Here is a 71,593-nt window from a genome sequence, read left to right on the forward strand (position 1 = left end):
TTAAAGATTTTATTTATTTATTTGGCAGACAGAGATCACAAGTAGGCAGAGAGGCAGGCAGAGAGAGAGAGGAGGAAGCAGGCTCCCGGCTGAGCAGAGAGCATGATGTGGGGTTCGATCCCAGGATTGTGACCTGAGCCGAAGGCAGAGACTTTAACCCACTGAGCCACCTGGTGCCCCTCATTTTTTTTTTTATCTTAAAGATTTATTTATTCATTTGAGAGAGAGAGAGATCAGGGGAAGGATAGAGGGGAAGAGAGACAGAATCTCAAGCAAACTCCCTGCTGAGTGTGGAGCCTGATGCAGGGCTCGATCCCAGGGCCCTGAGATCATGACCCAAGCCGAAATCAAAAGTCAGACGCTCAGTTGACTGAGCCACCTGTGTGTCCCTGTGATTTATCACTCTCGCATATCATTACATTCATTTATATGCGTAGTTGTGTCTCCAAGTATAGAGTAATTTTTTTGTTCATATTTTAAGCCATATATAAATGGCATCATGCTTGTTGTATTCAACTGTAATTTCTTCTTCCTCAGTTCCTCTGTGTTGATATAAGCAGTTCCGGGTCATACATTCACATCGTTCCTATTATTGTTAGAGTATCCCCAGTGCATACATGCACCACATTTTATTTGTCTATTCTCCCATTGATGGACACTTCAGTTGTTTCTACTTTTTGCTATTGTAAGCATTCTGAGACATATTTCTTGGCAAATATGTGGGAGTTCCTCTAAGACGACTTTGAAGTGAAATTTCTGAGGTTTAGGGTAAGCCTATTTTCAAATTTACTTAATATTTTAAAAATTATTCTTTTAAGATATTCAGACAAATTCACATTATCATCCGAGCTGTACTATGTGCTAACTGCTACTTGAAGTCCTTTAGACAGATCAACTTTTTCAATCCTCAGAATCACACTATGAAGGAAATTCTATTATTTCCCTCACTTTATAGAGGAGAAGTACAATAGTTTTCCTCAGATCACACAGCTGATAAGCCATGGAGCTCGGATTCACACCTAGACACACACTTGTTCCAGAATCACGCTAACTGCAAAATAGGATACAAAAAAAAAAAAAAAAGTCAAGATATTCTGGCCCAAAAGTATGACAAGGCAAATAAAAAGACTTCATTGAAGGAGGTAAGGTCTCATTAGATCCAGTATTTCCTCATCTTAACTAATTACACGTGCATAGACCTTGTTTCCAAATAAGGCCTGAGTCTTAGTTTCTTAGTCTGAGATTCCACGCAGACAGGAATCTTGGGGAGGAGAGACACTGTTCCACCCATACAGGATCCCCTTCTATATCTGTGGCCAGAGAGAGGAGTCTACACTACTATCCACAAGTCTTGGATATTTGGAAAGAGCTCCACTATTCATAGATCTCTCTCCCTACCCCATCTCATATGCCCAAGGAGTCTCTTGCCTTCGCTACACATGCCCAATTCAGTCAGGCCACACTCACAGAGCCCCCAGTAGTTCTCAGCTCCCAGGAAATTCCCTCACCATTCAAGGGGCCATGCTCTGGATGCCTTCCATTTGCCAGTGTCTTCTGCAGATGAAGAAACATCCAAAACGCCACAATAGATGCTCTCTTCCAGGTGTGGACAGACCCAGACAGCATACACTGAGCCCTAAGAGTTGCCAGTAATTCCTGTAATGCTATTTGGATCCTGACTGCATGAGCCATACCTTCTAGATCATTCAGGAAAGCTGAGTCATACTTCTAGCTCTGTCCCTAGCTCTATAAACAGAAGCAAATCAAAGTTTCTACACTTACCCTTCTTAACCTTTAGAAAAAGTAATACTTGCCCTAACCTGTTTGGCAATAATGTTGTGAGGACAAATATCAGATGGGTACAAAAGACTCAGATAAAATCCTCAGATAAAAATGGATGGGAAGAATGTGGCTATGCACCCAGAGCACAATGGAATGTAACCTTGTTTTATGGCACGGGGTCCTTTAATAATCCAGTGAAATCTACGCTGCACTGCCTCCAAAAACGCACATAAGCATGGACGCACACACATGTAAGCTTCCAAATAATTGGGGAGTTGGATTACCCTGGAGCCCAGACACAGATCCTCCCCATTCTCTAAATAAGCAGTGATTTTGAGCCTGAGCATTAAGTAACTACGGAAAATAGTATTCCTTCCTGATTCACAGATGGCCGTTCTGGTTTAGAAGTGAGGCTGTTTGGCCAGTCTCAGCACAGCACGTGGCCACGGTTGGAGCAGAGTAAAAGTATTTTTGGACTGAGCTCAGTGTCTGCGGACAGTGAGGCACCTTCTCAGTAGTAGCAACAGCACTCCAAAGTACAAGAGGTGGGGCTTCCAGCCCCCTTTTCTCACTTTCTGTCTTTCCCCCCTTTTTAATGTCCCCATTTCAGCAGAAATGGACTCAACTCTCTTTGAATGGATGAAATTGATCCATTAAAGTAATCCTTACTAATCTGTTAGAAAATCAGGGTCCTGGACTGTTCCACATGAGAAGTCAGCCTTAAGAAAGTTCCCTGCAGCCAGAGAAGCATAGTTATCTGACGTGTGATTTACTAGACAGTATTTCTTCTATTGGTGGTAGAAATAATTTAGGACAAGAACACCTTTCTAGTAATGTATATTTTCCATAGTTTTAACAGAGTTTACAGTATTCCTATAGTCTCAGTTTGTTCAAACTCTTCTCATTGAATCTGATCTCCTTTGTTTTCTACTGAAAACCAAAACAAAAGTGGAAGATAGGGAATGCCCATTGGATAGATAAGGACACTGAGCCCTTGAGAAGTTAGGCTACTTGCCCGAAATCTTGCCGTTAGTAAGAGATAGAGCCAGAATTTTCACCTAGATCTGATCCCAAATCCCACGTCCTGTGCTAGATCATAAAGGTAAGCCTGTAAACAATATCCAGTTTCAGTTTTCCAATGGCCTCTTTGAAGCCAACGTCTAATATGACCTCAGGGGTAGTAAGTGTCATCCCAGGAGCTAGAGGCCACAGAATTCTTCTCTTACTGGGTATCCTTAAACTGGGTGAAGTTGACAGTTGCCTCCAACTGATCAAAAATAATAAAAAATATCCTTCCCTATTCTTACTGATGACTGAGACCTCTTTAACAATGAGCGGTGCCTTTCATGCCACAATAAGACACGGGACTGGAAATGCAAATTTCTGCGTATAGGTCAGTGGAAATGGCTGATAGCAGATCTTTCTCTGAAAACAGTCTTGACAGGGGAGAGGGTAGGGTGAGTCACCACCAAAGCCAGGACCCTGTCTGAAGCTGCTGAGAGTCAATGGGAGAGAGAAAAGCCAATCTGAAGACCAATGGCACCTGCCTCCTATCATCCTTGTGCTTCTCCCTCTCCACTGAGGTCTCCTCACTCGGATAAGAATGGAATGAACATGCTCTTGACTACAGGAGAACTCAGTGTTGCCCAAGTGTGGGCCCCAGGACTACAGCATCTGAGTCACCCAGAAATGATGGTTAACCATTCCCAGGCACTTAACGCCTTCCTCTTCCCCACTGACCCACCCACACACCTTTCCAGTCCTGGTATCAGGCTAGGGCTGGGAATTCGCAAACTCCCAGAATGTCTGCTGTGAACAGGAATTGTTTGGGGACTATTGTTCTAGATGCCCAATTAGATCATGAGAACTCCCACTTTAGAAGGATCTTGAGGAAAACACCTCAGTGAAAGCTATTTTATGAATTTCTTTTATAACTCTTCTCTTCCTTTATATTAAAATCAATTGGTGTATTTTTTTTAAATTATGCAACCCTGTGCTTATAACATTTCAGTTAGATACACAAATGTGATTTCTGATATCTGCATACAGGCTATTTTAATTTCTTTTTCTTTTTTTGCACAGCTCTTACTCCCTTCCCTCCCCTGTCTATTCTCATTCCCATGAGGTGCCCAGTAATGTATAATGCAATTCAATCTCTAGTCTCCCTTATACACACACACGCAAACTTATATGGATAGGTGTTGCTTTTCGTATTACAAAAACAGAAACATATTTTACATTTTCTGTATCATGTTTTTCTCGCTCAACAATACCTAATAGAAATCCTTCCATATCACAAGACATAACTTTAATTTATTCTTTTAAATCATTGCTATGATTTCACAGTGCAGATGAATCATAACTTAATCATTCTCCTATTGATGGACAAAATTTGTTCCCATGTTCCTACTCTATGGACAATGCAGTGATTAACATCTTTGCTTTATTTCTAGGGAAGATTCTTATTCATAGGATAGAGAACTACATAAGTGATGACTACAATAATAATTAATATTGGTATTTTGTAGGTTTATATGTATTTTTATTTTTAACCACTCTTTTCAAGTTGCTTTCCATATAAGATATTTTAACCAGTAGTAGTTATATGAGTATTCTTTTTCCCCTTTACACTTCTCATTATGTTGGTGGGGAAATGCAATTATTTATATAAATTTGTCATATTGAATTTTTAAATGTCTTTCACTTTAATTACCCCAACTTTTGGAGTACTATTTGAGTTTTACTAATGCACATCAACTAGCAAATAGTTAAGTACTGAGCTCTAAGATGCTTTGCAGGTACAGCCAACGAAATGAATGCCTTCAATATGGCTACCCTCCGAATATTTTAAATCGATCGATTGATATGAAAAACTTCCAATATTTGTCATGCCTTGCCAACAGCCAAATCTGATAGGGTCAGTCTTTCTGTGTCTGTAAATATGGTAAGTCAAGGTCAAAGAACATTTTCTGGAGACAATAGCTATTTTCTTCATTTATATTTATGACACCAAGGTGGAAGAAGGAAAGCTGTGACCTTGCTAGATCCACAAATTTTAACCAGTCCTCATTTGCTGAGAACATCTGGAAGTGTCCAGCAAGGCATCAAGGTGCACAAACAGTTCCCTCAGGACCACATCCGAAGTGCCATTTACAGTTCATGGGAAGTGGTGGGATTCAGAAAGTGATGTTTAAGGGAGACAAGAGCCGTAGGAAGGGGGACAGAAGAAAGGCTGGAGAAGAGAGAGAGAAAGCTTTAGGTCTGTGAGCTAAAAGTGGGGGGGGGGGGAGCAGCTTAAGTATGGAAGAAAAGACACACACATAGGATAGCTTGCACAGGCAGAGTTGCTGTGGAAGCACATTCCAGGAAAATCTTAAGAGATTACTTTAATAATAAACCATGCATTCTTCAGCAAGCCATCACGGGATTAACTACCCTTTTCCTAGGCTGGGAACACAGTCGTCAGGTTTTTTTGTTTTTTTGTTTTTTTTTCCTTCTCCCTCACAGGCAGGTTTTGTGCAAGGGAAAGTCATGCAAGGACCATAGGTCTTCAAACATTGCATTGAATTTTCCTCACCTTAATGTGCTAAACATTAATTTTAATGGTGATAAGAAAAAAATCATTTAGGCAAGGTTAACATCTGGGTGGGTTGGGTGTGATTTTCCAGCTGCAAGGATGTTCATTTCAGACCTCCTGAAAAGTGAACAACTTCTATGGGACAGGAAACTGTTCCATCGGAGATTAAAAAGAGTTAAATTTCTTTTCATGCTTCTTTCTTTTTTTTTTTCTTACTGTGAACAGGACACTGAATTACTGCCAGAAGCAATATCAGCACCCTAGAGATATAAAAATACTCTTCAAATCAGAGTTCTCCACTGTTGACTCTTAAGATTTCTGTGTAAAATGACAGAGCTGTCTGCTTTAAGCTGTCTGTGTGAGCCCACTCCTCATACATGGACTGTTTTCATTAGAGTCTTCTCTTGAAACTCCAGCTCATTCAGACGAAATCATTTTCTTCCTCTGGCTCCTTAGACATAATTCTTCTATTTGGTAGAGCAAAAGTATGTTAACCTTTCTAGTAACAGTCTTCTGATTAAAAAAAAAAAAAATTAGGTTTGGGTGGTCACTTCTGAGTTGAGATAATATAGCTATTGGGGTTAAAAGAGAAACCCCCCTTTTCCCCCAAATTGCCAATGCCTCTATGTGCCTGAAATCAGCCATCATTTGTCCAGCTACTCAGCCTTTGGAAGTGAAATCGTCCTTCTGGACTCTTGGGTATTAGAAATAAAATAGTCCTAAATGTACCAGAATTAAAGTTCTCCACATAAATGTTATAAATACTGCTCTAAGATTAAAGTCTGCATACCTGTTATCATTCACAGGAAGTCATATATATATATATATATAGAAAAATATATATATAGAAAAAAATTATATATATTATATATATATTATATATTTATATATAAATTTTTTCTTTTTTTAATAATAGCAAATTACCTCAGAGGAACACTGGAAACGGTCAGCACCACCCTCCCCACCCGCACACCCTCAGGTGTGAGGGGATGAGACAGGTGGCAGAAATCATAGAGGCCAGGAGACAGAACCCTCTCCCTGTTGCAGGGTTTTGCAGCTCTGCACCCCCAGCTCCGGGGCAGTCCCAAGCCTGACCTACTTGAGAGCAGGGACTGCCACTCACACTGAGCTGCCCCAAATTACACAGCGGCTTTGCAGCTGGGCTCGGCTTGGACCACAAAATGCATCCTTGGTATCCCATGAGCCCTATTTGAACCCTCAGTTTCCAGAGGTAAAATGCAAATCCGCTGTGTGTCGCTTACTCAATAAAATCAATAACCCCTTCTCATCCAAATCATAATTTGGCCGTTTCACATTTAGTACCCACTGTCTCCCACTGCCAAAAAGGGGGGGGGGGAGACATGCTTTTCACAAAATAATTGCAAAATTCTTTAAAACTGACAGCTTCTGGGAATACTGTACAATTTTTCATGGTTTTAAAATACGGAGAAAATGAATGCCCAGCTCGTGAAGGTTCACGAAGCCATGCTGTGGCGCGCCAGTATCTTCAACTATTTTATTTCTCCTGTCGCAGATTGCTCTGCAGGGAGCACTGTGGAAATCAGCGCAGACGGTCATGTCAAGGGTCTACGCGGGGATGTACATCCTCTTTGTATCAGAGACACGGCTTTTTTAGATCGGTTCGACAGGGGTAAACGTCTTTGTTTCCATCGATTTCAGAGTCCTGGTTTTCTCTCTATCAGGATTTTATTTCATCCCTAAATGCAGCATGTTTTACATGTGCACACGCAGATCGCCCACCAAGTTAGGAGCGCCCGCACCGGCCCTGCCTGCGAAGGGGCAAACCCACGTCCGGCCGGAGGGACGGCAGATCCGAGCTGGGATCCGTCGCCTCTTGCCGGGAGAGTCAGGAGTAAAGGCGGCCCTTTGTTCCGAGGGCCCCGGCGGGTGGGGATGACTTTCGTGTGCCACATCACTGAAGTGGCACTCCGGAGAAGGAATTTGGGAAACGAAGGTCGGGTGGATCCCACCCCTTTCCTGCGGAGTTTCCCCTTCCTGTCCTTATTTGCCCCCTCCCCTGTCCCGCGTCCCGCAGCTCGCGGCGGCCCGGGCGGCGACGGCGCGCTCCTCCCTCGTCCCTCCCCCGCGGGGCCGGGGTCCCCCGCGATCGCCCCCCGCTGGCGGGGCTCGCGAGCGAGGGGAGCCGGGCGCTCGGCGTGGCGGCCGCTCGAGTTAATAAACAGTTAAGTTTGGAAGACTCGGCAGACACGTTGAGGGGGAGTTACCAAGCCCAGGCAGCAAAAACATCCCGGCGCATTCCTGGGGAGTCCTCGGCTGCCAGCATCTGATTAGAACCATATCTCGCCGGGAGTGGCCGCGCGGCTCCGAGGCTCCCGGGCCGGCGGCTATTTAAGCGCGGCCCGCCGTGTCGGCCGCGCGGCAGCCTGGAGGCTCGGCACCGGGAAGTCATGCTCGCTTCGCCGACGCGCTAGCCAGCCGTGAGTCGCTCTCCCGTCCTTCCTCCCCTGGGCTCCATGTTTCGCCCTCTCCACCCCTTTTCCCCCCTTGGGATGCAGCTCTGGGACTTGTTGGGAGGTGGGGGGTGCGGAATCTTGGAGAGGGGACGGTACTTGGGGAAAGAGCGGTTTTATGGCCTGACGTCGGAGGAATGCTTTCGCGGACTGCATTTACCTTTGGGGTCGGGCTGCAGATGTCCAGCTTGTGACATTTCATAAGCGCCTCCCTTTGTGTGTGTGTGTGTGTGTGTGTGTGTGCTTGCTTAAAGGCTCTGCGGGCAACCCTGGTAGGACGCTGGTGTGGCCGCTGACCGCCTAATTAACTCCTCCAGGGGTGTTTATTTTTGCCTTGTGACAAAGGCTGGGGACCCGGTTTGTGCGCCCCCCGCCCTCCCCAAAGCTTTTTCCTAGTGGCTGACAACGTGTGGCATGAAAATGTGAACTTTGTCTTACACCGCATTCTTAAGAAAGTAGCTGCCCAGGAGACTGAACAAACTTGTTTTAAATCCCTGGAGCGTTTAAAAGGTGTTGGCCTGCTTGCTGTAAACTGGCTGGAAAAATGAAGTAAGAATTCTAGAAAAGGGGGAAAAATGAATGGGTTAAAGCCATGGAGCCGCAGTCAGCCTAGCGGTTCTCACAGCATAGAGCCGACTCTGTTACTCCTCTCTGGCTTCCTTTCCTCTTGTTTGACTCAGTTCCTAGCCTGGAATTCAGGTCCGCTGTCAATGTCAGCAGGGAGCTGCCTGAGTCCAAAGGGAAATTTAACAGGATTAAAAGCACTTAAAGAATCTGGATGTTATCTCCACGCCCTTACCACCCTCCCTCCCCACCGCCCCCCAACCACCTTTTCCTCTTCCTTTTTAGTTTGTGTTTGGAAGGAAGACAGGCACTCTTGTAAAATGAGAAGAGCAGCAGTAAGCTTCCAGACACATGGAAAGACTTAAAAATTATGGAGGGGAGTCTTCATGAATAGTAAATGTTGTTATTACACTATAAAGTGACTTAATGAAAAAATTTCTGGCCCTAATCAGGCAAAGCAGCAGGGGTGGGGGAGAAGGAGGTAAGACGGAACTAACTCAAACAGAAGTAATGGTTGAAGAAAGAAGGCAGCTACAAAAACGCCTTCAAGATGTCTGATAAGGCTCTCGGAATGGCTTTGATGGGATAGAATTGATCTTCCTTACAGACTTGAGGTTCGCTCCCTGCACAGGAGCATCCACTGGCTGTTGAGGAGGGAAGTACTAGCTGGGAATGGGGGAGCCCTGCAACGACCAAATGGCTTGTCTCCCTGGTCTATGACATCGCCACGCTTGCATCTTATACCCACCATCAGACCATAAGTAGGCTGCTTTTCTCTGCCTGGCGCCCCGCCCACCCCAGGTTCTGTCTCTCCGTCCTTGAAGGGAAACAGGCTTCAATGACACCATAGGAAAGTTTATCGCCTTGAGGATTCAGAAGGATTTGGGACTGAGCTCTCTTTAACCTTCCGGGCAAGGATCATTTTGGTAAAGCGCTGGGCGTGTGGTGGGTGAAATACCACACTTCATAGAACATGGAGTGTGCAGTGTGGACAGTCTCCTGGAGAAAGCACAGAGGACATCTAGTAGCCTTTTCCAATGTGTATTTCTGGGACTGATTACTTCTTCCAAATTCCTCATCAGTCTCCCCCCGAGGTGGACTGGATTCTTTTTCCTGTTGGTGAATAACTTAACTTCCCACTCTCAACTCTGCCCCTTCTTATCCAAACAACTGCCCTGGAAACCAGTTCTTCTTTAAGCGATACCCTCCTACATTTTATTGGATGGCCAGAACCAATTGATGGTAACGGAATGTCCTCCACCTTTGAACCCTGATATCTGTGTTGTTGGCATTCTGGTTGTGGGCACAGTTGGATCTTCACCTGAGGATGTTAGGAGAGGGAAGAGATCCATGCATGGCACTTGTTAAAAACTGTGCCTAATCTCTTGGGGGGAGTCTGCATTTCCATTCAAGACTTTTTTTTTGACAGTTTTAGGTTCAACTAGAAGTCCGAATTCCCATGCATTCGGTTTATCTCTTGGCTTGCTCAAAAGCTTGAACGAATCTTAGTCACCTTGTTAGGGTTGAAGGAATTGCTTTTAAACAGTTGTTGGCATGAAGGTGGTATAGGGACATCTAGAAACTTCTGACCAGATGGTTGGGAGTGATACTTATTGGCCTACTTGGCCATGCCTCAATTATCTGAAGATTAAGAGAGCAGAAAGACATATGTCTTGTTGGGTGGCTCCTGGCCAGAAGGAGGCTTTGTGGATATGTGTGCTCTTGGCGACACAGCGAGAAGATACTGCTTCATTCCAGATTCTCCCGTAAGCCTACACTTGCTACCACTGATATTTTTTATCTGAATGGTTTTGAAGGCATCATGTGTTTCACTCCCTCAATCTGTCCTGCCTTTGGGATTTAATTGATGCTTTTCTCAAAGACAAGTGAAGGTGCTGAAATGCTCGAGCAGGCTGCTGAAGAGTGGGCTCTCCCGTGTGTCCGGTTGTCCTCATGGGCATCAGAACATGCCTTCCCACGTGGAAAGGCTTGACAGCAGGCTGGCTGGGGAATGTCCATTAACATGTCCGTGAACATGTCAGGCTTTCTCTCCTCCACGAGGAATCAGAACAAGACCTGCGCTGGCAATAAGAAACACCTGAGTAATAGGACGTGGTATTTTAAAATTCTCCCTGGTGCTGCGCCGTACTTCTGAATTGGAAGCTGTGCCACTGAATTGCACGGAGGTCAAAGTCACCTCTCGCCAGCTAGCTGCAACAGCAGCTCCGTGTGCTCGGTGGAAGCCTCACTCACGGTAACGTGGCCGGACTGGGTTGTATGAATCAGAAAGAGAGTAGACCATCTGTCCCCTCTTGGACAAAAACCGTACTAATCTCTGACTAAGGGAACAGGGGATGCTGAGGATGGACACAAAGGGCCAGCACTCATGCCAATTTCTGCCTCCCACCCGGCACAGTCAGGTAGTGGGGCGAACACGCAGCTTCCGGAGTCCTGCTGCCTGGATTCAAATCCCGGCTACACCACACTGTTGGTTACATGACCTTGGGCAAGTTGCGTAACCCCTCTGTACTTAAGCTTCCTTATCTGGAGAGAATAAGAGTACCTAGCCCAAATTTGCTAGGGAGATTGTTAACCTAATATGCTTAGAACACTGTATTCTCTCTGACCTAGAAATGTGTGTGTTTTGTGTTATTTTTGCCCCCTGAACAACTGAATGTGTCTTTGTGAAAACTGAAGGCAGAGTGGAGAATTTCTGCATCAAAACTGGGCACTGCTCATCTACCTGAGAACGGCTAATCATTCAAGCACTTCATACCGCCAGTGTGTTTGCTGTGCTCACAGCTAGGACAGACAGGGAATTACTCTGTGTTCTCCACCAGGAAGCCTGTAGTTTGCTTTGGTCAAGCTGACCTCCTTGGGTCTCAGTGAAGTCTCCACCCCCCCCCCCCCCAGCTTCCCTACGTAGCAGAGTGGAAGCCGCTGTTCCCCAAGTCAGCATTACAGGAGAAGGAAGTGGGAAAGCACGGACCACCCATACTAAACTGAGGGACTGGACCAGAAATAAAGTCTCCCGAGTGTGTGCGGCCCCGGTCTATGCTTGCCCACATAGCTGGGCAGGTTGCCATGGTTACTCCCCTTCCCGCATCCTTCTCCCACCCTGGAAGGAAGCCTGCAACTCTAGGGTGAGCAAAATCTGAACAAATTGCTTCCTGATCTAAAAATGGAAGTTACTTTTTTATTGAGGTCGAATCTTCTGTCTACCTACCTCATCGTTTTCCTCTTCTCAACTTATTTTAATCTTAACACTTAATTGCCTAACTCTTGATAATTCTTCCATCATCAAGATAGAACAACATGAAGGCTTATGAAATTTCAGGAACACGGAAGCTATTGCCTCAATATTAAAGAAACCTGGCAGTTTTTCTCTGCTACCGTAACTTACACAAGCTAGCTGGAGGCAAGTGACCTTTAACTGCCTTAAACCGGCAAGAATTCTGAGTGAAGCCAGCAGGGAGAGTGTTGAGCTGTAAGGAAGTTACCAGAAGGCAGGATGCAGGAGTGCTGTCACCTAAATTCTTAGGTAACCACAGAGTAAGGGAGCAGGTAGACGAGGAAGTAACAATCCTGAAAAAGTGAGATCCAAAACACTGTTCAACCTGGAATAAATTTGGGGGAAGGATATGTGGTTTCACATTTTCTCTGGGTGAAAAGCTACCCTATTTCTCTCTGATGCACAGTGTTATGTTGAAATAGACTGAGATCTTTATATGACAGATGAAACACACAAGCTCTCATTTCACAATCAAATTCATTCAGTCTTTCAAGACTGGACACTTAGTTACCTTCATGTGTGTTTCACAACTAGAGAGAACTCGTCTAAAATAGTGGTTCTCAGAGTGTGGTCCCCAGACTAACAACATCGGCATCATCTGGAAATTTGTTAGAAATGCAAATTCTTGGTCCCCCCTCCCAGATCCAGTGAACCAAACTCCAGCAGTGGGGCTCATCCAGCTATATTTCAACAAGCCCTCTGCATGATCTAAGAGTAACTTTCACAATTCATTTGTTTTATAATTCAGTTGTTCAGTGGAAAGCATAACAAAGTATGTGCATTCCTACAGTCATGGAAATAATAAAGCAAAGCATTTAAACATAGCTCAATTTAACTGGGTCTTAGGATACAAAAGATGAAAAGGCACAGACCTTGACATTTTCCCTACTATCTCAAATATTGTTTTCTTGATCCAAGGAAAACCGATATACTCCTTATTTTTGTAGTATCCCCTCACTTCCAAATCCTTTTTCCTCTTTTGGGTTAAGAGCATAATTAATCTCCATTTATTAGAAGACTGTCCCAGTTACTTCTTTCAAAAAAGGTTCTATAAATTAGATCATTACTCATGAACCAGATGGTTTTCTCTAACCTATAAAACTTTTTTATTTTGTTTTTCATGCAATACCCAGAGTACAGATGAAGCCTTCTCCATATTGGTAAATGATTCTACTGCACTTGGTTTTTATAGAGCTTTATGGTTTAAAAAGTACCAGTCCATTCTCCCATTTATCTTTCACTCTAATAACTTAAGATGGAAAAATATCTCTTTCTTAGTTCAAATATGATCATTACATGTCAGCCTGCTCAGGGTCATATCATTAGATAGGAGAGTCAGGATTCAAGCATGAATCTTTATGATTTGAATCTTGGTGTTTCTCTGAATATTTAGTAAGTACCTATTATGTGGCTTATGTTGCTAGCCTGGCAATGGAAGAATACCCAGTAAGTGGAAATCTAAAAGAAAATCTACATCACGTGAAACAAAGAATGTAGACTCTGGACCTGCATTGGAATGACAGCTGGGCCGTTTCTTAGGCATGCTACTCAACGTCCCTGACCCTTAATTGCTTCACCCACCTTGCAAAACAGTCCTAAGAACGAGGGATGTTAATCAGAGACCGATGTTTAGCAGAGATCACACCTTAGACTGAGAAATACAAGGGTGAGATCCAGAATTAAAGAATTAGAATTCTGGTTTCGAGGAGATGGCATAGGTTAAGGGTTAAGAGCTTGGACACCGAACTGCAAATGACTGTCCACAACTCACTTTTCCAGTTAAGACAAGAGATAGCGTGTCCGAGTTTCATTTTTCTCCATCAGTAAAATGAGTTGCCACCAAGTTAAATTTTAGGGTGAAGCCCTGGGAGCTGCTGCTTCAAAAATGCTCCTCCTCTAGAACTACAATTCCCAGTGCTGCAATTAGGCTGATATTTGGAAGATGCTCTTGCTTTACTTGTTGTGAGCTTGAGGCACGCTGAAATCTAGAGATGAACACATTTCAGCTGAAAAATTAGAAGACCTTCTTTCTTGCACACCTTGAAATTACTAAATGTGCGGGTCCAGCAGGAGAATGTGGCAATGCTTCATAAACCAGTACAGGCCCACAAATATTAACTCTGAAGGTACCACTTAAATCTCATTGGGAAGGACAATTCAGTCCTCTTAAGGTCTAGAGTTGATCCCTACTCAAAGAACCGGAAAGTGAAGAATAGCTTCATTTAACTGTGTCCATGCTGGATATAGCTGCCCTCCTTGTTCTAAACGTTTCACACAATTGACCTCACTTATTTTCTATATTTTAAGTGTCCCAATAGGGCTCCAAACCTGTTTTGATCTTCTGTGATATGTAATGCAGATGCTAAAGTGCTTTCTGTTATCATTTAGTTGTCATATGTTCAAACACCTGCAAGGTTATATGAAGAATGCTCAGTCTGGCTTTGGGCACCATGTTAATTCAGGTAGGAAGCATATACCTGACCTCTAGATCAGAGGATCGGAAGTGGGCATGGTATGCTTCCGAGTAGTTGCTCAAATATCTATTCTTTTGAATGAAAGTCTCAGCTGTGCTTTAATTACATTAACCCTGGGTGTTGGTGGTGGTATTTTTTGTTTTGGGGTTTGGGCTTTTTCTTTTAAACCTTTACTTCTAAATTTAAACATCATAAGTGCAATCCCATTTTTGAAGTAGAAAACAAATATGTGACTGATTGAATAGGCTCTTCCATCTGCAGCTGGTTGATAATAAGGAGATTTAATATCAATTTCTGCTTAGACCAAGGTTCAGCTATAACTGAAGCTTTTCAGGAACATACATATTGACAACTGAAAAAGAATTGAAAAGCTGATTTTATTCAATGTTGAAACTCTCTTTGGAAGGGTATCTTGTTGCATATAGGTGCTTGTTTAACTGCCTGTTAACTTGTTCTTTGGGAATTTCTGCTTTATTCACTTGTCTAAAGTTCTCAACGACTAAAGGTTGGCTGTAATTTTGCTGGATGATAATATTGACCTGACACCTGCTGACAGACACATAAATGCCAACAGTCGCTGCCAGTAAGAAATTTAGAGTAAATGACATCGACTTAACTAACATGTGGTTGTGTTAAAATGAAGTGGTATGGGTAGGATCCAGAAAAGAAAAGGATACCAGTATATGATAATGGACTTAGCTTTTGAAAGAATGGTGGGTATCAGATAGAAGAAAAATGCATCCTAGGCAGAAGCACATAAGCAAATTATGCAGGTGCATGTCCAAGGATACAGACTTGCCAGTTTGACCAAGAGCAAGTACAGATGGCAGAGAAGGAAGACGTGGATTTGGAAAGGAGAGATGGATTGCACTGAGCCTTGGATATAAGCACAAGAACTTTAACCTGTATTTGCTCTGCAGTGGATCTCTTTGTTAAATCAGGAAATCAAAATGCTGACTCAGATTAATTCGCCTAGCTCTACTGGCAGAATGACTTCGAGCAGAGATCGTTTAACTGTTGAACGAAAGCCTATATTCCATGACAAATCAGCAACACAGAGAAAAGATTTGCCTAAGAGAATATTAGGGAGCAAATGGAAAATATATGTCACCCCTAATGTTGTAAGTGCACTACTTTTTACCAAACTATGTGGGTATCAGAAAGTAGACCTTGAATGATGGGAAGGAATTCACGTAGGTGAAGGCAGTATTACAGTCTAAGGTCGCAACACAAGAAAGTGGGGTGTGTGTGTGTGTGTGTGTGTGTGTGTGTGTGTGTGCGTGTGTGTGTGTCCAGGGCAAATGGAAAAGATTAGCCTCCCTAAGGAACAGGTCTCTCTCTCTCTCTAAATATACGTAGATACATAGATAGATAGATAGATAGAGATGCTGGATTAATATAAAACCAGGAAGGGGGCACCTGGGTGGCTCAGTGGATTAATCCTCTGCCTTCCGCTCAGGTCATGATCTCAGGGTCCTGGGATCTAGCCCTGTGTCAGGCTCTCTGCTCAGCAGGGAGCCTGCTTCCCCTTCTTTCTCTGTCTGCCTCTCTGCCTGCTTGTGATGGCTCTCTCTGTCAAATAAATAAAATATATATATAAAATCAGGAAGGCCATGAAGTCTGATAGGGCACTCCCACAAGAATTCAACCATAAAAGTAGGTCATTTTACAACTAGTTTCTTACCACTTGGATTCTCATTGGACCTTTTTGAGAAGGTGAAGGAAAAATTCATCTCACAAAGAGTTTCTTTACTTCAAGAATTCTAAATATCTTAAAAAGCGCTTATGTTATGGGTACAGAAAATACCAAAATAATAGTGTAATATGAATTGGCGAATTGTGAGGGACAAGATACATGATATAAGGAAGTATCGCTCTTTTGGAAACAGGAACTTGGGGTGACAATGAGGCAAGATTAGGGAGGAATACTAAAAATAATTTTTAAAAATTTTTTGGTGGGGAGGGAGGTGGGGAATGGACATAAAGGATAGTTCTAGAAAATAGAGGGTCACAGGTTTGCCAGATTTGGTAGACATGAGAAGAGTCTATGATAAAATCTTAGTTTCATGCTAAACTACCGACAGTACTGTTATTGATCTTTGAGGCATATCCACATACCAAATACATTCTGTAGTTCTGTTTCCAGATAGCATCTTGAGATGCAAATGTTCAACTTTCTACATGAGAACTCATTAATAGAAACAACGGGGGCAACCCTGTTCTGTTTTAGGATCTGGACTCTTAGATTTCGCACAGTCAACACTTGTTTAAGGGCTTCCTGCTTGCAATGATAATAAAGTACAGTTTTTGAAAGACTTACATTAAGCGGATGCTATCAGATACTCCCTTGCCAATGCTCTTGTAAGTCAGCCATGTTACTCAAATACCAAAGCACTTTGGTGTGGCCCTGGTTACATTTTCATAGTATTGCTTCATTAAAATCTGTGATTCAGTAATTTTGCCTGATCTGCAAGTGGCATTATTATACTCAGAAAATCTAAAGAGTGAGAGTGCCGCCGAACGTGCCTGGTTCTAAAATATCGAGGTTCATGTCATCTCTGAATTGCTTGCCCTTCTGAAGTGATGAAACTGAATGCCAAATGAGCACAGCGTTTCTTTCTGGTGTTTTCGATATAGGGTTGATTCGGAAATTTGGATAACTTTTCAGGAATCGTCATTGATGTTCTTGAATAACCAAGTGAATCACAAGATCTTTCCTCCGGCGGGCTCTGTCACACAGATGCTCTTCCAGATCGTTATATGGGTATAGAGGACTCCCTAACATTGAATGTAAATATCTTCCATCTAATTATTGCTTTAAGTAAATGTCATAATTTTAAAACTATCTGTTGAAGAGGGTAATTAAGCTTCTAAGACAAAATTTGCATCTTTCCATGGTTGATATAAATAAGAAAGCAATTTATACAGGAGTCCTTGAAGTAGAACTAATTTTGCTCTTATTAAACATTATTCATGGCAATGAGACTTTCTACCCTAATCAGAAATGTTTCCTCTAAAAAACTTAGCACCGATTGAAACCATTGCCTGCTTGTTCTCTCTCCCCTGCCTATACTGTAAGATCCTTGAGAACAGAGGCCATGTCTCTTTCAGCACTGTATATAGAGCATACCACAGCACTTGGCACACAGTAGGTATTCAATAACCAATAACCAGATGGCCAAGTGAATGAGTGACAAGCTGCTCTCCTTTGTACCATTGACTGTAATTTATTATAGAGTGAGCAAAATAGGAAACTTCAGCTCACCTTATCATCTGTTGGTATAAGTCAAACAGTTCTGAATCCTTTTTTTTAACTTTTATAATGAGTAACATCCATATGTTCCTCTAGTTTATATCTGCTCAGGGTCTGAGGAAGGCAGACAAGCTGTTACTGAAATTCTCCAGATGGTGTGGTCTTTTCAAGTCCTTGGGTTAACTTCCGCCAATGGAGTATTCATCATAGCTCATACATCGATCTGACACGATGGATATAATCACCTGGTTGATAATTATTGCAGTGGTGAATAGTCTCCCCCCAATACTTCACCCAAGGACAACTTCTTAATCTCCTTCTGTTTCTTCTCTTTAAGGTTGCCACTAACCTGCTTCCAAAAACAAACAAACAACCTAATAAAAATGGAAGAAATAGATGAAATCTTTGGCTCAAGCACTGGATAATTAAGGTTATCCCTTTGACTTAACACAATTTCTGCCAAAATCAGAAGAAACCTGTTTTTTTTTTAATTGGCATAATGCCACTATAATGTAAGGTTGTGATATCCATTAGGCTTTTTAAAATGCCCAAATTGAGACGCCCGGCTAGCTCAGTCGGTAGAGCATGAGACTCTTAAAATGCCCAAATTGTGTTGCCAAGTCATTACTGTTCCACAGATTCCCTTGGGTCCAAGGAAAACAGCCCCAAAATGAACAATAGACCAAATGCTGACCAAGTTTAACAATCCCAGCATTAAAGAATTTTTTCAAATCCTGGTGACCATTTGATCCAAATGTTCATTTTTTTTAAGATTTTATTTATTTATTTGACGGAGAGAGATCACAAGTAGGCAGAGAGGCAGGCAGAGAGAGAGGAAGCAGGCTCCATGCTGAGCAGAGAGCCCGATGTGGGGCTGGATCCCAAGACCCTGGGATCATGACCTGAGCTGAAGGCAGAGGCTTTAACCCATTGAGCTTCCCAGGTGCCCCCCAAATGTTCATTTTTTAATACATCAGGAATTTTTCTCAATGACTTCGGATAGGTAAGTCTCCACGAATGATGTCCCAGTCAGTAGTTCAAAGCTTACAGAGAGTGGCATTCCATAGGTGTGCATGTTCATTTTATAGGTTCTCTTAGCTTTTGAGTTTAATTTCACATGACTGAATTCTAAAGCACCTTCATGATTCTATCTCTAGCCCAAGATAGACTGTAGATTTACCTACATTTTAAATATTGCTATCTGGCAAATTAGCTTGTCTCTAAGGAATTTACTTTTAAAAATTCAGAAAGGCACGTGTCACCCTACTATCACTATTCTAAAGGCGTAAGGAACAGAAATCTGTCTCTCATCCTGCTCGCTCCCCTCTTAACCAGCATTTCCTTGGCACTGATCTTCCTAGTCTTTCAAGTTATATGAAGAGCATAGATAACATGGAGAAATGCTATGTATTCTGCTTCAAATGAGGAGCTATAAAAATATACCTCTTTTAGTTGGTAGCGGCCTTCTGTAAAGGATATTATTCCTTTAGGTGGTCACATTTCAAAATACCAATTCACTTATATCAGCTTTTAGAAAACTGACATTATGGGAGTTCTATTTTTAGGATGAAATGGATCTTCTTAGAATGAAGGTTATAAGACATAATGGCCTTTGATTTATTTTTTTTTTTTTAATCCACCTCTAGGACACTTGGTTTGTTTGAAGTTTGAGCATCATAGCTTGGCAAGATGGATAACCTTGGATCTGACATTTGAGATTTGTTAGACCTTAACCTTTCAATTAAAAAGCTTTGTTTCCAGAAGATTAGCCAAGTATTTAAATGAAAAAACCGGCCGTGTTGAATCACTCAAAGTGGCAAGTTCATGCAACTATAATACTACAAAGCAATGTCACTCTTTGATGCTGTGGTCCATACTCAGATTTGTCACCACCCCAGCCTCCGCACCACTGCCCAAAACCCGAGAGTCATCCCTGTACTGTCTAGACAAAATGTAGTTCTGAAAATTCACTCTAATCCAGTTTGACCCAACTTTCAACCTTTTCCCCTCGTATCACCCAACACAGTCCGGTGTTCTAGCCAAGCTGACATAAGTATGCTTTACTCACTGCTATCAATTCCTCTTTCCTGGAAGTGTTTTCTGGCCAATTCACATTCCTCTAATCTGAAGAACTGAGTTTAGTTCTCTCTTTTTGCTCGTATAATTCTAAAACAGAGAAGTTAAAAGCATATGTATTAGCCCTGTGGGATTTTTAGTGGGTTGGTTGACTTTTGTACTTCACCTTCTCTCCCGTCAGGTAGGGATATCAATCCTTCCCCCATAGCATTAAACGAGAGAGGTTTAGCATCATACATCACACATCACACCTGGTGTATAATAAACATCCAATAAATTTAACTTGCAAAAATACGGCATTCCTTCTGCGTTCCTAAGAAAACTGTTTAAGCCATCATTAACCCTGCACTTCCAATCCACTCTGCTCTCTCTCTCTCTTTTTTTTTCCAGGACATTTACCACCTTCTGAAAGACTAATCTATTTATGTGTTCCCTGTTAGAGGGTAAACCCTACTCTTTTGCTCACTGACATATCCCAAGCTTTAGAAGAGTGTCTGGCACATAGTGGGGACACAGATTTGTTACATGAATTAGCTTGTATTCAGGGACAAATTTTGTTTTCAGGCTCTCAGTTATAGTGGTTTTTGAGCAAAGATTAATCACCAAACCTCAGGTGCTCCGAATAAAATAATAATAGTAATAATAATAATAATTTTTTTAAAAAGCTGTCAATATTTGAAGGCCTTCTCAATCTTCTAATAGCATGACTTCTGGGCAAAATCTAGGGTAGCTAATGACTTCCCATTTGTGTAGTCACCCTGGCTAGGTGTGAGACAGATGACAGGCCTTTCAGAGTCAAAAGGGAAGGCATTTGTTTTTACCCTTTTAAGGGACTTTCTTAGCTGGAGGTGCAAACGTAGAATGGAAAGTAGGGTAAGGGACCTCAACGCTGGAGACATTGACCCTCAGAAAGAAATTTTAATCACATCCACTTCTGATAGCCCCAAAAGTAGAACTTGCTTGTGTTAGTGGGACTAAGAAAAATTAGTCCCTTGGTGGTGTTTCTCTCACTATTTTCTTTGATGGAATTCATTATCTACATGCTTCAATAATTCATTAAGGAGTGCAACCTAGTTTAGAAAAAAAAAACCCTTACAACTATAAACATTTCTAATTTCAGACTTTGCTGCACTAGAAGGCATCTGTGGGGTATAGAAGGGCTTGATCAGGGGGCGCCTGGGTGGCTCAGTGGTTTAGGCCACTGCCTTCGGCTTGGGTCATGATCTCAGGGTCCTGGGATCGAGTCCCGCATCGGGCTCTCTGCTCGGCGGGGAGCCTGCTTCCCTCTCACTCTCTCTGCTTGCCTCTCTGCCTACGTGTGATCTCTCTCTGTCAAATAAATAAATAAAATCTTAAAAAAAAAATAAAATAGAAGGGCTTGATCATTAGTTTTTTGAGGATTTGCTTTAACCTTCTTGTCTACAATATTGAGTCTTTTTAATAAAGATTGGATTAGGAACTCAATAGTGGCTTTCAAAGACTTGTCTTTGCACAGAGCTATAGAGTTCAGCTGAGGAAATGAATGATCTAATTACATTCTCTGATGCTAAAAATGCCTACATTCTAAGACCAGAAAGTAGCAGATGCCACCGTGAATCTGTCCAAAGCTTCTAGGACTGGCTCGAGTTACATTTATTTAATGACTATAATAGGGATAATAAAGAGAGGTGATACGTGGGACACCAATCTAATCATTTATATCCATCCCATGGTTGCCGTAGTATTTAAGTGTCAATTACTTAGCAGGCACAGACTTTTGCAACAGTTCATTACTAGTTCAGAGACTAGATGAGATTGCTCTAAAAGCTAATGAAACATGTTGCTTAAATATTACATTTCTTATGAACCAGAGAAACTTCCTTTACAGTGAGTCATTGAAGTTGACATTCCTGTGTAGGCTAACCAGAAGCCTTTTTGTAGTTCAGTAAAAATAGGACTATCTCATAATGGGCCAGGAGGTCTCAGGGAAAGCCCAGCAAAGTGGCATGTGATCAGCAACCATTGCTACTAGTTCGCCTTATGCTAGACCCAAGTTTCACCCCATGTTTTATCATCTTAAAAAAAGATCAATAGGGATGGCATGCATTTAAGAGGCCTGGGAGAGCTCTCATTTCATCTACTTATTCTGGGAAAGGCAGACAATGTGTGGGGTAAGTCAGATGATGATGATGATGATGATGATTGTTTTTTACCAGCTTCTTGCTTTGAAACAAAAGCATGCCCATTAAAGTATCCTTGGGTCTCTGAGTGCTAGGCAGGTATATGACTAATAACTTAATGCAAAGGAAAAATACTTGACACAATGTCTAGCCAAAGCTCTGATGACTAGAAAACAGAATATACTTCCAAAGTTTTTAGCACAACTACTAAATAGCAGTAATCTCGCTATTAACTTAAATCATATTCAGTTAACATGGAAGGAGTAGAGGGTCATCCAGCATCAGATTCACATGAAGATTCACACGCAGCTGGATATGACTCTGAATAACACATTTTAAAGGACGCGGCGATAGATCCAATAAATGAGTCTTTATAGTTTAGAAAACCAGAAAAACTAGACGGTCCTAGTATATAAGTTTATCATCTCAGATAAGTTAAGCCCTTTTGGGGAAGTAGCAATTCCTTTGGCACCATCTGAATTGATGACTTGTTTAGTTAATTCATTTATTGCCTCGTAAAATATCCAAACTGAGTTGTTTATCAGGCTAGCAGTATAGGCTTATAAGAAACAGCATATTACATCAATGATTATTTCACAGAAATATACAGTTAAGACACTAATTATCTCTTCAATCTTGTAGAATAATAATTAAATCAAAAGTAGAACAAACAAAACTATTTTGTGATTGGGGAAAAATAGCACTTTTCTAGGTGCCTCAAAATCAGTGGTGAATGCCACCTTAGGAGCCTATCTTAAAAAGAAAAAAAAGAAATGAAATATGCAAAACTCGAGGCTTTGGAAATGTTGTCTAATGACATACCCAGAATAATTTTCTTAGATATCTTATTTTTATGCAGAAAATTTAAAAAAAACCTTTATTTTTTTTTTGTCCCTTCCCCCAGCCCTGGAATGATTTTAATGTCAGAAAAGATGATGTAAGAAAGCAACCCAGGGGCACCTGGGTGGCTCAGTGGGTTAAGCCGCTGCCTTCGGCTCAGGTCATGATCTCAGGGTCCTGGGAGCGAGTCCCGCATGGGGCTCTCTGCTCAGCAGGGAGCCTGCTTCCCTCTCTCTCTCTGCCTGCCTCTCTGCCTACTTGTGATCTCTGTCTGTCAAATAAATAAATAAAATCTTAAAAAAAGAAAGAAAGAAAGAAAGAAACCCAGTAGAATACGTAAGTTAGAAAATCTTCAAAGTCACTCTTTAAATCCTAGAATAAACTTTTTCTTAAATCTATACAGATTAAGGTGAAACTCGAGGTCTTTTCCTTGTGTTCTTTGATTACTGTAACTAGGAAGAAGATGCTTAAGTTGTATCTTCATTTCGTAAGTGCACTTAGTTCTCTGAAACTCCACATCCATTTTAATCTTGTTGGTAGAAGTCACTTCGATGAGTTGCCAAAGGTGGTATGGAAATTGACAGTCTGAAAGCTTCTTGGTTAAGGAACGTTGTTTAATGTTTGGGATCATACAGGGGTGGCTTTTTCCATGGAGGCTCTGGTAGATACAAAACTCCTTGAATTACTTTTCCAAACTTGCTGATTGTGCTTCATGATTCCAAAGGTAGATGTCTGGGTGTCTTTGGAAGGCAGGACCCATTAATGGTGATGACTTACATGCTTCTGACAGGCATAATTTTGGTTACATTTACTTGGATTTATAGAGAGAGAGTTCATGAAACAACATCTGTCTCACATGCTGAGACTTTATAAGTAAAAGTCTGACATTAAGTGGTAGGTTTTCTAATTGCAGTTGGAACTACCTCTGCTCATCTGTCTGTGCTGTGAAAGGGCCCTACACAGATATTTCAATACAGTGGAATCATTTGTTGTTTGATGAGTTGCTTCAGTTGTGGAGCAACTAAAATCCCAAATCTGCCTCCTTTAGCATGGGTGGGTTGCTATCATGAATATTCCCGTCCTTCAGTCTAATTTAAAAATACACTTATTTATTCTCAGTACTTACTTGGTCCAATACCATTTCCGAAAAGATGAAAGAATAATGACAGGGCATGAACTTTAGCTCAAAGGGAATTGTGCATTTTTGCCATCTTGTGCTCACTCTGCAGCAGCTTCTTGGGGTCTTTGTAGATAAACACAGTTTCCGAGCAGGTAGTCTAGCTATTCCAGGACCTTTTTTGGATCCTGCCACCTAAATTTTCCACACTTGAATAGGATTAGCATATTACCTCAAGAAGTAAGAAAACAAGTTGGCAGATCCAGCTTTCTCCTTGCCCACCAGAACCTGAAATTACCTAGGGATTTCTTGTCTGTTAACTTACCTAATTTGGTCAGCAACCAAGAAGTAAGCAAATGAACCTGTATACTTATTTCTCCCAGTCGAGTTCCCCTGGACTTTTGGATAGCATTCTGGAACTTTGTAACCTTCAGTGTGGTAGAATGCTGGTATCAGGAGGGGAGAGGGCTGGTCATCAGGTTGCTGGTTGTATGCAGACCTGAAATTTGGCAAATAAGTAGAAAGGCTCTTTTTATGCGATAAATGATTCTTTTTGTCTTCTTCTTATTTAAAAGCAACCAAGTCTTTTTTTTTAAGGTTTTTGAGGGAAATTAGCTAAGTTAGGAAGAACCATCCATAAAATGATAATTAATATATCAAGCATATAGATAACAAAAAAGTAGTTCTAAAAACTGATACATTCTTGGGCGCCTGGGTGGCTCAGTGGGTTAAAGCCTCTGCTTTCGGCTCAGGTCATGATCCCAGGGTCCTGGGATCGAGCCCCACTTCGGGCTCTCTGCTCAGCAGGGAGCCTGCTTCCCTTCCTCTCTCTCTGCCTGCCTCTCTGCCTACTTGTGATCTCTGTCTGTCAATAAATAAATAAAATCTTTAAAAATATATTAAAAAAAAAACTCATACATTCTTAACCACGGGACTTAGCAGGGCCACCATCATTCTTAGAGATGAAGCACGAATGCCCTGTTGGAGGTGGAGACCTGACCAACTAGAAAATGTCCTATCAGACGTGGAAATGTGAACCAATAGCATGTTTCTCGTGGAAGGCTAATGGCAGCTCTAAGGGGAGACTGGACACTAAAACAAAGGACATATTCGACTGGAAAGGCCACCTAGAACCCAGAGATAACCCAGAGATATTAGGATGGTATCACTTAAACTGATTTTGTGTTGTGTCTACATGACTATAAGAACTTTTTTCGCATAGTTTTGGTCTATGTACAGACAGAGAGAAAAAGAAGTTCTGCCTGTCCATTTACACACCACAGTTTGACTTTTCTGTGCTGATGGTACGAGGCAGCTGGATTCTTGTTCCTTTAAGCCCTTCAAAACACAGCTTGTCTCTGAAACATGAGTTGTGGAAAGGTACAGAAACACTCAGGCACTGGCTTTGAGGATTATATAAACGTGGGCCTCTGCCTGGAAAGGAAAACCACATTGGGATTTAATATAATTCAGCCAGGCTATTAAAGAAGAAACCGAATATCAGGCAAAGTTTCTTGCCTTGGAAGAGGAAAAGTTTTAGGTTACCTGCTTGCTTTTAAAGTGCTCTGCTGTAGTCGATCATAAAATAATTTGTCTACATTAATAATTCGTAGCTCTTCACTCTTCCTTATGTTTAAAATGCAGATGGTCCTAAATAACATGCTTTCTTCTAACATCCGCGGAGACTTTCAAGATGACTTTTGGAACGGTGCTGGAGTAGAAAGTGGACTGTGTTTAACAATTTGGATCTACATGTAGAAGTATCATAGGTGAAGGGTGCAAATGAAACAAAAAACAAAAACAAAAAACAAACTATTGTATCCTGAAGTCCACATGCTAGATATGCCGTTTTAACTTCATTCAGGATTATTTCATGTGGGAACAAGAAAGCACGACTTGATGTTGTGTGTTCTAGGACACAAGCTAAGATTCATTTCTATTATTTATTTTTAAACTGGCTTGTACCTAGAAAGAGGAGTTATTTCTGGTGGCTGCCCTAACTTGGGAAGAATAGACATGTGAAAAAAATGAAAAAATGAAATACTTGCTGGTCAGTTTGAGTCGGTATACCCATTCGTGAGGGAAGACTGTTGAAAAAGGTGTGAATAGTGTCCGTGTATAGGCCTAGGAATCAAATGGTACAATGACAGCCCTTTTCCCTCACCCCGGTTCATTAGCTTTTGGACTACTCTTTTCCTGCAAGGGTCAAGCATAATATCCATTATACATTCAAATGCCAAATTCAAAGTAAAAGTCATATGTTTAGTGTATTTTTATACCAGTTCCATAATGCTTCTCCTGAAATCATTCCCCAAAGACCCTGCAGTAAAAGATTTCTAGAGGCTTCCATGTTAACAGTGGTATTTTTGTTTGTTTGTTTGTTTGTTTTACATTTTAAACCCTAAAACTGTTCTGTAAATATTCTTTAAAATACCCTCTTCCCTTGGCTTTAGGATGAGAGAAAAGCAAACTGAAATACAGTATCCTACTTTACCATTGAATAGTACACAACAGAGTTCTTCTAAACTCAAATTTTAAAACTGATTTATTCCATTTGCCTATTCCAATGATGTATCAACACTTCAGCTTTTAAAAATCTTATTCTTTCCACATGACTTTTCGGCATACTTTCTGGTTACTATCACTTCATGACTAGAAGTAGCAGACTCTGCAAGGGCCCCTTTCTGTCACTGTCACTACAGCATGGTGTCCCCAGCCTTTTGACAGCACCTTGGTGCAGGTTACTGTGCCACCACCGAAACATGCCAGGTTTTCTCCACTGAAGCAAGCACTTGGTGGCAGAAGCAGGCGCTGCCATCGCTGGCCTACAGTGGGGTCTCAGCATGAGGGGAGGAGCGCTCAGCAGAATTCTGTCACGTCTCCACAGGCCCTGTGGTGACACAGCTCTTTCAGCCTGCTCACGCGTCCCACCCACTCATCATGGTACCAATGAGGCTGCCCAAAGTGTGGAAGTTCCTTCTTGGTTGGGTTCGGTGGGAATCCTGACATTTCAGACCAGGGCTTCAGTGTAGCCTGCTCAGTGAATACCCATTCCTCAGCCATAAAGAGGTTTTCCTTCTTCCCTCTCCCCCCAAACACACACATCTGCCCCATGTTGACTACTTCGGTCCATTGACCATTTCCCCAGAGTGTCTTAGCTTGCTGTACAGATTTACTCACCATATTGCCAGCTACCTTTGAGCCTAAAGCCCAAGGTGTATGGCCCTCCCACCCCACAAAAAGCCATATTTATTTAGCCTTTCCTCAGAATTAATGGGAATCACTCATGGCTTCTTCCATAGGTGACTTGTTAGCTCTCTAATGGAAAAAGCAACAACTAATAAGGTGGTTCAAGATGGTACTTAATATTATAAATTTGACTCAAGGATGAAGTCAATACCTTGCCAATCTCTCTTCCACACATGGCTCCTGAGGTGTAAGTACGCATGAGACAAGAGCAGAAAAGGAAACACATTGTTAGGGAGATCAGGGCCCCGGACCCCCCACATGCAGAGCTCTGATAAATCAGGCTGAAGCACACCGCACACTAGACCAGAGGTCCCCCATTCCCTTTTCCATGTCAAGTTGTGTCTGCTACATTGCCCTGCCCAGCTCACTTGAGATATACAGAGCACATGGGCCATAGCTAGTTGAGCCGTGTCCAGATGGTTACTGGTGTCAGGGGCACCATGGGAGAGCGGAACCCAAATGATCCAATCCCAGCAGCGTAAAGCAATGACAGAAACATGATTTTCAAAGCTCCAAAGTTTCAGTGTCACTTCCTTCCCTTTGTAGAAGTGAGTTAAAGGATAAAGTCAGACTCCAGCTTTTCTTCTGTATTTGGTCTAAGGTAGAAGAGGTGATGCTCAAGAACTGGGGTGGAGGGCGCCTGGGTGGCTCAGTGGGTTAGAACCTCTGCCTTCAGCTCAGGTCGTGGTCTCGGGGTCCTGGGATCAGGACCCCCATCTGGCTCTGCTCGGCGGGAAGCCTGCTTCCCCCTCTCTCTCTGCCTGCCTCTCTGCCTACTTGTGATCTCTGTCTGTCAAATAAATGAATGAAATCTTAAAAAAATTATAATTAAAAAGAACTGGGGTAGAATGATGGGGATGTTACAGTTGAGGTGGGTAATGCACTTTACTATCAATTAACCCAACTCCATTCCTCGCTTGTGATCTCTGTCTGTCAAATAAATGAATGAAATCTTAAAAAAAATTATAATAAAAGGAACTGGGGTAGAATGATGGGGATGTTACAGTTGGGATGGGTAATGCATTCTACTATCAATTAACCCAACTCCAAGCCTCGCTTGTCCATGCGCACAATAATTCCACGTGGCCAAAAGACCACAGGGATATTCCAATGCTTCCTTAAAGTCTGAATAAGAGTAAAGAGGGTTCTAGACTCTGTGCCCTACGCATATTTGTTCATGCAAGCACACTAACTTATACCCAGCTTTCCCAAGAGGCAAGAGCATACTTTGATTATGAATTTACACTTTCCTCTTTTTTCTAACTTTTTTACATTCTTTTTCTACCTCTAACCGAATAGTCATTGTACTGAAACAACTGAGTAATGTGATTGTAAAATTGAGCATAAAGTTAATACTTTAGTGCAGCTTAGGAACAATTGCAGACATTCCTAGCGAAACTGCTTGCATTGCCCAGTCTAGAGAATGGGCCCTCATCTGGATAGCATTAAGCTCCTTTTTACAACTTAAATTCTCCTAAACGCTATTTATTTTGCTCACTGTTTTCTAGGCTCTAGTAGCAGATATTCCTAATAAAAACGTATTTTAAAAACAAAATGGGTGTGGTGGATACAAAAATTAAGAGAGGTCATAATGAGTTGAAAAATATTGAAATTTGCCAACCCGAGAAGTCAAACTTCCTGTCATGTTCTGGAAAAAAAAATAAAATGAAATGAAAAAGCCACACACTGAATAGTAGAGAACGTACTAAAATGAATTTGAATGCTTTGATCTGTGAGCTGCAGCTCAAACCTAGCCAAATACTTTCTTCCAAGCAGCCAAATCAACATTAATAAGCCAGTTTGACCAAATAGGGCTCCAGCTACCTCGGTAAAAAAGAATACAGTGACACTGTATTATTAGATCATGTGAGGTCCTTTTTCTGTTTTGATTCAGAAAACATCTCTGAGATGAAATTATTCTAAGCTATCTTCCTGTTCTGTGCTTGCTTTATCTACTAAGCGGAACATATTCTTGGTTCGGTCTGTAGGTAGTGGGTTTAGCACAGTTTTCTTAAAAAATAGTTTTTAAAAAGTGACACGGATAATCTCTAGAAATAGGACAGTAGAGCCTCATATTAGGATCTAGATTTCTCTTGACACCAGCTCCATCCCAACCAGCCAGCCGTTTAATGGTGACAAGTTATACATTCCTTCTTGCCCTTAGTTTCCTAATCTTTAGTAGTGAAAGGGTGTGACTGATAATTCCCGGAGTTTCTTCCAGCTCCAAATCTATCCACTTGGTATTTCTTGAAGGGGACAAAAGATCATGGAAGTCGATGGTTGGAACTCAAACCCAATCGATCTGGATGTAGCATGGACATCTTTTTAGGAGCTCTCCAGTAAAAATTCCCCAGGTGATGGGAGCTTGACCCTCTAAACTGCCAATGGTAGTGATGTAGGCTTGGATTTGACTCTGTCGCTGAGTGGCTCGGAGTGTGTTCAGAAGCCAGAGTTGAACAGCGGGGGCTCTACCACTGGCAAACACTCTTGCTTTTTCACCTGGGCCTTACTGGTTAAAGCACTACATCCTTCTCTGTGTGTACTTGCTAGCTGTTTACTTGTTGGTCCTCGTTGTTCTGAAATCGTTCAAACAGTTGCTGTGGAAAAGCAGTGTTGGATTCAGGATAAGAGTACACAGGACGCAGCACGCGAGACACTGCTTCGATTTCATCACGGCTGCCTTTCACTGAGCACTTTCTATATAGTAGGCATTCTGGTGATGACTCTGCAAACTATGTTCCCATTTTACATATGTGAATATTAGATAAGTTGCCTTGAGCTGCAGAGCTGCAAAATCGCGAAAGTGCGTACGATCCCCCAAGCCTCAACCCTCAGCAGCTCTGCTGTCCTACCTCGACCTAAAATTAACTCTTTGGGGCACTCTTGATCTGACTTGGTTCCAAAGACAGTGAAAAGCTTGTCGGGTCCATCTTTTGGGTCCTACACCGTGCTTCCCAAGGGTTCAAAGCAAGGGAAAATGCTCCTGTCAATGCGTAACTTGTGTAGACCTCCTTGGCTCAGGCATGTCTTGTTCCTGACGCCCCCAAGGCAGTGTCAACACTTACAAGAAAATCTCCTAAGGACTCCTTTTCCGGGTGCATTCACATAGTCTCATTTCCCCAATTAAACAGGCTGTAAAGATCTTCCTGTCTATGGCACTGGGCCTTTGTGGAGTAGAGTAAGCCTTCCCTAAAAGCATAGGATTCCAAGCAGTTTAAAGGAGAAAGGCTTTAAAACATCAGGTATCAGAAACAGCTGAACTTCACCGTAACATTTCTGGCAACATCTCTTATTCGAAAATGCTACTTGGGGAATAATGGGAAAGGCAGCTTGCTGCCCTCTTGGACCCCGAGATCTGCCTTAGAGGTTAATATTTCACGTGTCCTAATGCACTACCCCAGCTGAGACAGGAATAAAGTTCCAAAGGACAAGGGAGCATGTTTTCTGACAAGTACAAAGTACTAGACACTCTAATAAAGATGTTTATGTTGCTTTGTTCTTGACTCCTCTTAACACTCTTTCCTGTGTCCATTTTATGTGGTATGTTCATGTCAGTGGGATGAAGACTTTAAAAAAGCTTAGAAAATAGAGGTTAAAATCAGTGTGATTTTTTTCAAAAAGATAAGAGCCACCAGTATCTAGAGGAGACAAGGGAACACAGCTCATGTTCAGTTTTGATCCTAATGACTTATTAGTGATTGATTTGGTCTTACTGAGTCCCTTAACTTACTCATAAAATAGACCCATTTTATTTCACAGAGCTTTCAGGATACATGTTTCAAGTGCTTGGTAAGTGAAGTGTTTGTCCCCTGCTCCTTAACATTAACAACAAGATTCTCTACCATGTGTGGAATGGGGCTACCATTAAGTTAGCCTTTAAGTTATTCCTTTTACCAGCATTTTGAGACTGAGCAAGCAAATTTCTCTCTGCTGTGTATAATTACGGTAGGAAAATTGCCCAGGAGAGAGAGGGGACACTTGTATCAGGATATGGCTGAGAACCCTGGAATCATTAAATGCTATCATTGTTGATACCCACACAAGCCTAGTGAAGGAAAGGGAGCCAGCAAGAATGAGGAGAGGCCAGCCAAGCTTCTCCCTACACGAATTAGTCCCTGGACTGGGTCTATTCCAGGTTCTAAATACTAGACATCTTGCATGAATCACTTTAAGGGCTAAACAAACTAGCAGATTTTTTTTTTCTTGTGCAAGGGATATACTTATCATAAGATGACTCAAGCTGTCTTCTGGTATACATTTCTCAGAACCTTCTCAGAAACTGAAAAAAGATGTTGCAAGCTCCAGAATCCCTTGTAGTCATCTGATTCTTGTGCCACGGAAAGGGGAAGTTCCCGCATTCTTTCAGGGAGGTATGTGTTCAGTCCAGAATCCAAGTTATGCATCTTTGCTCAAATGGGAGGTAATTTTCTTGACTTAGCAAAGTTTCTTTCACAACTTGCTGTCCTAAGAAGGAGTCTTAAGAAGTTGCCTTAAGAAGGAGTCAAGAATCTACAATAGCTTTCCATCCTCCTCTCTTTCCAACTGTGCCTTCTTATTCCTGTCCTTGAGTTTCTAACAAAGGAAACAGCCCACCCCTAGGAACAAGAACCAGCTAGGTTTAGAAGGGGAGCTGTTTATGTGACCCTTTGTATATGTTTTTGAACTTGAATTTGTAATCCCTGCTTTCGGATAACACCCCATTGCATGTGTTTCCTGATTAATTTTGTGCTTCTTGGTCAGAAGAGTTTTTCTGTGGCTAAACCCAAGGAATAAGAAGGCTGTAGGCTTTCTGGATGTCCTACGCCCACTTATTCCCCTTTGTAAAAATCTTTTACCTCACTAGAGCTTTGAAACAGAACACAAAGATTAATGCAATCTAGATAATTTTTTTTAAAACAACGCCCTTAATTTGGGAAAGTAATCAAAGAAAATAATAGGGAACCTTTTGGCCCCCAGATCCCTTTTCCAGGCCGAAACCCTTTCCAAAAACAATTCATTATAAAACCTGCTGAAAGTTTTATGAGAACAATGGACAATTCTGTAATATTGTTAGAAGAATTATGCATTTGAGTTTTTACACGTTTAAGTTGATTATTCTCTATAGAGGGACCTGAGTCTCGAAGCAGGACTTCCCCCATCTTTTGTATATCAGATGGTAGCTTGGACATTTGGAAAGTCTGTGTTGGGGGATTTGCTCTTTTAACCTTGGGAGAAAGGTAAATGTTTATCAGTCTGGTATATGGGATACTGGAAGGATGCTTTTAGTGAAATCTTTCAAAAAAACCTCTTTAGCATTTCTTTATAAAGGAGCTTATCTCTGAGTCTTGTGGCCTTGGGGCAGAGTCTACGCTGATCATTTCAGAGAACATGGATATATTTTAAATGGCCTGGCCTGCAGTACGGACCTACCTTTGGTTATTGCAACGCGATATACATATACCTTTTCTTCAGGGAATTTATACTAAAGGAACATTTTCTTTCTATTATTTTTTTTCTTCCTTGCCCTTATAACTGCTCATTCCTAAATAGTGGAAGGACATGACTAAAGGATACCAAATACCTTTAAAATGATTCCAGTGGTGTGAAAAGTTGTACTTAGCTGTCTGAAAAGAGAAGTTTTTTTCTATAAAACCAAGGTAGCACCATTCGCTTCAGAACCCTTCCATCTTGGTCCAGTCGGCCCACATTAGATTTGAGACCTGGTATTGAGCTGTGAGGTTGCTGTGTCTTGTATCACTTTAATGACTTACACAATACCATTCCCGCTCCCAAACCCCTCAAAATGTTTTGTGGCACTTCTCAAATTCCTTTAAAATATTCTCAATTTAGAATACAGTTTGCCAAATTTAATGGCCTAAACATTTTCTTGTCAGAAATAACATCCTGCAGAAAAGTACAACATTAGGTTCCAGAGATGTCAATAAACTCTTCTACCTGGATTATTATAAAGCTGAACTAGAGGGGAGGTGGGACAGGCTTCAAGGAGAGGTCTTACCTACTCTCTTCAGGGACAAATAGATAACTGGGATGAGCTCATGTAGGGAACCTTTCAAATATGTGGGCATATTTGAGAAGGTTAAGAGTCAAAAAGCAAAAATGCTCTGGGGCACCTGGGTGGCTCAGTGGGTTAAGCCACTGCCTTCGGTTCAGGTCATGATCTCAGGGTCCTGGGATCGAGTCCCACATCGGGCTCTCTGCTCAGCAGGGAGCCTGCTTCCCCCTCTCTCTCTCTGCCTGCCTCTCTGCCTACTTGTGATCTCTGTCTGTCAAATAAATAAATAAAATCTTTAAAAAAAAAAAACAAAAATGCTCTGAAAGAAATGAGAAACTTTGGGCTGCTATACAAAAGTGAAAAGAAAGGATGTTGACGATAAGAAGAGGCAGAATATTTAAGCATCTTACAAACAAAACAAAAAACATCTAAATTTTTGTCCTAAATGCAAAGGGAGCCACCACAAGACCAAGCAAGAAAGTGTCAATGTTATTCTAAAATTTAGAAGAACTTTGTCATTAAAAAAAAAAAAAAGAATCCAGATCTTTCCAATACAGAAAATACAAGCCATGGACAGGAGCATCAAGGTTGTTCTGGGAGCAAAAGGTAGGGAGGGAAAAGGCTCACAGAAGCGGATAGGTGTCTAGGGCATGCAATCAAATACCCACAAAAGGCTGAACAGTAAAATAATTGGATTTGGTTGGGACACTCATCAGCAGTGTAGTTGAATTTCTGAGAGTAGAGTTGAGATGAACAAGTCCTTTGAGAGGAAGGGAATATGAAAAAGTAAAGGGTAGGAGACTATCAAATTTAAATGTTTAATCATGAAAGGATCATGAGGTGATGATTAGAGAGTTATAGGGAAGTGTTTTCCTTATTTCTGAGATGAGATCTGAGCAACTTACAAAGGAGAGGGCGCAATGGGGAAAAGATGAGGACACAAGAGGGTACCTGTCCTTGCATCTCCCTAGGTCAGAGCTTGGTCTCACCTCCTGAAGTTGTTAACATAGGCAAATATCCTCTGGAAATGGAATAAATTCCCTGAAATTAAGAAAATAATTGTTAGCTTACTGAAATTGGAAAAGTGTGGATACGACTAGGAGATTTATCATGTCACCAGGAAACAGATCTTGGGAACCACCGAAATCAATCAAGGCATACAAGATAGAGGTGTTGTGTTAGTGTCCTAGGGCAGGCACAACAAATCACCAAAAACTAATCGACTTGAAGCCACAGAAACCTATTCTCTCTCAGTCTTGAGGTAAGAAGCCCAAAATCAAGATGTCAACAGGGTTTGTTCCTTCTGGAGGCTCTGAAGGAGAACCTGTTCTGTGCTTCTCTCCCAGCTTCTGGAGGACATGCGCAATCCCGGTTTATAGATATGCCAATCCAGTCTTCACCTTTTATTCACATTACCTTCTCCTTTGTGGGGCTCTTTGTCTCAAATCTCCCTTTGCCTTTCTTTTATAAGGATACCTGTTATAGGATTTAGGGCCCTCCCAAATCCAAGATGATCCCAGCTCAAAATCCTTTTTCCCAAATAAGGCCACATTCAAAGGTTTGAGGGTTGTAGTTTGGGACGTATCTTTTTAAGGGCCACTACATGAATGTAATAAAGCATCTTTGTAGCTAGTATGAGGTTTCTCAGAGAAGAACCATCAGTGTAACATGTGAGGAACTCTGGCTTGGGGCCAGACAGCCTGGGTTAGATAGACCTAGGTTTTACCACTTAACAGCTATCATTTAAAATCCCTATGCCTTGGCTTTCTCTCAGAACAGTGATATAATATTATATCATAATACTCGTGGGGTCACTCTGGATTTTTTGAGTTAATACACATAATAGGCTACTAGTATCTGGCCCCCAACTAAATCTTGAGTAAATAGGGCTTTGAGTCCTCTGCTACGTAAGACTTGCACCTGTAAGGAGACTGTCTCCCTGGGTGCCTACCAGTCAGGTATCTTTGAACACAATTAGCTACTAAATCTCCAAATTAAATAATTCAATTAAAACATTAATCATATATAGATTTCTATATATGTGTGTGTGTGTGTGTGTGTGTGTGTTTCAAGACTATTAAGACTATAAAGACCATTTAAAGACTCATGGGGGGGAGACAAAGTATGCACCTTGAGGAAAATATGTTGACATTTAAGAAGCCAGGGAAGTGCAATTTCAGCTGACTGAGAAGCAAAAAATGTGAGACTTACTTTTTTACCCGTTACATATCTAGATAATAACATACATTTCCATGTGATGGACATGATCCTTGAATTTAAAAAGCTCAAATTAGGGCACCTGGGTGGCTCAGTCAGTTAAGCGTCTGCCTTTGCCTCAGGTCATGATCTCAGGGTCCTGGGATAGAGCCTCACATCTGGCTCTCTGCTGAGTGGGAGTCAGCTTGTCCCTCTCCCTCTATCCCCCAATATGTGCATGCACTCACTCACTCGCTCTCTCTCTCTTTCCCCTTCCCTCAAATAAATAAATAAAATCTTTTTTAAAAATTAAAAGCTCAAATAAATGGATGCTTTAAAAACAGAATGAAGAGAGATTTTGGGGTAGGTGGGATATACCAATCCATGGGTGGTCTTAACAGGTTTACAAAACTATGAATGGCTGCTATCCTCTGGTCTTCAGTCCATGTAGAAAGTTAATGCTCTCTCAGAAGCTGTGTAGAAACTTTGACTCCTGGGAGGTGAAAGAACCTTTTGAAATATTAATTCATGTCTTAGTTCATGACTCCAAGTTTTTCTCTTTTACCTGCCATGATACATAAGGGAGTCTTATGAGAACATACGCCACAATTGCCTTGAGGATAATAATGCTAAATAATAGCATAAAAGTATTGCCACTCAATGAATTGCACAACTGACATCCCGTAAATTCACTCTTCCCCTGATACGTGTAAGTGTTAATGTCAAAAATGGTCGTCCTTGAAAGGATAGTGCTTAGATAGCCTAGGAAATCATATGCAGAATCACAGCATGTAAAAAATACATATTTATCAATGGGAATAAATTTTTTAACTCTATTCTTGACCCTGCCTTTACAATTAAATGAGTTTTTAAAGCAGAATTTACAGTGTCTGATTTCAGATGCCAATTGCAATCTTCTCCGATTCAGCATCCAGTATATTTGTATTTTGCTCTGAAATCTTATTTTTGTATGTGTGACACGTTTTGATTCCTGTGTTTAATACTAGTTCTTTAATGCCAAAATTCCAGTGCAAACTACTTAGGTGGGTAATCATTAAATGTTATTAGACATCAATTCTTAAAGAAAAGCCTAGTAAACACCCTATTTCCATTTTGAAAATCACAAAGGAAACAGTCCTACACTCCTCTTCAGAGTTCAGTCTAATACGGGAGAAAGAAAAAAATGAGTCTGAAGAAATATACTTTCAAATCACAAGTTGCCAGCCTACTAGCATACTGCCTGGGTTTGCTGTGTTATGATCTCATGATGCCTCTAAACCCCGCCCACAGGTGTCTGTAGTGGGTTATGTTCATTTGAGACTTCGGGATCGCCTGGTGTCACTCCGTGTCTGCTGGTGCTGGAGTTTGCTGTCTGCCTTCTCACCATGTCTAACGAAGTAGAGACGAGCACAACTAACGGTCAGCCTGACCAACAGGCTGCACCAAAAGCACCATCAAAGAAGGAAAAAAAGAAAGGTATGGAGATATCCTCTTGAGGCCACTGAGGGGAGCGAGTGTTGCTTACCTCTGAAGAAATGTGAGGTTTGAGGTAAACGAAGTAAGAGCTGGCCCTTGGCTCCCTTCAGTCTCAGCCTACTCTCAAGTTCTCCTTCACAGGAAAGTTGTAACAGGACATGTCTCTGATTTCACCCACTGGAGCCTGCTGGGAAGCGCTCATCATAGCTTGTTTAGTTGATAAACACCACTATCCATTATTAGATGTTTATCTTTCAGTAATCTCTTTACCACTTTGCTTTACTGAAGTAGCTGTTTTTCAAAAACCAAGGATCTTTATTTTATTAGACCTTGTTCTCTTGACCTGAAGTACCACTAGAAAGTGCCAGAGGCCTTAATCATTCATAGTTTGAGAATATGCAGTGGCTTGCCTGCCCTTTACTCTTCTACTTCAGCTATGGAATAAGATGACTGCAGTCTTTTTAACAAAAGCGACAGAAATTGTGAAGATGAGATATGTATCTTAATGACTTTCAAAAAAATTTATTCATAATTTTCTTCTACCTTACTGGCGATTCAGTGTTAGTAAATAGTACAGTAGCTTATTTTTCTTTCATTAGAAAAAGCATTATCTTCCTTACTTTCTCTTAAAAATATTTTTAAAATTATGAGGAATATCCCCAAATCTACCTCACAGTCCCTTACATTTCCCATAATTCAGTCCATTTTGCACTTTTTTTAAAAGGTTTTATTTATTTATTTGACAGACAGAGATCAAAAGCAGGCAAAGAGGCAGGCAGAGAGAGAGGAAGGGAAGCAGGCTCCCCGCTGAGCAGAGAGCCTGATGCGGGGCTTGATCCCAAGACTCCTGGGATCTTGACCTGAGCCACCCAGGTGCCCCCATTTTGCACTTTTAAGGGTTCACTTTCTCTCCACCCCAACACCATATACAGTATTACAGAATACAACTTCACTCAGAGGAAGTAAGAATAAAGATAGAATATTTCATATTTGAGCAACTGTAATGTAACCAATATGTGTGCTACTCATCTTTGGAGATTCTGGAACATATTTAGTCATACCTGGGGATGATATTTAAAGGCATTTATAAATTTTATCCTACATTTCTTTTTTTTCCCCCTCAGGCTCTGAAAAAACAGATGAGTATCTTTTGGCCAGATTCAAAGGTGATGGTGTAAAATACAAAGCCAAACTAATTGGCATTGATGATGTGCCCGACGCAAGAGGGGATAAAATGAGCCAAGATTCTATGATGAAACTAAAGGTAGGAAGGGAAAGCATGCTTTGTCTCTATCTCAAGCAAATATCCAACAACGGGAATTATATCAGAAGTTTGTGTTTACCTGTAACTCAGTTATTTGAAAGAAAAAAAACATTTCTAATCACATACTTGATCCAGCGATGCTTCATTTTCTGAGGAGTCAGTCTTGAGTTTGTTCGCACGTTGTGAATGCTGTTCTGGAGACCGGACTTAGCCATGGAGGTGCAGGAGCGTAGATGCCTTGTCCTTGGGGCACATCAATTTTTAGATCCCCGAAGTATTCAGGTGAAATTCAGGTCTCTATCTGGGACCTGTAGTTCTTCCATGTTAGCCCTTTGGGTTTTTTGTGTTGTTTTGTTTTGTTTTTAATTTTTAAATTCTAGTGCTATCACTGTGTGAGACTAAATAAATAAATAAATAAATATGGTTAAATAAGACCAGACCTAGAAGGAACATATCTGAAGATCTGATCCCGTCGTCTTGTCTTTACCAACTACTATTCTGAGGCCAACACAATTACAGTGACTTGTCCAAGTTCACCTAGCTAACTCATGATGTCCTGGCTTGATGTCTTCTATTTCATCCTGCCATCTATCGTGAAAGGTGCCTAATCCTTTTGTAGATGGTAATCCAAGCTGAAAATAAAACTGTCTTTTAAATGTTTTAGTATTAAAAGCATCATCGGGTAGTTTTAACTGATTTTTCTTGTTTTCCCAATCTCATCAGGGAATGGCAGCTGCTGGCCGGTCTCAGGGACAACACAAACAAAGGATCTGGGTCAACATTTCCCTTTCTGGGATAAAAATAATTGATGAGAAAACTGGGGTAAGAATTCACTTTCGCTGACACCTTTCTGACCACCTGAGTCTAACAAACAATTTGATGTAAATCTCAGCTCCCTGTTTCCTTTTCAAAAGTCTGTAGGAAAAAAATAGTATATATTACTTGTCCAGAAGTAACAGGCAGAAAACAGATGGGGTGGGAGGTGAGGAGCCAAGATACTTTATTTTGAAATTCATTTTCTGTAATGGATGTGAACCTCCAGCCTATAAACACAGATGTGCTAGAAATATCACTTCAGTATTTTTTTGGACCCCAGGTACACAGAACTAGATTAACCCTAACCCCTAGTTTCCGATGCTGTCGTAGATCTATGCCTGGATCTCATTTTAATATATCAACTACATGCGAATTTACTGGCTAACCTGAAGCCAGAATATTACCTGTGACACATCTAGCTTTTCTGTCTCCTCTTTTTTCCCCTTCCCCTCCACCCTACAGGTATAACCTTGCTCATTTTTTGTGGTTACTATTACAAAATGAAAAATAAGTCTGACTTATTTTGTTTATTTTTGTAACCTTATCAAAAGACAATCAGATCATACTTCAGGTTCTCTGGGATTTTATTTTCTCTACTCAACATCGTAAGATTCATTTACTTAAAATGTTGTTTGTAGCTTATTTTCATTGCTGTCAAGTACTCTGTTGTCTCAAGGTACTGTGGGAAGACCTCCAGTTCTTACCCAGGCTTTCCTAGAGATGGCCATTATCTATCGTGTAAAATCCTCTGGTCACATAGAGAGCTCTGGAAGCCTGGCACCTGCTCACTCATCCTGCTGGTCCTCAGACACCGCTGTTTCCATTCTCTGTTGTCTCTCAAGTCTTTTTTTCCCCAGCCCATCAGAGAATGGTGGCAAGTTTCCTTCAAGCATTCTCTTGTTCCCCAAATCTTCGAAGATAACCAATATAAACTTTCCAGTGGCATTCGGCATTTGGAAACAAAAATCAAGACACCTTAGGACCACCTAAAAATATCCCTTGAAGAGTTAAGCCCTGCTATGTGCTTGAAAGGATCAAGGAAAAGGGGGCGGGGGGCGGGGAGGAAAATAGAGGAGAAGGCGCGGCTAAACCAATAAACCCCTTGCCCCATGTAACTCCTTGATAGTGATGCGAACATGGGAAATACTGGATGCCAGCATTTGGTAACTTCCAGAATGTTCTACAGATAATTTTTCTGGTAGTACTTAGGATGGTTTTCTGGCCACTCAGAGCCATTGTCAAAGGATCGCTGTGCACACTGTTCTAGTTTAGTTACGCTATTCACATGAGTTTGACTTTTAGTTGGGAAGGTCAACCCACTTGGATGGTTTAGCAGTGAAATATCGCATGTTTGCTTTAGAAATTCTCAGTCTCCTGATCCTCAAGCCTTTCTTACTATGTGGTATCACATCTTTGGGATGAAGACAATCAAGTGTCAATATCCTAAAAAGTGTTTTTCCCACTTCTGTATTCTACTCTTTATTCCTTTTGGAGCCCTTGCTAGCAAGGATAAATGTAGCTCTAAACCAGAGGCAATAATTTCTTCCTTCAAATGTTTTGGCTTTCTCATATATGCCTAGGTAGCTGATGCTTTGTGTCACCATATAGATTCTAGTTTTATCAGTAGATCATTTTTTATGTCTCTTTTTCAGGTTATAGAACATGAACATCCAGTAAATAAGATTTCTTTCATTGCCCGTGATGTGACAGACAACCGGGCATTTGGCTATGTGTGTGGAGGAGAAGGCCAGCATCAGTTTTTTGCCATAAAAACAGGACAACAGGTAAGCTTCAAGCCTTGAGGTATACCTGGAACGGGACTTAGGTCAATGTTCATTTTAAAACAATAATGAATTATTCCCCTAAATCCTGAAAGGACTTGGAAAAGTATCATGGCCCTTCTTGTTTTATTAAATACTAATTTAATCTGCTGCCCTTTATGTAGCTGGCAGTGGGGATAGGGGGCAGTGATCCTCCATAAACCAGGGAGGGATAGTAAAGGGCTTTAAGAGAAAGGAGGAGAACAGTACTAGTCAGAACTGACGGGGGACAAAGAGACGGAAATAGTAATATTGAAGTACTCATAAAGATGCTTTTTCTTGCTTCAGGCTGAGCCATTAGTCATTGATCTTAAAGACCTCTTTCAAGTTATCTATAATGTAAAGAAAAAGGAAGAAGAAAAGAAAAAGGCAAGTACCACCCAATATTGACCCTATTAAACTTAAGATTATATTCAGGACCATGTCTGAACACTATGCAAGCATATGGCCCACCTGAAGAATTGGCTTCTTTGTGGCTCTTTCAAGTATAGAAAGTTTAGAAACGTATCATCTGTTTTGCCTGGTAGAGCAGTGGATGGATGTAGCAGTTAGATATGTCTGATTTTCAGTCCCTGACTCTTGTTTTCTCTCCCCACAAACTTCACATTGGTTCCAGAGTCTACACAGGATGAACAAGTTTAAGTTCAGAAACTATTCAAATCTAGTATTGATATGAAAAGGGCCGGGGAATGTAGGGAGGAAATAATATGCAAGACTCTTGCCTTGTGCTCGTGAACCCATAGGTATATATAGAGCTATGTAGATAGGTAGGTATTTAACTCCCTTTAACTGTAGCTACTAAGATCACTGAATTTGTCTCTCTCTCTCTTTTTTTTAAGATGGAAGAAGCCAACAAAGCAGTAGAGGTAAAACTGCATCTTTACTTCTTACGAGTTGCACACATGACGTGTAGATGTCCTTTTAGCCCCCTGTCCAGGCATGCTTCCCTCCTAGCTTATGACTCTGCGTTCATGATCCCTCTGGCCATAGAAGATGTAGAGTTGAATTATCAGTGCCAAAATCATAACTGTTTAGCAAGCCAGTGCAGTAGGAAATTACATCCTATAAGAAAACTCACTAACTAAACCCTCAAATATTTGCCATCTTTTCAGAATGGGAATGAGACCCTATTGACCCTTGATGATCAAGCTAACAAACTGAAATTGGTATGTATGTGATTTTTTATGACTCTTATTTAACTGAACATGGGTTTACTTCCTATAGATGTACCAAATCTGCATTGAATCTATATGGAAGTCCAAGTCTGACACCTCTTGCCCTAAATATTAATATAACATTAACGTCAAGATAGAAAGCAATCTTTTTAGTAAAAACATCTGAATCTAATCCACGAGATTTTTTTAAGAGTGTGGACTAGATGGATTTGTTTGGGAACATGTCTATGCTTCCAGGCCTGAATAGCCTAATAGTAAATCTGTATTAGTTAAATGAAAAATCAAATGGTGACAACGATTTTCCTAAACCATAGTTTGGGAAACAATTACAACAATATACAAAGTGATATTTTTTAGTAGACACATCTGAATCTAATCCAAATACTTTTTTAAGGGTGTTGACCAGATGGATTTGTTTGGGGACATGTCTACACCTCCTGACCTAAATAGTCCAACAGTAAGTGCCTGTTTTTAAATTTGCAATGTGATGAAAATGACATCTATAACTCAAATTGGCAATTAGCCAGAAATCTCGAGCATCTCGTTGACATTTGGAAGGTACCCGCTGATTTTTCCACATCAAGTATAACTGGGTCCTAGAACAAATTTGCATCTTAAGTTACCATGGGAACCTATCAGCACTAATTCAGTTATATTATTTTTGGTTGGAGGATAGATCTGAGCCATAGGACAGGCAGTGCAGTCCTTCTAGGTATTACTTAGGATCAGAGAGGGACCTGAATAATAATCCTTGACATAAGTCCCATTCAAAGGAAGTGTTTGCTAGATGATTAATTGTAAAACCATCCGGCCTCTTCAATATTTTTCTGTTCTTTCTATTGTGACAACAACATAAGCTTGGTGTGAAATAAGACTTAAATAAGATGCTCAGTTATGTTTAACCACAAGGACTGTCCTTGTTTCAAAAAGTGGGTCATTCTTTGAAGGACCCGATAGTGTATCAAGTCTTCTAAATATTGATTGACCCGTAACAACTCTGTAAAAATGGAGCAGTATTTTCCTTTATAGGTAAGGAAATGGTGATTCTGAAAAAAACTCATTCACCTGAGAAAGAGGTCCAAATTCAGAACTTAAGAACAAGTCTCAGAGCTTCCAAAACAGGCCTCAAGTTAAGCTATCCATGTACTTTTGATTGACTTCTTTTAACTGTTATTTTTTTTTGACAGTTTCTTGAATAGCTGCCATGGGCAAGGCACAGAAGTGAGGGACAGGTACAAGGTCAATGACATCATGGAGTATACCATCAAGCAGCGAGACTAGCATTAAAACTTATATTTGTTGATGTTAATTACATGGCATTTGTCTAGTTTAGAAGTTCATTTAATACCTCAGAGCAAATGAATTTCTGAACTTGACCATAAAAGATGAGAAAAGCAATAAAAGACCAAAAGAGCATCAGTCTAGATTAATGAGCGAACTATCTAGGAGTCTCTTATATCAGGGAATTATCAAGCAAGTCTACATGACCAAGAAGGTCGTAGCAATCAAAGTGGCAGCAGGTAAAGGACAGGGTGAAGTCTCACTTGCCAGAGTAGTGGAGAGAATGGCAGTCCATGAGCTTTCCCATAAAATGCTCGGGGCCGTGGGATTGGAAGGGGAAGGGGCTGCATATTCTCTTCTCTTTCCCCGACCCTATGAGATTCACAATGCAGAACAGCATTTCAGAGACCCTAAAAAGCCTACATTAGAGAAGAAGCCAGTTTAATGTCCTTTTCAGCGGTGAGTCCGGACTTATTTGTCTGTGGAGCCTTTTATTCTTCATAATATATGTTACCATCCTAAGGCTTTTTGAGAGACAAGATTGGATGACCCTGAAATGTCTGTCCTAGCCCTGAGGTCCTTGTGCTTCCTAGACTAACCCTCCTCCGCAGGATCCCCCTTCCCAAAGTGAATTGATATCTGAATGATCTACTTTCCAAGTGTAACTGACATTCAAACATGGAAATTGAAAGAGATCAAAGCACTCAAGCTATGAAACAGAATTCCATTGGGATAGGCAAGGAAGCACTGACTATTTAATCTGCTTCTGTAGACTTCTAGAAAGTTCTGAAGGAGGAAATGAAAACAATATGAGTAATCCTGAGTCTTAGTTACATTGGACTTAATGCATTCTAAAAATTTTGGGTTTATAGAAATAAAAGTAAGTCTTAAGCTAACAATAAATTAGAGTAATAAATACCATCAAAGTAGATGGTATCTGATAAGTAAGATAATGCTAAAGGCACTGATTATGTGCTGGTTGGGTTTTGCCCACATGTTTTTGCATATTGACTCCATATTCTTAGGTCACAAAACAGATTTATCTCTACTTGATAAAACCAGAATGTTTAAAAATATTCACAATCTTAGTACAGTTGCTGTGGGAGAGGTGAAGAGAGGAAGAAATCTACATTACCTGGACTTTATTACTGGTTCCCTGACCCATCTGGCCCTCCCCCAGCATTCATACAGAACGGTTTTATGTGTTTCAAATAAAACTCATGTTACAAACTAAGTGGTATCCTTTAGCACATAATTTTTACTGGAAAATAACTGAACAATATTCTTCCATACTGCCACTCAATAGAAAAAGAAGGAAAGAAAAAAACCAAAAAGACATGTTCTCAGGCTTTTAAAATGATAATTTGAAAGTACAGTTACTATGAGAGGAACATAAGGTATGAAGGAGGATGAGTCTGGTACAGGCATGGGATCAGGGCACAAAGCACAGTGTCATACAGACATGAGAGGCCATGGGTGCGCACAGGGGATGCTGAAGTAGAAAGATCAATAGGAAAAGGTTTGTAAAGAATCTGAACTTGAGTTGGGTCTTTGAAGTGTGTAGGAACATAGAGAGCAGTCAGGCTGAAAATAAACTGGGTCCTATTGTAGGTCACTTTGACAGGCTGGCTAAAGAGGCTTATTTTAACAGAGGGGACACAGGAAGCCACAGAGAGCTTTGAGTGGGGAAGTCCAGGGATTCAGCGGGCTGGAATGGTTTTCGAGAGACCAGCTTCCTGGGGAAAGCTCAGCTGTGGAAGTCAGCATATAAGAGCTCACCTTCATGCAGACCCCTCTGTGGCTGCCTGCTTCCTCCTCTTCCTGGAGCTCCTTACGAGCCAGGACTGCCTTTCACCTCCATGTTATCAGTGCTTATCTCTCAGGTAGCCCAGATGGTGGCCAAGCAGACCCAGCGTTTGACAATCCAACCAAGAATTAATGAAGTTCTGACCGAGGGGGCAGAGGAGGAGTCTCACGTCATCCCATTGTAGTCTGTGAACTAGACTCTTAATCCCGGATTAACAACAAACCCAACCTGAGGAGAGCCTTATACATTTTACTTATAGGCTGACTATTCAGAAGTCTAACATTGTGGCTCCTGTTTGGTGTCCTAAGAACTTCTTCTGAAGTATTTGAAAAGGAGAACTCTACCAGCTGTGAACACCCAACTGTTCTAACCCAGAGGTGGCTCATCATAAATGAATAAATACTGAAATCACAAGCTTTTGTAATATATTTTGTCCTATCCTTTGATTGCTAAAGAGCCCTCCATCAAGAGATCTTCCAATCCATTTCTTTGATTAAAAAAAATTTTTTTTTAATTATAAGCTCGCTCTTCTGACAAATTCTTCCAATTATAAAGAGAAAAACTGGCTTTTAAGAATTGTGTTTTTATATCTAACAGTAAAGGAAACCAAAGATAGAATACCAGTTAGCCCTGATTTAAGACCTAAACTTCCAAAAAAATTGTTCTTTTAAAGCCAAGGAGGCCTATTTGAGCCCCCTTTTTACTCAGTAGTTTGAGGATTTCATATTCCCTTGAGGTTGTTTTTGTCCCAGTGATCAAAAATATTTAGTAAGCTGCTTGGGGTAATGCTAGACCTCTAATTTCCATCTCAGGTAGGCATCTTTGACTCTATTCTTCCGTGGCTAGCATAGATGAGAAGTTAATGGATCAAAGTCAGTCAGAAGAAAGGTATGTCAGTTTGACAGCCCTAACCCAGGGTGAGCCCAAACTTGTTACGTCACTGACCTGAATAAAGACATGTCAGATTTTTCAAATTTGCTGATTTTTGGTTGAGAGGGATATCTTATCTAACAGTGGAGAATGAAAGTAAGATTGGAAGGGACTAGATCTTATAGAGTTAAATATTCGGTATGTTTTTCAAATTAACTCTAAAGCCACATTTCTACTTTATACGTGAATTAAAGATTATATTGTACATAAATTAAAGATAAATTAAAGATTAATTGAATTTATCCACCAAATAGTTGAGATTACTGTCATGACCCCGGCGACTCTAAGCTGTATTATGAAAAAAGGCACAAATATGAGAGGTTAATGTGATATGTTAGAATATATCAGCATTTTGAGTGTCACTTTCTTCTTTCTAGAAAGACACAGATGAAAGGATGTGTCCAGAGGAGATTAGGATGATGGGAATGAGAGATCCAACTTGACTAGCCCCTTCAAAAAGATCCTTAAATATTTAAAGGGGCATACGTGACAAGCCATATGAATGGTGGGAAAATCTGTTTTTGCCCTGTAAAGGAAAGACCAATTATAGGGAAATATATTTGACCTTAGACTTTGTCACAACCAGCAGTATAAAATATTGGCCAGCGAATTTGCTCATTTAGAGAGATGCTGTTACATGACTCTGACGATATAATAGGTGGGACCATGCCTCAGGTGGGAGGCTGGGTTACGCTTCTGAGGTCTTCTCTTACATTCACGCTCAATATGCTTAGATAATTGCTTAGAGTGACTGGCAGTCGATTCCCTTTAAGACTCGCAAAGGCAGGAATGGGAACAACAAGGGTCGTGAACGCAGTCTGCAAGGGTGAGCAGACACATGACTAGAGTTTCATTTTAACGAAAGGCCAACAAAGTGGAGACCTAAATAAAGGGGCAACAAGGCGGGGAGGGACAGGGAGGACCTATTCCACCGCTAGTAAAGAAATGTACTCAGGGAGGTGATGGGAGGAGGTCACAGTTAACCGGTCTGTCAAGGTCAAATTCTAACGGGAATTTTGATGATCCTGATGGTCTTTTGTAGCTTTCTCATGCGAAGTCACAACATGGACTAACACTTTCTTTTCTCTCTTTTTTTTTTTCTTCCCAAATATGATAGGAGAGCAAAGATATCCTGTTAGTGGATCTAAACTCTGAAATCGACACCAATCAGAATTCTTTAAGAGAAAATCCATTCTTAACAAATGCCATTACCTCCCGCTCTCTTCCCCGACCAAAGCCTCAGGCATCTTTCCTGCCTGAAAATGCCTTTTCTGCCAATCTCAACTTCTTTCCCACCCCTAATCCCGATCCTTTCCGTGACGATCCTTTCGCACAGCCAGACCAATCGGCACCCTCTTCGTTTGATTCTCTCAAATCTTCAGATCAGAAGAAAGAGAATTTGAGTAACTTGTCTACTCCCCTGAGTCACGGGCCCCGGAATGGGGATGTTGATTACTTTGGTCAACAGTTTGACCAAATCTCTAACCGGACTGGCAAACAGGAAGCTCAGGCAGGCCCATGGCCCTTTTCAAGTACGCAAACACAGCCAACAGTGAGAACTCAAAATGGGGTATCTGAAAGAGAACAGAACGGCTTCCATATCAAATCCTCCCCGAACCCTTTTGTGGGAAGCCCTCCCAAAGGACTGTCTGTACTGAATGGCGTAAAGCAGGACTTGGAAAGCTCTGTCCAGTCCTCACCACATGACTCCATAGCCATTATCCCACCTCCACAAAGTACCAAACCAGGAAGAGGCAGAAGGACTGCTAAGGTGAATTGTCTTCTCCACATATCCATTGGCAGAATGCATGCTCGGTACCAAAGGGTGGTGTGACGCAAGCTCTCTTTCCTGCTGCTCTTGTAGTTGCCTGTGTGGCTGTGAAGTAGAAGGTGGGATAAGGCACATCTTTCTCCAGGAATACCTTCCTCTGATCGCCGCCTTTGCTAAGCTGCTCACTCGGCAGTGTTTTCACACCCTGCTTTCCGTTTGCATGTCTTGTCACTTATTATTAACTAAACACGAGTTTTTCCATTTTTAATGCTGCTATGCTTCTGTACCTCTGGTAAGTTCGATCGTCATATTCTGGAAGGGGAGGGCAAGGGTTCTTTGTGATGCCTTGTGTACCTTCCCCACACTAACACACGCCCCACACACCCCTCCTGCTGCATTAATGGCCAAGGTGGTGGTGGAAAATGCTCGAGTTTGCCTCTTCTTTTCAATGCTGACTGAATGATCCATTGCTTTAAAGGACACTTCATTATTTACTAGTACCACTTCATTGAAAAGCAATTTAAAATGTGGTTTCTCTGAATATATCTTTAAAAACCTCATTAGAGTATGCAGGCTGGCCTCATAATTAGACTATAGTGTCATCTTTACATAAACCGATTTAAACCTAGTAGAATAATCAAAAATATGTAGGTTGCTTATTTATTTATAGTTCTCCTTTCTTTCCCAGCTTCAAGCTTTTAGAGGATAAGGAGACTAGACAGATACAAATGTGTAAATGAGTAAAATAGATTTCACCTTGAAAGCCCTTTTTACCTCAGTTACCAAGACCAAATATTCTGTCCATTGCAGGGACAGTCATGGGGGGGGGGGGGGGCAGTCAGAGGTGGGGGAGGGGAGCTTTGGCTTTTTGTAGTAGTTTACCAGTAAGAGGAATAAGTTTTCCTATGTGTGGTTCCCAAATCTGAGGTACAGAATAGGAGACAGAATAAAGCTGTTTTTCGTAATTACTGAATAACTCTTGTGTCTCCCTCTCTGCCCTGTCAGTCTCCAGCAAAAGACTTGCTTGCATCAGACATCTTTACCCCTCCTGTCTCAGAAGCTCCAGGCCAGACCTCACCTACAGGACAGTCCGCAACCCTACAGACCAACCCTCTGGATCTCTTCAAAACAAATGCTTCTGCCCCAGCGGGACCCCTTGCAGGTCTAGGTAGGTGCTGAGAGATGGAGTAAGACTTGCCTCTGTTGCTTTCACTCATAAGATTATCATGTGCAGGAGGAAGGCACTTCATATCCATAGAGGCTCCAGGGACAGAAGATGTGAGCATCCCACTTTTACTTCCGTAGACCCCACCTTCATTTGGTACCCTTGACTTGCAACTGAAATTTGGCTCCTGAAGATGGCATGTGGAAGGAAAACCATTTTCAATATTGCGCTTACCCGAGCCAGCTGGCAATGGCTTAGGGAAGACAACTCTAAGGGATTCTGATGATTCAGACCAGCTTCATTGGAGAAAGAAGATAGAGCTGAGAGAGTCTTGTCTATCATCCATATTGGAAAAACTGGTGACATGCATGTCTGCCACACAGTTTCCCATTGCTAGATCAAAGCCCTATCTCCCAGTGAACTGATATGCTTCTTGGATAGGGTGTCCTGTCTTATCCCTGAGAGGGATGTAAGTTAAGTCCGAAGCAAGTCTTGGGTTCTTAGCCCGGCTCTGCTGGGCATACGATGGGTATGAGACAGGCATATATGCTGATCGGTCTCTGAATACTTAAGCCTCAGCTGCTCCTTGCCAATATTTTGGCTATCAGAGTGTCTTAATAGAATTAGAAGACAGATGCTAGAAACCTGATGTTGAAAAGAACACAGAGATAAGGGAAAAGATAGGATTTTACCAGATATCCAGGCCGTGTGCCAGTGCTCATTCATAAATGTGTGGAGCTCATGTGAGCCACTAAGCCATTCTGTTGCAGGACAGTGGGGGAGGCCGCTTGGCTGAGGACTAGCCCTGCCATTGTTTGCCCACAGCCTCCAGTTCCTTTCTGCCTCCATGGTACAGTCTTCAGAAACCCCGACAATAGGCTTTGCTATCCTGCTGGGGATTCTCTTTATTTTTCTCTTTCTTGGCACCTCTACAAGCTCCCAACAGACTCTGTCGTGGGAGGGGGTTGAGGGAGCTAGCTAAGGATGAAGAGGAACTCTCTTCCCCCATTTTGTAAAATTTCACCAGGGCTCTTGGTTTTCTCTGCCTCCTGAGGAGTCAATCATCAGGACACTGTTTTTTTTGTTTCCCCTGCTGCTTTCCTGCAAAGGAAAATATTTTCATTTTTTTCATATTAAATCTGTTTAATCCTATCTGGAGTATGGCGGCAAGAGGGGGTTTTTACCCAGCCGTTGAGTGGCTAAAATCAGTGCGGGTGTGGGAAGTCAACTTGTTCTTGCATTTACACCATCAGGACTCTCCCCCAATACTTCATGTCTCTTGCGGACTTTCCCTTTTTTGCATCGTTCCCTTTCCTGCCCCCCAAGTGGAGCTGGTGAGTGCCTTTTCCTTGCAGAAGGGTCGAGAGCTTCCATGCACTGGCTGCAACTACATCACATCTCAGAGCTTGACAGTCTAATATCAATGCCCCAAAGAATTTTTACAGCCAATATTTAACAAGTCAGCTCGAAAATACAGCTGGACCCTATAACTGTTAATTTATTCAGACGAAGTGAAGCTTTTTGGCTAGGTGCCCCTGTTGAGGCCTTGGGGTATACAACTGCAGAATACTGATGATCCTTCCAAGTTTGGACATGGGACTCAAACTGAGCTCTACAGTATAGCCCCTGTCCACTAGCAGGGATCCTCCGCCAAACCATGGAAGGTTGTAGGTCTGGCTTCCGCTAGACCCAGCTGGGGGACTGTCTCTTCTGGAGAACTGGGGGTGGGGAGAGGGTGTTGTAGAAAGCTAAACCTTCAGCTTTGACTAGCTACCCTGTGTTTTACTTTAGCGTCAGAAGGTAATAAAATTAACTTCGTACACCCACACTTTTCTTTTTCCTTACCCCTTGCCTCTACTTTCTCCAGCAGAGCCTAAAATATCTTGGAAACACAATGCATGAAATCCATCAGATGGGAATGAAGGCTGACATAGGCATGTACTGAGAAAGCCTTTAATTCCTGGCAGATAAAATATTTTTCTCTTTAACTACCACCACTCCATCTAATACCATCTCTGAGTAAAGCCGTACATTTTCCTAAGGGAAGGCAAGTCATCCAACATGAAAAATGATAAAATCCTACCCCATTTGCACATCCAGTTGGCATAAAAGTATCAGTGAGTGACTCTGGCTTTGGTTAACAGAATTTAAATAAATTTGCTTTCAAGTGCTAGCAATCACTTCTCTCAAACCCAGCCCACTTTTAGAACCCCATAGTATAGAATGTGAGAGGACTCTTCTCTTGATGAGTTGTGAAAAGAATACGTATGCTCTTTAGTGTAAATCAAGTCTAATTTCTGTAACTATGAAATAAGTATTTGACTTTATTTTGACTTTCCATAGTCCTATCCCTTGATGCTAAGGAGGCAGAACAGGAGAATAGGGCATTAGATTTGGAGCTGGTATGCCTGAGTTTTAGTCTCTATTGTCAGAGACTGTGGGCTTCCCCCATTTTAATAATTAATATTCTTGTACCCAGTTCCCTAACCTCAAAAACAAGGCATGTTAAGTTCGTAAGATGACCTTTTCTGAAACCTACCACTGTCTCTGAGCACACCATGTATCTCCGTGGCCAGATGGTTAACCTTCATGATGATACGGTTGAGTCAAGTAACATCCATCTCCAATACTCATAAAATTTAAGATAGAATATCTTGGTACATCAGCCCCTGAACACCACTTTCCAAAATATCTCTCCGTCTAGAAACAAAAACATTCCTAATGCAAGGTAGACGTTTGGGGGACTTCTCTTAGTTCAGTTAGAAAATGTTCATAACTAAAGAATGCTCTTATTCTACAGCTCAAAGCAAGCAGATTTTGAGAGGGGAGCATCATTCATGAGCAGATATGAGGCTGAATTTAGGTTGGTGGCAGTCTGACGGGTCATTAATATACTTGGGAAGAAGCAGGAGAGAAAAATGTCCTACATAGGAGAATAAGATATAGGGAATGAGTTTCTCAAGAAGAGGGGGAGAGCATTGGAGAGACCTGCATTTTAGTGACTTCTTCAACTCTTAATCAATATGGTGAAGACACAGGAGATGGAGCCATTGCCCCACAAAGATTAGGTGCCTGGACACAGGCAATTAGCTACCTCACGAAGTTTTGGGGTTTTTGTGTTTTGTGTTTTTGTTTTTTGCTCTATATTGTCTTCTCTCCTTCTCTTCTGCTTTGAAGTATTGTGTCCTGACTTCTGGCAAGGCTTAGTGAGTGACACATGGCAGGAAGCACTTTTCCTTGAAACAGCTCTCCCAGGAAAACCAGCCTTTCCTCCATCCTCCATGTCTATGTATAAAAGTCTAAAGCTATCTTGGCATCAACCAAATTTTATCGCCCTTTTATATAGCTGTGTCAACCTTGGCAGCCTTTAAAAGCAAAGAAACTGAAATGGTTTCTTCAGGATGCAAGCATGTTGAGGCCTAATATACATGCGTGATAGCTGGTTTCCATGAGACTCCAGACAGGAGCCAGCTGCCACATGAAAAGATCGAATTGATGACTCAGAGTACCCAATGGATTATTTTAATTAACTGCTCCGTCATCACTAGGGTTTGTTTATGTAAATGTATTCACTCAACAGATACGCTCATGCTATCGACAGGCTCTGTCCTAGTTGTTTGAAATGTATCAGTGTTATAAATGTTTTCATGACCAGGTCCTAATGGCGTGTATTACCCTTCTAATGAGAAAAGTTTAAAAATCTGTGGTAGAAAGAAAGGGCTTCAAAAGGCAACCAATTTTTGAACGCCAGCTATTCTGTATTAGCTAGTTAATCTTTAGACTGATTTCATCTCTCTGGGCCTTTTTTCCATGCCAGCCTTGAGGCTTAAGGAAGGTGTTGGCCATGTAGATGCTTGGTAAATGCCCTGCCCCTCCCCCTCCCCAGAGTTGTGTTTCCTGAAACTCAAAAATCCTCTTCAAGTTTGTATCCTGATAAGTCCTTTCTTCTGCTTCCTTCAGGTGGTATACCAGTTAGCCCCCCTCAGGCAGGACCGTGGAACCCAGCATCTTTAGTCTTCAATCAGTCCACTTCAGTGGTCCCGGGAGCCATGCTGAGTGGTCAGCCTTCAGGATTCAGTCAGCCAGTAGTTTTCACCACAAGCCCAGCTATTCCAGGTTGGAACCAGCCTTCATCCTTTGCAGCCTCAGCTTCGCCGCCAACCCCTGTTGTGTGGGGCCCATCAGCATCTGTGGTACCCCATACTTGGTCCTCAACAAGCTCTTTGGGGAACCCTTTCCAGAGCAATATTTTTCCAGCTTCTGCTGTGTCTACCCAGTCCCCTTCTATGCTCTCCTCTCTTCTGGTTGCTCCTCCTCAACCACCTCCCAGAACTGGCCCTCCAAAGGACATCTCCAGTGATGCCTTCACTGCCTTGGACCCACTTGGGGATAAAGAAGTCAAAGAAGTGAAAGAAATGTTTAAGGACTTCCAACTGCGGCAGCCGCCTGCTGTGCCTGCAAGGAAGGGAGAGCAGACTTCCTCTGGGACTTCGAGTGCCTTCTCCAATTATTTCAACAGCAAAGTTGGCATTCCTCAGGAGAATGCGGACTATGATGACTTTGATGCTAATCAGCTGTTGAAAAAGATCAATGGTAAGCTACCCACTTCTCTGTCTACCATACCAACAAGTATTTCTCCCATCATATGGGCCCACAGAGTCTGTAGAAGAATCCTCTCCCACCCACCAGTAGCCTAACTCTTGCTGTCTTTGGTAATCAGTGGTTATGGAGATAACTTGACAGTTACCTTATGGAGAAAATGATTTACCTTAGATATTTCTAAGGACTGGCCCAATACTGCCCTCTTGTGGCAAGTCCTAGAAGGGCTGCCAAGAGCTCTTGAAATTCCGTGGGTTGTGGCGCTTGAAAGGCTCTGTAACAGAGCCTAGGCCACACTCCCCCGCCTTAGCGAGGGAATTCTGAATGTCTTCCACTTCAGTTATATATGCACAGCCTCCTCTTCGGATGAATTTACCTTTAATAATCACCAGGAGTTCTAGTATTTTGTGGTGATTTTTGTCCCATGATGTAAATTCCAAAGTATGGAACTTAATTTCTGAGATAATCTTGACCGGGGGCGGGGAGAACGGGACGGGGGAGGGTGGGACACGGGACAAGGGACTTTTGCTTATATCTGGGAAAAAAATTGTCTACTAACTTCTTGGTGTCTTTTGCCTTCTAGAACCACCAAAGCCAGCTCCCAGACAAGGTTCCCTGCCAGTTACCAAATCTGCTGACAACGCATTTGAGAACCCCTTCTCTAAAGGTTCTTTCAGTTCATCACAAGCCTCTGTAAGTATCAACTACTAGAAGCTGTTGCTCCCAAGTACATGCCACATAGAGCTACTTTGTCGTGAATTAATCTTGTTTGTATAATAACTCTTTGGTGCTAAAGGATGTTTAAAGAAGATTTATCATTGAGAACCATCACAGTGAAAACATCATCTCAGGCTGGGGAGAGAATATTTTGGTAGGGACGACTATCCTGAGCTTGAGAAATGAATGCCATAGAGAAAAAGTCCCAAGGACAAATCTCACTTTGCCTGGCTCCCAAAACCATTTTGAGAGAAACTTGAGCCAAAATAATATTATCTTTCAAAATCTTTCAAGGAATTCGTTTCCTGATTTCCTGCCCTCAGTCCTTTAGCTCATAAAAACAGTACCTTTCATTTTGGAGAGGCAAACCTATGAACTCTGATTTTTATGTAAATAATAAATACACATCACGAATTATAAGCAGACAGACACAAATCATTGTAGACCCACACATCTGATTTGTCTGTGACCTTTGAGAAGTCTTAATTATAGGGTTTTTTTCCTCTGTAAGTGTAATTAAACGTATTGACTGGATGGTTTTATCTTCATAGATGGCTTCTCAACCCACATCTTCTGATGTATATAGGGATCCTTTTGGAAATCCTTTCGCCTAACTTCTGTAAGTAGAAGATCCTATGAAGCTTAGGTTTGGTAAGAAAGCATGGGACGGGGTGAGGGTGAAATTTTAATTTTCGAATTGTTACAAGGTTAAATCTTTGTAACTTAGAACTAATAAACATGGAAATCTATGCTTAACTAACTCAGTAATGACTAAGCTGAGCACTTAAGAGTAGAATTCTTTTACATGTTACAAAACAGTAATATACCCATGGGGATATGGATTTCTATCATATCCTATGTTTTTGATACTTCAGAATAACATTTTTGCATAACAATAAACTTATATAACACATAATAGCTTTCTAGTTGTTTTGTTTTGTTTTACCTTCATACTGAAGCGACTGCAAAACATCCTCGTAACTACTTGGTTTCCTACAGAAGTTTCGAAATCCAAAGACCGTTTGTAGCTAAGGACAGGTCCCCTGAACAGAGGCCACCTCCCAGATCAATGTATTTCTCTGTGAGGAGTCTCACAGTTAGTCTAAAATAGTCTGAGGCCGTTCAGTCCAGACGTGGTGACAGCTGCCCTTAACTCCTTCAAAAGCAGCGTGTGAGCAGATGAGTTTGCAGGTTCATCTTACTAGTAGATTTTATCCCAGGTGAGTTATTAGGCGTAACTGCCTTAGACCGAGACCCTGGGAGGGCTCAAGTGACCCTTTCTTTATCAATCATGAGTGGAAGCAACTCTGTCTGATTTCAGAAGATTGAAGTTAGTGGAGGAAAGAAGGCTTGGCTGCATTTTAGAGGAGGAAGGGCATAGCTGGTGGGGGAGACCAAGAAAAAGAATGAAAGGAACCAAACCTGTTATTTTCAGTCTTGCCCCATCCAGGTGGGACTCCTATGAACTCTGTCCTGACCCATCTAGAATTTAATTATTTTAAATAGAGAAATATCTCAGATCTGACGTGAACAGCACGATTGACTTCATTTGCAATTTGGATTGTTTTCCCTCACTTGACTTCTAAAATTACAGTGTTTCTTAAAGTGCTTTTCTGGAAAGTCCGCTTCAGAGAACAGGCTGAGGTTATGGAAAAAGCAAGTTCTGGGGCCCCACTCCAGCCCTAAGAAGTCCCTCTCTGATGCTGAGGAAAAGCTCCAGGTTACAAGCAGCCTGGTGTTTTCTAATGCTGATAGAACAGTGTAATATAATGAAGGGCTAGAAGTCTTAACAGAGACTCATTCTCGCCCTCGTCTCCAAGGGAGGCAAACATGGACAACTGGAAAGGAGTAAAATGCATCCAGAGTCTAGGAGGATTTTTTGCACTAAATTGCATTGACAAGAGGTCACCTTGGAGGCCCTTTCTTTCTTAGGTCATGAAGGATTTTTCTTTCTTAGGTCATGAAGGTCATCAAGGAAGGATTATTTTGGTGAACTTGCTTAACTTATAGATTGGGGGTTGGGGAGCATGATCATGGGAGAAAATAACTAACATTATTGAACATTTGTGTGAATCACTTTACTTCAGGCTCTGCATTTATTATCTTATTTAAGTCTTTCACATCAGCCCTAGGAGATACTATTATTAAGTTTTAAATGATGACTTGATATTTAATACATTGATATTTAACCCCAAAATTTTAACCATGGGATTTTTTCTTCTCTGCACTTCTCTAGGAATTTGATATGCTGACTATCCAGAGGAACAAAAAGGTTGGCCTTAGTAGTCAAGGACAAAGCTAATAGCCAGACGACCTCTGCTCTCGTTCCAGCTTTGACATATTATCTGTTGCCTTGTTGCTTGCTGCCTCTTCCACTTGTAAAATGCATTTTACTTTTCTGTTTAGATTAAAGCTGAACTGAATCCATGGCTTTAAATAAATTAAGAATCTAAATTCTCTAGCTTAAATGTAAATGAAGTAGTTACCCTACTTGAGCCATTGCCTAGTGTGTTCCTAGAACCTTCTAGAACACTGTACTGTGTACCCTCTGGTTGGGAGATGCAGCCACCACAACTCCTCAGATGACACTGTTTTGAATAAATTTTAAAATCCTTACTGTTCAAAGTTGTTTGGGGGTTCTGTTTCACAGCATAAATCCAAAAGGTTATAGTATAACAAAACACCTCCTTAAATCTTGCTTCGTATCAACATTTATAAAGAATTTTTAAAGTAAAATTGAAGCAAGTCCAACTTCTCCTTAGACACTTGGGAATCTGACACAATTAAGAACCTTTTTAAAAATATAACTTCTCTTTCTGAAGATTGTTTTCTCTCAAGGACAAGATTGTTCTTTTTTTTTCCCCCTGGTCTCTTGCTTGATAGTGCAAATGAGGGAAAAGTATTATTTGTCTCTCCTCTTCTCTTCCCTATGATTCTTTTTTCAGTCAGTTTTGCTCCCAGATTCATATAACATTACTTCCCTTCCACAAGGAACAGTTTTATGGGGGAAAAAAAAATCTAAGGATTCATGGATCTGAAATGTCTCTGCCTTCTCAATAATCACTAAATCCCATAACTAGAATTGCAAATGGACACAACCTTTATCCTTTCTATGGAATAGGAGGCCATCCTCTTGATCTGAAGTTCCGGAAGAGCGGTTCAGGTTGAAGAAAATGAAAGAAAAACTGAACTCAACTGGGCGATGAAGGACTGTATTCTGGAGAGCCAACACATCAGAAACTTCAATGTAATTGTGCCAAATATATTGGGTGCTTATATGGGGTCATGCTAGACCCTTATCAAGTAACTGGAAAACTCGCTTGAAGCCACAATCTCCTAGTTAGTAGGAAGACAAATGATGAATGGAGGGGTGGAGTGAGAAGCTGTAGAACAAGTATTTGGTGTTATCATTGAAAATCTAATGTGTGCAGTATTTTTCTCCTCATAACCTTGGAAACTCTCCCAGTTCATTTCCAGTCATATCGTTAGCACAGTTCTGAAGGATTTGTCCTTGCCAAAATGAGTTTCATTTTGTTATATTCATGTTGTGTTTTTAAATGTTTTCTCTTGACCCTTAATGCTCAGGTTCTCATGGGTGTTAATCAACCATACAATGTTACCTTTAGGTAGAAGAGGAGGATGACTGCTCAGGATCTAAACAAGATGGCGGCCTCGTGAGCCTTTATTGATTAGGCCCAAGTAGTCCAAGCTGAAGTCCTGTGGTTTTATGTTTAATGGTAATACTGATCATGTATGGCATAATTTTCCATCTGGCTTCCTACTCAGTAATTATAAACACAGTCCTAAAATAGTATTTTATATGTCCCAATACCTGAATGTGCTCAACGGGAGGCAATTATATCTAGGTAGTTGAATTTTTTTAAAGTAGACAGATTTTGAAAAGGATGATCAGCCACACACTGCTTTGTACATACTTATTTTCCTGTGCACTTTTCTGTATGCAAATAAAGCTATAAATTTACTCATTTCAATAAACTGGAATGGCAGAATCTTGTGCGTTATCAGTTTATTCTTACAGTTGAGCCCTATTTCGAGCTGATGTATAAAATATAATCAGTCCAAGGTGAGCAAATATTAGTGCATTTTGGGTTGTCATAAAGAGAAAATGGAAATCTGTGAAATAAGACCATGAGTAAACCATCGTCTGATATCTTTTCATGCCTTATTCTCTTCTCCCTGATCTACACATATTCCCTTCCTGAGAGTTTAACAGGAGTCCAGTGGATTAGACCTGTATCAGAACAGCCACTACTGACATCTAGTATAAAAATCATTTATTAATGAACTCTTGGTTCACACCTTCTACACTTTGCATCTCCTTGTTCTTGACTCAGCCATGTTTGTCCTCACCAAGACACAACTGTGTGGACTGATGCGGGCTGGTGTAGGCCACTCAGGAGAACTTCTGCGTGAGGTGGGAAAGCCCATGATCAGACATCTTTAGCACAAGGACACTCTTAAATACTCTCCCCTAGGATAAAAGCTCAAGGCTCCCATTTTTTTCAAAAAGACCTAGATCTCCTGGGATGATGTCCCTGAGGCAGGATTTCCTTCAGTACAAAAGTCTTGATCTTGGGGCACCTGGGTGGCTCAGTGGATTAAGCCACTGCCTTCGGCTCAGGTCATGATCTCAGGGTCCTGGGATGGAGCCCCACGTCAGGCTCTCTGCTCCGCAGGGAGCCTGCTTCCTCCTCTCTCTCTGCCTGCCTCTCTGCCTAGTTGTGATTTCTCTCTGTTAAATAAATAAAATATTAAAAAAAAAAAAAGTCTTGATCTTAAAGTTTTCTAAGGCTTAGGACAAACTTGGGAGCAGGTGGGTGTCCTTGACGAGTATTTATGATTATAGGTCGTTCATTATTACTGCTTTACCTTTCCCTTTAAGTGAAACATTCAGTCTCTTTCTACCAACAATAAGTGGAATACAGAAAAACAGGTTCCACACAAAAGCAGCTTCCAGTAAGCCACAGATGTGCTGGAGAAGGCTGCTGATAAGAACATGTTGCACAAATTATCTGGCTTATCCAAATGCTCTGCAGTGTGTCTGACCCACTGAGCCGGTGCACTGTTTCCATGTGGCTTAATCTGTAAGATCTTGCCAGAGGTTAACCCTTGCTTACACGAACAAGGGGAGGACATTCATTTCAGTACCATAGGAACTACTGTTGGCCAAGCAGGGAGAGGTGCTCCCTGAAGTGTCTCCACAAAGAGAAGCAGATCCTCTTCTTTACAAGTCTGTTGAGTAACAGTCCTGGTCAGACCTGTATGTCAGAAGTTCAGCTTTTATCTAACCCTATTATACCTGGAGGCAGGTTTCTTTTAGGCATCAGATAGCTCTAAGCTAAAAGCTGAACTTGAACAGCACCAGGCCCCTAAATTCTTCACCTAAAGGCAATACGAAGGGAGAAGGTATTGATTTTATCAACGTAATCTTGCATCTAAGAAGTGCTTTACCATTTATGCAACATAATTTCATTCTATTGATATCATAATCCCATGGGGTGGGAGCTGTCACTGTTCCCTCTCATCTAAGAATGGCATTCATGCTTTAAAATCCCTTCCAACTCTTGAGTGATTTCTGTGGTATTTTGTTGTAAAACTGCCTTGTGGTAGGGATATCTTTTCAGTCTGTGATTTCAAACTGCTCCATCAAAATGTTAATGTCTAGAGAAAGCAAAACACATTCTGTGTCTTTCCTGTGCTGAAAGCAGGGGGGCCGGGGTGGGGGGGGGGGGGGTGCGGACAGAGGATGTAGCTAACTCAGAAGTTGGTTGACCCTGCAAAAACTGATGAGTGTGGACTCTGACCCATTTTCCCGGAATAGGTTCGATAGAAAGTCTTCTAGTAAAAGCCAGGCACTCTCTAAAAGTCCCTGGTAAATATTTAAGCTATTACCATTGGAGGAAATTGCTAAATAGTAAAATATCTCATTCTTGCCAGGAAATGTTGTTTTTACTAACTTTCTTCTATTAAAAATAACTAAGACTCAGTTCTAAACTGATATGCCAAACTTAGACACACACAGTGTGACAGCAGCAGCCTTGTTAACATGTCCTAATTATAGCCAGGCTGATGGCCAAGGGCCAGCCATGTGTCATCTCACCCAATGAGGGCCTGAGCCCCTTGTTTGTCCTTGCTTTTCTGGAATTATGTGCTTAATTACTAAATCTCTATTGTGTGCTGAAATCATACGAGTGCCAGTCTCCAAGGAGATGACAGTGTGGGCTACTCAGTGGCAAAGAAACTGGGTTTCCACCTTGACCAAAGTTGAGGTGGTTATAAAAGAAGGAAAAACACCTGACTCTGAAAGTCTCGATGACTACGTTTTCTTCTGATGTTATTTACAGAGTTTTCTCTGTAACTCTCTTTTCATTTGGTTAACTTCAATCACTATTATTTTACCTGAATTTTAAGAAAGTGAAATTATTACCATTGTAAAAGTTACATGATGACCTGACTGGGCTGAGGCTGAGCTATGGATGGTTTCTGGGGGTGTGTCTGAGCATACTTGTCCCAGATAACCTACCAACACTGATTGATCATCACAGAGCCTTTTGTTCAGGGGCAGCTAAGAAGAGTGTTGGAACATAGCTAATGGAGAGGGTGGGGGAGGGGAATGGAAAGCTGATATGATGTTTGCCTCCTTACCTCCCTCACTAGCCTGAGAGACTGGCCTAGACTTGATGATGGAAATGATAGAGCTAGAAGCAGGAGGAGTTGTCTTTTTTTGTTGAAAACCTCTGAGAACAGGCTGGCACATTATAGCCCACGTGCCCATTGATAATGAATGGACTACATCAAAGGAAAGGCTCACAACAGTTAAAATTACTAGTGGGTTATTTTCTCACATAAAAAGTCCAGATTGATGGTTGCTGGTATTGGCTGAGCAGCTCAACAAGGCCCTCAAGGACATGGTCTCTATTTTAGCTTTTCACCCCAAATTTTGTAGCCTTTTGACACTCTATTCTTGTGTTTATTGCCTAACGGTCACGAGATGGCTGTACAGCTCCAAATTTGACATCAGTGTTCAAGGAGGGCAGAATGGGAGGAAGGGAGGAGGACGGGAAATCAAGCTTTTAGCTTTGTCAGCCTCTATAGTGAACGTAGTGAAGGACGAGACATGGCTGGCTAAATAATTTCTGGGACCTAGAGCAAAATACAAATAGAGGATCCATTGTTCATAAACCAGGAGAAAAAGTGCCATTAAAGACATTGATGCATGACATATCCTTTCTTTTTGCAACTTTTTCTTATTATGATATATTTTATTTGCTATTTAATGTTGTTCTAAGTAAAAAAGAAATGAAATTTTAAAGCTTTCATGTGAATTTTATTGATAATCTTTAGCTGGCAAGTGCAATCTCTAAAATTATACAATTTGTATTTCATAACTCATCCATGCCTATATATTTAACATAATATGTATTTCATTCCTACCAGAACAGTAGAAACATTGCCTAAAACTAACTCAACTGTTTTAAATTCACTTCTTGACACATGAACATTCTACCAGTCAGTACATGTTACCTTTAGTTACCAATAAGTAAAGAAAAATGGTGGAGAGAAGAAATATGCGTGACTTTTTCTTTCCCTTTTTATGATTATTTTCAGCATAAGTAGATGGCTAATGTGGGGAAGTAACACTACTAGTGTATCAGAAAGATCTGATAGTGTTTCTTGTTCATTTGTGTTTCTTCTTATATTGGGAGTCAGTTCTGATTCAAATGGAGAGTGTGACCTCTCAGGTTTTCACCTACATGGTGCTAGGCATAGTACGCCAATCTTATACTCACTTTTGCTATCACTCATTGAACTCCCACACATCATGGGTCCACCTGAATTCCATGTTCAGGGGACAACATAAGCATTGTGTGCAAATGTGGTAGTGTGGAGGAAGGGACACAGTGTACATTTCCTCTGCTCATGGGTATGCTTCATTTTCCAATCAAACTTGCTTTCAAAACAAAAGTCCAAACACAAAATTAAGAATTTCAAGATGGCACTAATAGAGCATGAAACCTACCATGGGACCTTTCCAAGCGCTTGAGCCCTGACCGATTACACAGTTCGCATGTCCTTGAAGCCTGCCTTGGCAAGAGAGCCTTGGAAATGGGTGACAAATTAGACAATGTGCCTCCCACATGCCTGGGTGATAGTTTAACCCTAAGTTGGCTGGCCTCCAAGTGCCAATCACAGCACTCTTTGACGACATAGCATGCACAGGACAGAAGAGAAGCCCACACATGGAAAGCCTACTCAGCAAAGCCAATGTCAAGGTACCTCCACTAGAAGGTGTAAGCTCAAGAATGCAGAAGACTGGTTTCTGTGCGTTAATATCATGATGATTACCAGAGACTATAAAAGTTAGAAAGGGGTGGGTTAACTAAAAGCCCCCATCCAGGAGGCTTGAATGTAGGCATAACGTACTTTGACATCAAAGTGATGCACCATCTCAGTTGGAAGGAGAGAGGAGAGAGGACTGTAGAATTCCCGAGCTGTTGCTCAGGTACTTCACAGTTCTTCATTTCCCTTCACTGCAAGCACAACTGCCAAATCTGGAAAGCCATACTGGATTCAGGGATGGTCCACAGAAGTCACTAAATAATAACAGCAAATACCTACCCGGCATTTCCCATCCGCAGACACTAGTCTGAGTGTGTTACAACAAACAACTTCATTTCCATATCAGTTTTATGAATCGGGCTGCTATGACCACCACCATTTTATAGAAGAGGACACTGAGGAATTCCCAAAGTCACAAAGCTAGGGCTGAAGTGTCCGGTGTCCTTGTAGTTAACCTCAAATTCACCACTCCAGCACTTCAGTGCCTCCAAAACCTGGCCCCAATGCCATTATGCTGGCCTATCTTCCATTCACCAAGATTTTCTTCTCTTCATAGTACTGGTCTCCTCCTTCCTATAACCAATATGGCCATCATGATCACTTACTCTTATGTTTAATTCGGCAAGTTGATCCCCCTTTGGGCTTTTTAGGTCACATTTTCAGAATGAATTCGGTATCACTTAAAAGTTTGAATTATCTAGTTATTATAAATGCAACACATCAGTCTAACCTCACATAATGCATTCTAATTCAGGTATTTCCCATCAGCCCATTTAACGTAAACTACAGGCCACTCACAATGAAAGATGGGTTGTGAGTAATGTTCTCCCCATATCTTCTGCATTATAAATAATAAACCATCCTGCATCTGCTCACGGAAGGCTAGTTGGATGTTCCATGGTCAATGAGGAGCCCAATTTTATAACAGTAATTCTTTTGTGTCTTTGTTTTGTAAAATCAGATACCCCATGGTATCATGCTTTTAATGAACTGAATCAAAATTATGTATTCACAATACAGTTTATTTTACAGAGTGCTTTTTATTCTCTCCTTCTCAGTTCTCCAGGGTATAAAAAACCTATTACTGGTGATGACTTTCTTCATTCTTCTGATTTGACAAACACAAACCTTTGCACTATAGAGATTGGAAACTGAACGAGTGAACATGGAGCAGAGAGATGCCTTGCAGCCCATCCTCCATACACACACAGCTCCATGGCAGGGAAAAGCACAGATCAGTAAAGAGGAAAAAATGAAGGAGTTGATGATGCCAGACCAGAAATGGGATTAAGTTCCTGTGTTAAATCATCTGTAATTACTGACTGGCCCTTCCCTAGAGAAGAAGGATTAGCAAAACATGCCTAGGGAAGAAAATATTTTTTTTTCCTTAAATTGGGTCAAAAATTTGCTTACACTACACTGGAGTGGAGAGAGAAAATATATCTATGTTGTGTTTTTTTCCCTTTCTTCCTTCCTTCCTCCCTTCCTCCCTCTCTCTCTCTCCTTTCCTCTTTTTCTCCCTTCCTGTCTCTTTTTCTCCCTTTATCTCTTTCTCTCTCTCTTTCTTTCTTTCCTTCCCTCTTTATATCTTTCCCTCTCTCTTTTCCCAATGTGCTCTTCCTCAGTTTCCACTCTGCTAGGTGTGAATGCCAACACTTAGGTCCTGCAACCCCAATCCAGTCATGATGACTCCCTCTAAGGGTATTTTCTCTCTCAGCTATGTGTCCAGTGGTTCACATTCCTTCCCCTTATCCTGCTCTTCTCCATGATGATGGTTAGTTTGATGGGGGGAGAGGAACAGTGAGAAGGGGCTTAGATCCTCAGACAGGTCCTTGCACTGTTCTCTGAATCTTCCAGCCTCTACAGTACATACCTCATCTATTTGGCCACTATCTTGTGGGATCTGTGGCTAATACTCTTGGCTAAAGCATGGGAGTTTGTTTCTCTCCATGCAGCTGAAGGACCTACAAGGTCTGGTGGTTCTGTACAAAGCCTGGGCCCCTACCTTGGTCCTCACTAACTGGACTGTGGACATCTGCCTGTGAGTGCCTTTACATCTCTGTGCCTCAACCCTAGGGCCACACTGCCCTCGATGGACAGCGAGTTTGCCAGCTACCCTCTCTATCCCTCCCCAGGGCTTGGGAACTTCTTGGTATCCTCTGTAGCCCACAACAGCCAAAGAAGCCTATGAAGCCAAATTCAGTCCCTCCTCTGCCCAACCACACACCACAACCACTTTTGTTCTGGTTTGGCTTCCCCCATACTGGGAAAGTCTGGAAGTTGCTCTCCCAGAGTTCCAGATGGCAAGGAAAGAAACATCTGCTCTGACCTCAACCTACTTACCATGCTGGCCCCATTCCGAAGTGTGGCCTACTGCAAACACTCATCTCCAGGCCTGCTTCCTTCCCCACTCCTTCTCACCCTCTCACAACTGCTCTGCTCCAACAAGAGAGGCAGTCTTCTCGCATTATCTACATCACAAGCCATGCTATTCCCACTACTTTGAGATTCACAGGTGACCACTCGCTGCTTTATTCCACATCTCCTTCCCTGGGTAATAAGCCTTACAGTTCAGCCTTGAGGTCTCAGAGTCAAAAAAAAAAAAAATTAAAGGAGAAAATTTAAGATTTGCAAAGCATCATCCCCTATTATATTGAGTTGGGTTTACATGTTGTTAATTGATAAAACTGTATATAGTTTTGTCCCCAAATACTAGTTTCTTTTTGTCAAAGCTCCAAGTTCCAGAAACCAAACATACCTGAGCCAAGTGAAATCAACCAGTCATCCAGTAACTCTGAAACAACTATGGAATAACTATGAAGTGCCCACGATGAACCCGCTTACCATTATGCATACTGCCGAAATACTAAAGCAATAAAAAGAAAGATGACTTCCAGATATAGAAACCAGAAAGACGGTTATTGGTGACTCATTAATGAAAATAAAGAATACAAGAAGAACTTCCTTGACAGGGATAGGGCAAGAATTATGTGTATGATTTTAGACACAGCAAGTTCAAATTACCGTGGGCAAATCAAAGTCCAAATAGAGACTTCTTAAAGGTACTTGAGGATTGTTAAGCTGGGAAGTAACACCATAAGTTTGCATTTTTCAAAAAGTATTGCTTCTAGATATCCATACTTCTAAAACAAGAATGCAGAAGATGCTGGTAAAGGAACTTCAACAGTGAGACTTCTGGTTCTGAAGAGTAGGCTTAATTTTAAGAGTGGGTAAGAAGAGAAGGGATAGACTGAGAAGCGGAGAGGATGGAGGACAGACCCCTGAGGAATATCAGCATTGTATAATGGACAAGGGAGAGGAGCTGGCAAAAGAGAAGCAGAATATCAGAAAATGTTGGGGCTCCTAGGTGGCTCAGTGGGTTAAGCCTCTGCCTTCAACTCAGGACATGATCTCAGGGTCCTGGGATCAAGCTCCGCATCAGGCTCTCTGCTCAGCGGGGAGGCTGCTTCCCCCATCTGTCTTCCTGCCTCTCTGCTTACTTGTGATCTCTCTCTCTGTCAAGTAAATAAATAAAATCTTTAAAAAAAAAAAGATCAGAAAATGTTGTAGCACAAAAATCAAGGGAACAGAGAATTTTAAAGCTTAAGAATGGCCAGTCAAGTCAGATGCCCCTATGGAACAAAGATCAGGGCCAAGAAGTGTCCACCAAATTTAGCAATAAAGAGGTCTTCCATGGAGTAGTAAAGACCAAGGACAAACTGTAATAGGCTGAGCATAACCATGTAGTAAGGGAAGAAAGTTGATACAGACTGCAAAAAAGTGTGGTTAACAAAGGCAAGAACAAAAAGAGAAACCCAAAAATGGAGAAATCGAGGAGCTGGTTGTTCAATAAAGCAAAGAAAAGGGATATTGAAAGTATGAGGATGAGGTAACTGGAAGTAGGATATTGACATTAGCAAAGCTGAAGCCTTTACAGGTGTTAGAATGACTTTAGGACAGTGGCCTCGATGGGATTAAGATACATATTCATATAGCTGTCCAGTTTTCCCAGCACCATTTATTGAAGAGACTGTCTCTTTTCCATTGTATATTTTTTCCTGTTTTGTCGAAGATTATTTGACCATAGAGTTGAGGGTCCATATCTGGGCTCTCCACTCTGTTCCACTAGTCTATGTGTCTGTTTTTATGCCAGTACCACTCTGTCTTGGTGATCACAGCTTTGTAGTAAAGCTTGAAATCAGGTAACGCGATGCCGCCAGTTTTGTTTTTGTTTTTCAACATTTCCTTAGCAATTCGGGGTCTCTTCTGATTCCATACAAATTCTAGGATTATTTTCTCCAGCTCTTTGAAAAATACTGGTGGAATTTTGATCAGAATGGCATTAAAAGTATAGATTGCTCTAGGCAGTATAGACATTTTAACAATGTTTATTCTTCCGATCCAAGAGCATGGAATGGTCTTCCATCTTTTTGTGTCTTCTTCAATTTCATTCATGAGTGTTCTGTAGTTCCTCGAGTACAGATCCTTTACCTCTTTGGTTAGGTTTATTCCCAGGTATCTTACGGTTCTTGGTGCTATAGTAAATGGAATCGATTCTCTAATTTCCCTTTCTGCATTTTCATTGTTAGTGTATAAGAAAGCCACTGATTTCTGTACATTGACAGCTATATGTAGAAGAATGAAACTCGACCATTCTCTTACACCGTACACAAAGATAAACTCAAAATGGATAAAAGACCTCAACGTGAGACAGGAATCCATCAGAATCCTAGAGGAGAACATAGGCAGTAACCTCTTCGATATCAGCCACAACAATTTCTTTCAAGATATGTCTCCAAAGGTCAAGGAAACACAAGCAAAAATGAACTTTTGGGACTTCTTCAAGATCAAAAGCTTCTGCACAGCAAAGGAAACAGTCAACAAAACAAAGAGGCAACCCACGGAATGGGAGAAGATATTTGCAAATGACAGTACAGACAAAAGGTTGATATCCAGGATCTATAAAGAACTCCTCAAACTCAACACACACAAAACAGATAATCATATCAAAAAATGGCCAGAAGATATGAACAGACACTTCTCCAATGAAGACATACAAATGACTATCAGACACATGAAAAAATGCTCATCATCACTAGCCATCAGGGAGATTCAAATTAAAACCACATTGAGATATCGCCTTTCACCAGTTAGAATGGCCAAAATTAGCAAGACAGGAAACAACATGTGTTGGAGAGGATGTGGAGAAAGGGGAACCCTCTTACACTGTTGGTGGGAATGCAAGTAGGTGCAGCCACTTTGGAGAACAGTGTGGAGATTCCTGAAGAAATTAAGAATAGAGCTTCCCTATGACCCTGCAATTGCACTGCTGGGTAAGATACAGATGTAGTGAAAAGAAGAGCCATCTGTACCCCAATGTTTATAGCAGCAATGGCCACGGTCACCAAACTGTGGAAAGAACCAAGATGCCCTTCAACGGACAAATGGATAAGGAAGATGTGGTACATATACACGATGGAGTATTATGCCTCCATCAGAAAGGATGAATACCCAACTTTTGTAGCAACATGGACGGGACTGGAAGAAATTATGCTGAGCGAAATAAGTCAAGCAGAGAGATCCAAGTATCATATGTTTCACTTATTTGTGGAGCATAACAAAAAACATGGAGGACAGGGGAGATGGAGAGGAGAAGGGAGTTGAGAGAAATTGGAAGGGGAGATGAACCATAAGAGACTATGGACTCTTAAAAACAACCTGAAGGTTTTGAAGGGGCGGGGGGGTGGGAGGTTGGGGAAGCAGGTGGTGGGTAATAGAAAGGGCATGTATTGCATGGAGCACTGGGTGTGGTGCAAAAACAATGAATACTGTTATGCTGAAAATTAACAAATTAAAAAAAAAAACAAAAAAAATGTTTATTGGAGCACAGAAGAAATGCTTAAATCATAAGAGTAATACTGAATTTTAAATAAAGTATAAGCAAAGGGGAAAAAAAGATACATATTCATAGAACTGTTGGCATCAAGAAAGACTGAGGTGAGGTGGTACTTCAGAGAACACTGAGATCACTAAAGGAAAGGCTGGATTTAGAGTGGGGAGAAAGAGAGAGGACAGCGTCCAAAGTCTTGGGTGAATGTAGACAGTCAGCAGTGTTTGGAAACAGAAAGGTAGAAGGTGGCATAGCCAGATCTTGTCAACTTCAAATGAAAAGGGTCTTTCCTTAAATGAAGTGCTGTATGCAATCAAGGGGGCCCAAAGTAGTTCCATGTGACTGTAAACAGACCTGAGCTGCAGGAATTCTTATTACTGTCAAGAGATGCCAGACTGACAGCACTCCCATTGAACTTGACATAGAACCCCAGAACCACTCCACAGAGAAACTGTTCTCTTCCTTTAGAAAAGAGCCTGTTTGAAAGTTCTGTAATGAAAATGGCGTACAACCAACAGTGGAGAGGGCTGGAATCCGATGCTGCCCCACCCCGACTGTGTGACCTTGGGAGCGTCACCTCCCCTTCCTGGACATCATTGTCCTCATCCACATTGATTTATTCATCTATGAATCATAACTCCCACTATCTGTTGAAGCCTCATAGCAGTAGGCACATCTGAGATGTTGAGGACAGAGCATCAAGCAGGACACACCCCAAACCGAGGGCCTAACATCTGACAATTCTAATTCTCTCCAGCAAGCGCGTGTGTTTTAAGGGAAAGTACTACAGTGTCAGGGTAGCTGTGTAAGAGCCGTGGATCTTTCGGGATTCAGTCAGAAACACATACGGGTTGAGGTGGCAGCTCCTGCTTGGGTCACTGTGGGAGTCCGTGAAATGTCTATGAATAAACTTCCAAAAAACTGCTTCCATCGCTTTAAGAGATCCAGATGGGAATGATGCCCAACACATTTACAATTCTGCAGTAAAAATTAAGAGTTCTGCCTGATGGTTGCCCATTCTAAAGTACACATGTGCATGACTCTGCCTTAAAAAGGAGCAAAAGTATTATTATTGGGGGGCGCCTGGGTGGCTTAGTGGGTTAAGCCGCTGCCTTCGGCTCAGGTCATGGTCTCATGGTCCTGGGATCGAGTCCCGCATCGGGCTCTCTGCTCAGTAGGGGGCCTGCTTCCCTCTCTCTCTGCCTGCCTCTCTGCCTACTTGTGATCTCTTTCTGTCAAGTAAATAAATAAATCTTTTTTAAAAAAAAGTATTATTATTGGACAATAAATATAATTTACTGCCACGAAGTTCCTAAGCAAACTGAAACCAAAGAGAAATTTTTTAAAAATACATTTTTTGAAGCCTCCTGAGTGAAGAAAACTGTGAGAGACCTCAGCAGGGTGGAAAACTCTGGCATCAGAGTTTTGTTCAAATCCCACCTCGGCCGCTTTGTCCGCATAGCTCTGGCTGTATTCCTCTGTGCCTCATCTGTAAAGCTAAACCAGAAGCCTACCTTTTAGGGAGTTGAGAGGCTTTAGTGAGAAATGTTATCGTCTCATGTTAAGGTGACATGATTAAAACAGTAACAATGACAGGACTGATGTGTGGTGGAAGGAGCCTGAGATGTGGAGTCTGGCTCGCCAAGTTCAAACGCCATTTCTCAGCAACTGCAGGTGGTGATGCTGGGCAAATTATGTAACCTCCGTGCACTTCCATTTCCTCAACTGTAAAATGGATTATTTTGAGGATTAAATTATATATATATATATTTTTTTCTTTTCAGTGTAACAGAATTCATTGTTTATGCACCACACCCAGTGCTCCATGCAATACGTGCCCTCCTTAATACCCAGCACCAGGCTCCCCCAACTTCCCACCCCCCTCCCCTCCAAACCCTCAGTTTGTTTTTCAGAGTCCATAGTCTCTCATGGTTCATCTCCCCTTCCAATTTTTTATATGTGTGTGTATGTTAATTATAATATATGTCTATTAGCTTGACCCCTTAGAAAAGTTTGATAAATGTTTGTCCTTTCTTTTTTTTTGAAAGTCATTACATATTAAATAAAAATGCTATTTTTCCCCTTCTGTGGTTCAGCATGCTTCACTTCCCCTAGATGCAACTGAAGTATAAACCTCATTTAAAAACATGTCAAAAAAAAATAAAATAAAATAAAAACATGTCAGATACATAACAGATGTTAAGGGCAAAGAAGAGTTAAAAGCACTATAAAAATGTAAGATGTATTTTATTTTAAATATCACTAACGTATAATACATAATTAATATAGTTTTGTTATATCTGCTGCTCCCGTTCCTTGGCTACATTACATTTAGCCTGAACCATGGGGTTAAAATAAATAGAACATCTACAGAGCAATTCAGCATTCAAACAACCAACCAGTAAGAAATTCCGCTTTTCCCTTCTTCCACCCCCAGAGACCAGGCGGGGGGGTGGGGGGCTCAGTCAGTCTCTGAGTACAGAGGTGATTTTCAATCTCCATTTACATCTAATTATAAAGTCACAGTCTGCAGGTTGACAAGGTCAGGAACCAATGAAATTAGTCCTATTAGAGACCTCAAACTCTCCCCATGAAAAGGAAAGGGAGGCAAGAAAGCCTGTGGAGAACAACTTTGACTCTAGTAGGAACATTCGTGGAAATGTAAGGCAGTGCTGGAAAAACTAGCTGTTGCTATCCCCGAACCCCACCCTCTGCTTTACCAGATTGCATATGTGTGCAAATTTCCTCTTTGTCATTAGTAAGTACTGATGAAGGCCCCTTAAGTCCTGTGTTCCAAACATTCTTTCCCAAAAACATAATGAAATACTCCTTCTCAAGCTGGTCATCCTAAATCCCGACCCTGGCCACACATTGGGATGACCCAGCAAGCTTTTGAAAGATATGGATGCAGGGTCCCCTCTCAAATCAGTTATATTAGAATCAGGTATGGCGGGGGGGTGGGGGGGGGGGCGTGAGAGGGCGGGCATCCGTGGCTTTGCTCGGGTCCCAGGTCAGTCTACAGTTTAACCAGTGTTTAAGAGTAGCAGAGACATCCACATTCTCTAGCACCTAGAAAACACTTTACCCTTTCCACAAGTCCCCGAGAAAGTGAAAATAAGAAAGGGAGGGGGTCCTTTAACATGGGCTGGAGCAAACTGCCCCATCTCAGAATCTATCTCTCTGACAGGTGCACTTCTGAGATAAGGAGGTCATATCCTCCTGCGGGATACTGTACACGCAGTAGAGAGTTTCCCTAGATTTTTCAGAATGACCCACCGAGTCTATAACGAAAGTCAGCTTTGTACCTTAACCACATCTTGCACTTCTCAGCGCACCTGTGCCAATGACCCACAGGGCTGGGTCTCAGGTCGCCGCATCGGTCCCTGCCTCCTGCTCCAATCACTACAGTTCTTTGATTTCTTTTACTAATTTACGCCTCTCTGAGAATCATCCACAGA

At 41.5% G+C, this 71,593-nt stretch overlaps 1 protein-coding gene across 3 annotated transcripts; it reads left to right on the plus strand.

The window, feature by feature from the left end:
- The first annotated feature begins 7,407 nt into the window (after positions 1-7,407).
- Positions 7,408-57,894, plus strand: DAB2 (DAB adaptor protein 2). Of its 3 annotated transcripts, XM_046001200.1 has the most exons (16): positions 7,408-7,818; positions 36,354-36,539; positions 37,664-37,803; positions 38,527-38,625; positions 40,272-40,403; positions 40,728-40,808; positions 41,279-41,305; positions 41,552-41,605; positions 42,009-42,071; positions 46,750-47,403; positions 48,409-48,571; positions 52,529-53,161; positions 53,751-53,860; positions 54,436-54,503; positions 56,121-56,156; positions 57,006-57,894. In XM_046001200.1, the coding sequence occupies exons 2-14, from the start codon at positions 36,449-36,451 to the stop codon at positions 54,496-54,498; spliced, it is 2,310 nt and encodes a 769-aa protein (XP_045857156.1). In that variant the 5' UTR covers positions 7,408-7,818; positions 36,354-36,448; the 3' UTR covers positions 54,499-54,503; positions 56,121-56,156; positions 57,006-57,894. The 3 variants fall into 3 exon arrangements, with proteins under 3 accessions (XP_045857156.1, XP_045857154.1, XP_045857157.1); XM_046001198.1 differs by having other exon boundaries at positions 56,121-57,894; XM_046001201.1 differs by lacking the exon at positions 42,009-42,071 and having other exon boundaries at positions 56,121-57,894.
- The last annotated feature ends 13,699 nt before the right edge of the window (positions 57,895-71,593 follow it).

This window comes from Meles meles, chromosome 3 (genome assembly GCF_922984935.1).
Source record: "Meles meles chromosome 3, mMelMel3.1 paternal haplotype, whole genome shotgun sequence".
Lineage (NCBI taxonomy): Eukaryota > Metazoa > Chordata > Mammalia > Carnivora > Mustelidae > Meles > Meles meles.

Bases quoted from the DNA above. Each gene is read 5' to 3' on its own strand.
- DAB2 (XM_046001198.1), top strand. From the start codon at position 36,449: ATGTCTAACGAAGTAGAGACGAGCACAACTAACGGTCAGCCTGACCAA. The intron at 41,306-41,551 runs GTAAAACTGCAT...CCATCTTTTCAG, and splicing joins AAGCCAACAAAGCAGTAGAG to AATGGGAATGAGACCCTATT. The intron at 53,162-53,750 runs GTAAGCTACCCA...TTTGCCTTCTAG, and splicing joins GCTGTTGAAAAAGATCAATG to AACCACCAAAGCCAGCTCCC.